General features: G+C 42.7%; 1 protein-coding gene across 1 annotated transcript; it reads left to right on the forward strand.

Annotated features, from left to right (window-relative positions):
* Positions 1–14,894: 14,894 nt before the first annotated feature.
* Positions 14,895–26,941, forward strand: LOC132888963 (mucin-2-like; the record flags this gene model as incomplete). Its single annotated transcript, XM_060925044.1, has 13 exons — positions 14,895–14,979; positions 16,810–17,096; positions 19,206–19,265; positions 20,859–21,519; positions 21,988–22,779; positions 23,722–23,815; positions 23,901–24,055; positions 24,160–24,281; positions 25,896–25,957; positions 26,057–26,152; positions 26,385–26,563; positions 26,655–26,776; positions 26,876–26,941. Coding segments are annotated over 13 exons (2,781 nt in total), but the record flags the coding sequence as incomplete, so codon positions are not given.
* Between the last annotated feature and the right edge of the window lie 45,148 nt (positions 26,942–72,089).

Raw genomic sequence — 72,089 nt, forward strand, 5'->3', positions numbered from 1 at the left:
CAGAAAGTGATGAACTTGCCACAAGAATGTCGTCAAGGTATACAAAAACAAAGGGGAGATCCCGTAACACTGAGTCCATGAGCCGTTGGAAAGTTTGAGCTGCATTCTTGAGCCTGAACGGTGTGCGCAAGTACTCAAACAAACCAAACGGCATGATCACTGCTGTTTTTGGGATGTCAAGGGGGCGTACGGGCACCTGATGGTATCCTCCAATTAGGTCCACCTTCGAAAAAATGACCTTGCCAGCCAGGTGAGCTGACACATCCTGTATGTGTGGAACTGGGTAGCGGTCAGGCGTTGTCACATCGGTGAGTCGTCGGTAGTCTCCACAAGGCCACCAGCCACCCCCAGGTTTGGGGACGAGGTGCAGGGGAGAGGCCCAAGGACTGTTGGAGCGACGAACAATCCCTAGGCACTCCATGGCCTCGAACTCCGCCTTTGCCACAGCAAGCTTGGTTGGCTCGAGGCGTCGCGCGCGGGCATACACAGGCGGACCAGTGGTGGCGATGTGGTGCTCCACACCGTGTTTGGCAGTAGTGGTGGAGAAGGTGGGCTGCGTGAGTGCTGGAAACTCGGTGAGCAGCCGCTGGAAACTGTCCGTGACAGACAGCATGCTAGAGAGATGTATGGAGTCAGAGTCACTGAGCGTGCATGCATAAGAACAAAAAGTGATGGCGTCGATCAAGCGGTGGTTTTTCACATCCACCAACAGTCCGTATGCACACAAAAAAATCTGACCCTAGGAGGGGAACAGCAACCTTGGCAGTAACAAAGTCCCAGCCAAATCGTTGGCCTCCAAAACACAGTTCAACGTGTCTAGTGCCGTATGTGCGAATGGGGCTGCCATTTGCGGCTTCCATGGGGGGGCCGTGAGTGTCAGCCACCACGTCCAACTGTGAGGCAGGTAATAGACTCCGCTGTGCCCCTGTGTCGCAGAGGAATCGTCGGCCGGAGATGGAGTCGTGGATGAAGAGCAGCCTGCCAGCATGGCTGATGCTCACGGCCACTAGTGAGCGCCGGCTTTGGCGTTTCCCACTCCACTGAAGCTGCACGGAGAATGGCATCGTTTAGCCTTGGGGCCAAACTTGGCATAGTAGAAACATAAACCTGAAGACTGCTGCCGATGAGGGGTTGCTGCTGCGGCGAGCATGTGGTCATTTGGTGTTTCTGGCACTGCACCTGCAGGAAGGGTGGCTGCGCAGTGCTGCTGACTAGCCAGGAAAAATTTGTCAGCCTCTGCCACCAGTTCTTGGCAATCAGTGATGGCAGTGTTGGCTAAAGCAGCCCTCACTTGAGTAGGCAGTTGGCGCAGGAAAAGGTGCAGGAAAAGAAAATCCGGTTTGTGTTCACCGAGCAGATCGAGCATTCTGTCCATGAGTTCGGAGGGCTTGCTGTCACCCAGCCCATGAAGGGAGAAAAGCCTGCTGGCCCTCTCAGCATCAGACAGCTCGAATATTTTAAGTAAATGTTCCTTCAGTGTATTATATTTCCTTTCTGCAGGAGGACGTTTAAGAAGGCTCACCACTCTCGATGCAGTAGAATCTCCCGAGGGCAGACACCACGTAGTAATATTTAGTGTCATTGGCGGTGATCTCACACAAGGCGAACTGTGCCTCAGTCTGTGCGAACCACGCTGACGCCAAAGATTCCCAGAATTCGGGGAGCTTTAGAGACACAGCGTTGGCGGCCATGTCATTCTGGATACGTCGGGGTCACCAGTGTTGAAGTTGCGTTTGTAATGAGAAAACTGACAACTTCTCACATTTCAGACTCAGAGCCGTGAGTCGTTTTTATTAACACTAAAAGTATATCTCAAACATGGCGCTGCACATGAACAGAAAAGCAGTGTGTCAAAACAACCAGGTTCCTTAAAGGGACTGCAACTATTATCGGAAGCACAACATTCAAGACGGTGAATTTATAAACAAGCGCTTAACAAAGAGCTGAGCAAAACCTGCATGACAATGCTGTAACAAACAGCTGAGCAACCTGCATGACAATGCTGTAACGAACAGCTGAGCAACCTGCATGGCAATGCTGTAACAAACACAGTTATGAGGGTGAATTATGCATACATTCATGAGTGCACTACAAAATCTTGTTTTGTAATCATTTTTTCCTGTTCTTTTTCTTTATAATTGCACCATGGGGAGCCTGATGGAAATTATATTTCAATCCACCATATACTTGTATATGGATATATTGACAATAAATCTCTCTAGAATCTTGAATCCTTTTCATGTTTTAACAAAATATTTTATTTTTTTTAATATGACAAACGCTTATCACATTATAATAAGTATTTTTCTTTTTATAACAATATACTATTTATCTTACACATACTTATTACAATATGTCTCAACCCAAGCATGAAGTAGAATCAAATCATGTAAATGAGCCTCACGGCATGGTGGTGTAGTGGTTAGCACTGTCACCTCACAGCAAGAAGGTTCTGGTTTTGAGCCCAGCAGCCGACTTGTCTGTGTGGGTTTCCTCTGGGTGCTCCGGTTTCCCCCACAGTTCAAAGATATGTGGTGAGGTTAACTTGGGGTGGCCTTAGTCTGAGGTGCCCTTGAGTGAGGCACCTACCCACCAACTGCTCCCTGGGCACTGTTAGCATGGCTGCCCGCTGCTCTGGGTATGTGTGTTTGCTCATTGCTCATATGTGTGTGCAGGTGTGTGCTCACTGCTTCAGATGGGTTAATTGCAGAGAGGAATTTCACAAGTGTACATATGATGAATAAAGTTGCTGTTGTTGTTGTTCTTCTTCTTCTTGTTGTTCAAAAGAGCCTCTGTTTTCAACACACCATGTCTTCATTCAGACATGAGTTTCAAGTTATAATCAAACAATAACATGTAGATTTAGGCACTGCCTAAAAGCGGAGCTCCCATCTGTTTCTGGGTTGTAGAATCTTCTTATATCATAGCCAGTCTCTTTTGCTTTATTTCTTTACTGGCTAACACTGGCCACGAAGCGGTGTGTATGACTGGTAATTACTAACACTGACCACTAGGCGGTGTGTATGACTGGTGGTACACATACACACCACAAAAAATCAACTCGATGGGTTTACCATTTTTTCTTAGGTATGGTGCTCCGCTGGAGCTCCGCTATAAATTATCTTGTTATAATGTGAAACATGTTAATAATAATGTATCATGTCATAACAAGAAAAATGCTGTATTGTTATAGCAAGAAAAGTGTATTGTTATAACGTGATAAGATTGTATGTTGTAATAACATGAAAACGTCTTGTTATAACAATAAACCTTCACACTGTAATGTGATACTGATCCGTTTTCCTTTTTCTGGTGTGGCAGCAATGGCAGCAAAACTGAACATTAATGCAGTTTAATTTAAAGTATTAAAATGGAATTTTGTATAAAACTAAAATATGGGACATATTGTAGTCTTAATGCCTTCAGAAGCCTGCAGAAGTCACCTAACACCAGCCAAAACCGAGACAAATAAAATATTAAGAATATGCACAAATATGTAAACTTAGATAATTAATTAATGGTTGATAATTTGTATGATAATTATTTTTAATGACTTATTAGTTATTATTGTTAGTTTGCTATATAACAGAGACCTAATTATGAACCAATACAAGTGTTTATGAATAAAGTCCAATTCATTGTGGACAAACCACTTGAAAGTGTCTAATAGGGGCTTTATTGAACAAAGAACAATAAATTAGTTAACCCCAAATGTGTTCCTTAAATATACAGCATTACCATTATAATAAATAGTACAATTAGATCTTGAGAGTAATGCAGTATGTATTCCAGTAATGCACATTTCTAACAAGTTGTACATAAAAATCACATCACTATAAAAGTGCATTTGTAGCTAAACTGACAAGTCAATAATGTGCTGTTGTCTGGGTTAGGGATGTAATTTTACAGATGAATACAACAACAAATTTGTCGTCATTGCAAATGAGGTCAAACTGATGAAAGATTTAGATAATTCTGTTTCTGATTAACATCTCTGAATGGGGAAACACCCATTATTGTCAAGTTGCATAACAATAGCATACTGTATTGTCATGAAAAGGTGAAGACACCTCCTGAGGAACACCTATAGTCACTCCTTATAAAGTCAGCTTACATTTTGGGTAAATCATTTTCCAAGACTGACTCTGTTGTCATTAAGGCTGTTGGTGAGAGAGCGTTACAGAGAACAAATTATCTTTTGAGATTGGGGAGTTATGACTTTAAAGAATGAAATAAGGTGATAAATATATATGTTTTTTGTTCACATTTTTATTGAGAAAATTTAGAGCATTGAAAAAAATCAATTTAAATGTTTAATTAGATGTTTTGAGCATTAAATAATATCTGTTGGACACATCCAAGACAACTAAAACTCTAATTTCACTGAATACCAACAGGTTTGCATTTTCTAAGTATAATGGCATCAGGTACATGACTCACTGGCCGATATGTAAGTAGACCTGATCTTTCATTTTAATACTGAATGAATCAGTATACTATACTGACAATAATATTGAAGGAATGCATGTATTATTATTATTATTATTATTATTATTATTATTATTATTATAAATTAATGACATGTTAAGTACATTTTAAAAATGAAATCAATCATGATTTATGTTACAAAAACAATGTAAACATATAGGGATAACATATGTTAGATTTCTTTTTTCAAGTATTCATTTTTTATCAAATATAATAAATGTTTAAAATGTGTGTGTGTGTGTGTGTGTGTGTGTGTGTGTGTGTGTGTGTGTGTGTGTGAGAGAGAGATAGAGAGAGAGAGAGAGAGAGAGAGAGAGAGAGAGAACTGAAATATAGCACAGAAAAATATATATATTTAAAAGGATTGCGTCAATAAATGGATGTTTTAAATGATGAGGGGATGGAATGGCTCGAATGTGAAGGAATCATCTTCATGAGATTTCTGTTACATGGTGTAATGAGTGCCAGAGGGAAAAAAGACAGTTAATTTGAGATAAACAACAAATGAATATTAATGTATTTATTTCAGTGCAAAAATTAATATAAGTTCTATACATGTAACAGTATGGTTATGGCTGGTGCTTAGTGTGTACACAACACAAGCAACAACAGCCACAACAACAACAACAGCAGAAATGCATCTGTCACAAACTACAACATATGAGGAACCAACAACAAATGAAGAAACAACTAGTGAAACAACTGTACCATCTACTCCAACACCAACTGAATTGAAAACTTCTTTGTACACAACACAAGCTGCAGAAACCACAAGCCCATCAACAGCAGAAGCAACTATGGCTACAAGTACTCTATCGAAAAGTACTACACATGAATTAATAACAACTACAGAAGCAACAGCTAGTACAAGAGTACCATCAACTACAACACCAACTGAATGGGGCACTTCTACTTTGTACACAACAGAAGCTGCAGAAACCACAAGCCAATTAACAGCAGAAACAACGGCAGCTACAAGTACTCGATCTCAAAGTTCGACAGTGGATGAACTAACAACAACAGAAGAAAAAACAAGTCAAACAACTGTTCTATCAAGTACAACACCAACTGAATTGACCACTTCTACTTTGTACACAACACAAGCTGCAGAAACCACAAGCCCATCAACAGCAGAAACAACACGGACTACAAGTCCTCTTTCTCAAAGTACGACAGTAGATGAATTAACAACAAAAGAAGAAGAAATGAGTCAAACAACTGACCTACCATCTTCAACAACAACTGAAATGACCACTTCTACATTGCACACAACACAAGCTGCAGAAACCCCAAGCCCAACCACAGCAGAAACAACGGCGGCGACAAGTACTCGATCTCAAAGTACGACAGTGGATGAACTAAAAACAACAGAAGAAACAACAAGTCAAACAACTGTTCTATCAACTACAACACCAACTGAATTGACCACTTCTACATTGTACACAACACAAGCTGCAGAAACCACAAGCCCAACCACAGCAGAAACAAATGCGGCTACAAGTATTCTCTCTCAAAGTACTACAGTTGAGCTACTGACAAGTACAGAAGCAACAGCTAGTACAAGTGTACCATCAAATACAACACCAACTGAACTGACCACTTCTACATTGCACACAACACAAGCTGCAGAAACCACAAGCCCAACCACAGCAGAAACAACTGCGGCTACAAGTACTCGATCTCAAAGTACAACAGTGGATGAACTAAAAACAACACAAGAAACAAGTCAAACAACTGTACTATCAACTACAACACCAACTGAATTGGCCACTTCTACTTTGTACACAACACAAGCTGCAGAAACCACAAGCCCAACCACAGCAGAAACAAATGCGGCTACAAGTATTCTCTCTGAAAGTACTACAGTTGAGCTACTGACAAGTACAGAAGCAACAGCTAGTACAAGTGTACCATCAAATACAACACCAACTGAATTGACCACTTCTACATTGCACACAACACAAGCTGCAGAAACCACAAGCCCAACCACAGCAGAAACAACTGCGGCTACAAGTACTCGATCACAAAGTACTACAGTTGAGCTAATAACAACAACAGAAGAAAGAACAAGTCAAACAACTGTACTAGCAACTACAACACCAACTGAATTGACCTCTTCTACTTTGTACATAACACAAGCTGCAGTAACAACAAACCCAAGAACAGCAGAAACAACATCGACTACAAGTCCTCTTTCTCAAAGTACGACAGTGGATGAACTAACAACAACAGAAGAAAAAACAAGTCAAACAACTGTTCTATCAACTACAACACCAACTGAATTGACCACTTCTACTTTGTACAAAATACAAGCTGCAGAAACCACAAGCCCATCAACAGCAGAAACAACATGGACTACAAGTCCTCTTTCTCAAAGAACGACAGTGGATGAACTAACAACAACAGAAGAAACAACAAGTCAAACAACTGTTCTATCAACTACAACACCAACTGAATTGACCACTTCTACTTTGTACACAACACAAGCTGCAGAAACCACAAGCCCAACCACAGCAGAAACAAATGCGGCTACAAGTATTCTCTCTCAAAGTACTACAGTTGAGCTACTGACAAGTACAGAAGCAACAGCTAGTACAAGTGTACCATCAAATACAACACCAACTGAATTGACCACTTCTACATTGCACACAACACAAGCTGCAGAAACCCCAAGCTCAACCACAGCAGAAACAACTGCGGCTACAAGTACTCAATCTCAAAGTACGACAGTGGATGAACTAAAAACAACAGAAGAAACAAGTCAAACAACTGTACTATCAACTACAACACCAACTGAATTGGCCACTTCTACTTTGTACACAACACAAGCTGCAGAAACCACAAGCCCAACCACAGCAGAAACAAATGCAGCTACAAGTATTCTCTCTGAAAGTACTACAGTTGAGCTACTGACAAGTACAGAAGCAACAGCTAGTACAAGTGTACCATCAAATACAACAACAACTGAATTGACCACTTCTACATTGCACACAACACAAGCTGCAGAAACCACAAGCCCAACCACAGCAGAAACAACTGCGACTACAAGTACTCGATCTCAAAGTACTACAGTTGAGCTAATAACAACAACAGAAGAAAGAACAAGTCAAACAACTGTACTAGCAACTACAACACCAACTGAATTGACCTCTTCTACTTTGTACACAACACAAGCTGCAGTAACAACAAACCCAAGAACAGCAAAAACAACATCGACTACAAGTCCTCTTTCTCAAAGTACTACAGTGGATGAACTAACAACAACAGAAGTAACAATGAGTCAAACAACTGACCTATCATCTACAACACCAACTGAATTGGCCACTTCTACATTGCACACAACACAAGCTGCAGAAACCACAAGCCCAACTGTAGCAGAAACAACTGCGGCTACAAGTACTCTCTCTCAAAGTACTACAGTTGAGCTACAAACAACTACAGAACCAACAGCTAGTACAAGTGTACCATCAAATACAACACCAACTGAAATTACCACTTCTACTTTGTACACAACACAAGCTGAAGAAACCACAAGCCCATCAACAGCAGAAACAACACGGACTACAAGTCCTCTTTCTCAAAGTACGGCAATGGATGAACTAACAACAACAGAAGAAACAACTCGTCAAACAACTGAACTATCATCTACAACATCAACAGAAATGACCACTTCCACATTGCACACAACACAAGCTGCAGAAACAACAAGCCCAAACACAGCAGAAACAACTGCGACTACAAGTACTCGATCTCAAAGTACAACAGTGGAAGAACTAACAACAACAAAAGAAACAAGTCAAACAACTGTACTATCAACGACAACACCAACTGAATTGACCACTTCTACTTTGTACACAAGACAAGCTGCAGAAACCACAAGCCCTTCAACAGCAGAAACAACTGTGGCTTCAAGTCTTCTATCTCAAAGTACTACACTTGAGGTTCTAACAACTACAGAGGCAAAAGCTAGTACAAGTGTACCATCAACTATAACACAAACTGAATCGACTATTTCTACTTTGCACACAATACAAGCTGCAGAAACCACAAGCCCAACCACAGCAGAAACAACTGCTGCTACAAGAACTCACTCTCAAAGTACGACAGTGGATGAACTAACAACAACAGAAGAAACAACAAGTCAAACAACTGTTCTATCAACTACAACACCAACTGAATTGACCACTTCTACTTTGTACACAACAGAAGCTGCAGAAACCACAAGCCCATCAACAGCAGAAACAACATGGACTACAAGTCCTCTTTCTCAAAGTACGACAGTGGATGAACTAACAACAACAGAAGAAACAACAAGTCAAACAACTGTTCTATCAACTACAACACCGACTGAATTGACCACTTCTACTTTGTACACAACACAAGCTGCAGAAACCACAAGCCCAACCACAGCAGAAACAAATGCGGCTACAAGTATTCTCTCTCAAAGTACTACAGTTGAGCTACTGACAAGTACAGAAGCAACAGCTAGTACAAGTGTACCATCAAATACAACACCAACTGAATTGACCACTTCTACATTGCACACAACACAAGCTGCAGAAACCCCAAGCCCAACCACAGCAGAAACAACTGCTGCTACAAGTACTCGATCTCAAAGTACGACAGTGGATGAACTAAAAACAACTGAAGAAACAAGTCAAACAACTGTACTATCAACTACAACACCAACTGAATTGGCCACTTCTACTTTGTACACAACACAAGCTGCAGAAACCACAAGCCCATCAACAGCAGAAACAACATGGACTACAAGTCCTCTTTCTCAAAGTACGACAGTGGATGAACTAACAACAACAGAAGAAACAACAAGTCAAACAACTGTTCTATCAACTACAACACCAACTGAATTGACCACTTCTACTTTGTACACAACACAAGCTGCAGAAACCACAAGCCCATCAACAGCAGAAACAACATGGACTACAAGTCCTCTTTCTCAAAGTACGACAGTGGATGAACTAACAACAACAGAAGAAACAACAAGTCAAACAACTGTACTATCATCTACAACATCAACAGAAATGACCACTTCTACATTGCACACAACACAAGCTGCAGAAACCCCAAGCCCAACCACAGCAGAAACAACTGCGACTACAAGTACTCGATCTCAAAGTACAACAGTGGAAGAACTAACAACAACAAAAGAAACAAGTCAAACAACTGTACTATCAACGACAACACCAACTGAATTGACCACTTCTACTTTGTACACAAGACAAGCTGCAGAAACCACAAGCCCTTCAACAGCAGAAAGAACTGTGGCTTCAAGTCTTCTATCTCAAAGTACTACACTTGAGGTTCTAACAACTACAGAGGCAAAAGCTAGTACAAGTGTACCATCAACTATAACACAAACTGAATTGACCACTTCTACATTGCACACAACACAAGCTGCAGAAACCCCAAGCCCAACCACAGCAGAAACAACTGCGGCTACAAGTACTCGATATCAAAGTACGACAGTGGATGAACTAAAAACAACAGAAGAAACAAGTCAAACAACTGTACTATCAACTACAACACCAACTGAATTGGCCACTTCTACTTTGTACACAACACAAGCTGCAGAAACCACAAGCCCAACCACAGCAGAAACAAATGCGGCTACAAGTATTCTCTCTGAAAGTACTACAGTTGAGCTACTGACAAGTACAGAAGCAACAGCTAGTACAAGTGTACCATCAAATACAACACCAACTGAATTGACCACTTCTACATTGCACACAACACAAGCTGCAGAAACCACAAGCCCAACCACAGCAGAAACAACTGCGGCTACAAGTACTCGATCACAAAGTACTACAGTTGAGCTAATAACAACAACAGAAGAAAGAACAAGTCAAACAACTGTACTAGCAACTACAACACCAACTGAATTGACCTCTTCTACTTTGTACACAACACAAGCTGCAGTAACAACAAACCCAAGAACAGTAGAAACAACATCGACTACAAGTCCTCTTTCTCAAAGTACGACAGTGGATGACCTAACAACAACAGAAGAAACAACAAGTCAAACAACTGTTCTATCAACTACAACACCAACTGAATTGACCACTTCTACTTTGTACAAAACACAAGCTGCAGAAACCACAAGCCCATCAACAGCAGAAACAACATGGACTACAAGTCCTCTTTCTCAAAGTACGACAGTGGATGAACTAACAACAACAGAAGAAACAACAAGTCAAACAACTGTTCTATCAACTACAACACCAACTGAATTGACCACTTCTACTTTGTACACAACACAAGCTGCAGAAACCACAAGCCCAACCACAGCAGAAACAAATGCGGCTACAAGTATTCTCTCTGAAAGTACTACAGTTGAGCTACTGACAAGTACAGAAGCAACAGCTAGTACAAGTGTACCATCAAATACAACACCAACTGAATTGACCACTTCTACATTGCACACAACACAAGCTGCAGAAACCACAAGCCCAACCACAGCAGAAACAACTGCGGCTACAAGTACTCGATCACAAAGTACTACAGTTGAGCTAATAACAACAACAGAAGAAAGAACAAGTCAAACAACTGTACTAGCAACTACAACACCAACTGAATTGACCTCTTCTACTTTGTACACAACACAAGCTGCAGTAACAACAAACCCAAGAACAGCAGAAACAACATCGACTACAAGTCCTCTTTCTCAAAGTACTACAGTGGATGAACTAACAACAACAGAAGTAACAATGAGTCAAGCAACTGACCTATCATCTACAACACCAACTGAATTGGCCACTTCTACATTGCACACAACACAAGCTGCAGAAACCACAAGCCCAACTGCAGCAGAAACAACTGCGGCTACAAGTACTCTCTCTCAAAGTACTACAGTTGAGCTACTAACAACTACAGAAGCAACAGCTAGTACAAGTGTACCATCAACTATAACACAAACTGAATCGACTATTTCTACTTTGCACACAATACAAGCTGCAGAAACCACAAGCCCAACCACAGCAGAAACAACTGCTGCTACAAGTACTCAATCTCAAAGTACGACAGTGGATGAACTAAAAACAACAGAAGAAACAAGTCAAACAACTGTACTATCAACTACAACACCAACTGAATTGGCCACTTCTACTTTGTACACAACACAAGCTGCAGAAACCACAAGCCCAACCACAGCAGAAACAAATGCGGCTACAAGTACTCGATATCAAAGTACGACAGTGGATGAACTAAAAACAACAGAAGAAACAAGTCAAACAACTGTACTATCAACTACAACACCAACTGAATTGGCCACTTCTACTTTGTACACAACACAAGCTGCAGAAACCACAAGCCCAACCACAGCAGAAACAAATGCGGCTACAAGTATTCTCTCTGAAAGTACTACAGTTGAGCTACTGACAAGTACAGAAGCAACAGCTAGTACAAGTGTACCATCAAATACAACACCAACTGAATTGACCACTTCTACATTGCACACAACACAAGCTGCAGAAACCACAAGCCCAACCACAGCAGAAACAACTGCGGCTACAAGTACTCGATCACAAAGTACTACAGTTGAGCTAATAACAACAACAGAAGAAAGAACAAGTCAAACAACTGTACTAGCAACTACAACACCAACTGAATTGACCACTTCTACTTTGTACAAAACACAAGCTGCAGAAACCACAAGCCCATCAACAGCAGAAACAACATGGACTACAAGTCCTCTTTCTCAAAGTACGACAGTGGATGAACTAACAACAACAGAAGAAACAACAAGTCAAACAACTGTTCTATCAACTACAACACCAACTGAATTGACCACTTCTACTTTGTACACAACACAAGCTGCAGAAACCACAAGCCCAACCACAGCAGAAACAAATGCGGCTACAAGTATTCTCTCTGAAAGTACTACAGTTGAGCTACTGACAAGTACAGAAGCAACAGCTAGTACAAGTGTACCATCAAATACAACACCAACTGAATTGACCACTTCTACATTGCACACAACACAAGCTGCAGAAACCCCAAGCCCAACCACAGCAGAAACAACTGCGGCTACAAGTACTCGATCACAAAGTACTACAGTTGAGCTAATAACAACAACAGAAGAAAGAACAAGTCAAACAACTGTACTAGCAACTACAACACCAACTGAATTGACCTCTTCTACTTTGTACACAACACAAGCTGCAGTAACAACAAACCCAAGAACAGCAGAAACAACATCGACTACAAGTCCTCTTTCTCAAAGTACTACAGTGGATGAACTAACAACAACAGAAGTAACAATGAGTCAAACAACTGACCTATCATCTACAACACCAACTGAATTGGCCACTTCTACATTGCACACAACACAAGCTGCAGAAACCACAAGCCCAACTGCAGCAGAAACAACTGCGGCTACAAGTACTCTCTCTCAAAGTACTACAGTTGAGCTACTAACAACTACAGAAGCAACAGCTAGTACAAGTGTACCATCAACTATAACACAAACTGAATCGACTATTTCTACTTTGCACACAATACAAGCTGCAGAAACCACAAGCCCAACCACAGCAGAAACAACTGCTGCTACAAGTACTCAATCTCAAAGTACGACAGTGGATGAACTAAAAACAACAGAAGAAACAAGTCAAACAACTGTACTATCAACTACAACACCAACTGAATTGGCCACTTCTACTTTGTACACAACACAAGCTGCAGAAACCACAAGCCCAACCACAGCAGAAACAAATGCGGCTACAAGTACTCGATATCAAAGTACGACAGTGGATGAACTAAAAACAACAGAAGAAACAAGTCAAACAACTGTACTATCAACTACAACACCAACTGAATTGGCCACTTCTACTTTGTACACAACACAAGCTGCAGAAACCACAAGCCCAACCACAGCAGAAACAAATGCGGCTACAAGTATTCTCTCTGAAAGTACTACAGTTGAGCTACTGACAAGTACAGAAGCAACAGCTAGTACAAGTGTACCATCAAATACAACACCAACTGAATTGACCACTTCTACATTGCACACAACACAAGCTGCAGAAACCACAAGCCCAACCACAGCAGAAACAACTGCGGCTACAAGTACTCGATCACAAAGTACTACAGTTGAGCTAATAACAACAACAGAAGAAAGAACAAGTCAAACAACTGTACTAGCAACTACAACACCAACTGAATTGACCACTTCTACTTTGTACAAAACACAAGCTGCAGAAACCACAAGCCCATCAACAGCAGAAACAACATGGACTACAAGTCCTCTTTCTCAAAGTACGACAGTGGATGAACTAACAACAACAGAAGAAACAACAAGTCAAACAACTGTTCTATCAACTACAACACCAACTGAATTGACCACTTCTACTTTGTACACAACACAAGCTGCAGAAACCACAAGCCCAACCACAGCAGAAACAAATGCGGCTACAAGTATTCTCTCTGAAAGTACTACAGTTGAGCTACTGACAAGTACAGAAGCAACAGCTAGTACAAGTGTACCATCAAATACAACACCAACTGAATTGACCACTTCTACATTGCACACAACACAAGCTGCAGAAACCCCAAGCCCAACCACAGCAGAAACAACTGCGGCTACAAGTACTCGATCACAAAGTACTACAGTTGAGCTAATAACAACAACAGAAGAAAGAACAAGTCAAACAACTGTACTAGCAACTACAACACCAACTGAATTGACCTCTTCTACTTTGTACACAACACAAGCTGCAGTAACAACAAACCCAAGAACAGCAGAAACAACATCGACTACAAGTCCTCTTTCTCAAAGTACTACAGTGGATGAACTAACAACAACAGAAGTAACAATGAGTCAAACAACTGACCTATCATCTACAACACCAACTAAATTGGCCACTTCTACATTGCACACAACACAAGCTGCAGAAACCACAAGCCCAACTGCAGCAGAAACAACTGCGGCTACAAGTACTCTCTCTCAAAGTACTACAGTTGAGCTACTAACAACTACAGAAGCAACAGCTAGTACAAGTGTACCATCAACTATAACACAAACTGAATCGACTATTTCTACTTTGCACACAATACAAGCTGCAGAAACCACAAGCCCAACCACAGCCCCAACCACAGCAGAAACAACTGCTGCTACAAGTACTCAATCTCAAAGTACGACAGTGGATGAACTAACAACAACAGAAGAAACAACAAGTCAAACAACTGTTCTATCAACTACAACACAAACTGAATTGACCACTTCTACTTTGTACACAACACAAGCTGCAGAAACCACAAGCCCAACCACAGCAGAAACAAATGCGGCTACAAGTACTCTCTCTCAAAGTACTACAGTTGAGCTACTGACAAGTACAGAAGCAACAGCTAGTACAAGTGTACCATCAAATACAACACCAACTGAATTGACCACTTCTACATTGCACACAACACAAGCTGCAGAAACCCCAAGCCCAACCACAGCAGAAACAACTGCGGCTACAAGTACTCGATATCAAAGTACGACAGTGGATGAACTAAAAACAACACAAGAAACAAGTCAAACAACTGTACTAGCAACTACAACACCAACTGAATTGACCTCTTCTACTTTGTACACAACACAAGCTGCAGTAACAACAAACCTAAGAACAGCAGAAACAACATCGACTACAAGTCCTCTTTCTCAAAGTACTACAGTGGATGAACTAACAACAACAGAAGTAACAATGAGTCAAACAACTGACCCATCATCTACAACACCAACTGAATTGGCCACTTCTACATTGCACACAACACAAGCTGCAGAAACCACAAGCCCAACTGCAGCAGAAACAACTGCGGCTACAAGTACTCTCTCTCAAAGTACTACAGTTGAGCTACTAACAACTACAGAGGCAACAGCTAGTACAAGTGTACCATCAACTACAACACCAACTGAATTGACCACTTCTACTTTGTACACAACACAAGCTGCAGAAACCACAAGCCCAACTGCAGCAGAAACAACTGCGGCTACAAGTACTCTCTCTCAAAGTACTACAGTTGAGCTACTAACAACTACAGAGGCAACAGCTAGTACAAGTGTACCATCAACTATAACACAAACTGAGTTGACCACTTCTACTTTGTACAAAACACAAGCTGCAGAAACCACAAGCCCATCAACAGCAGAAACAACATGGACTACAAGTCCTCTTTCTCAAAGTACGACAGTGGATGAACTAACAACAACAGAAGAAACAACAAGTCAAACAACTGTTCTATCAACTACAACACCAACTGAATTGACCACTTCTACTTTGTACACAACACAAGCTGCAGAAACCACAAGCCCAACCACAGCAGAAACAAATGCGGCTACAAGTATTCTCTCTCAAAGTACTACAGTTGAGCTACTGACAAGTACAGAAGCAACAGCTAGTACAAGTGTACCATCAAATACAACACCAACTGAATTGACCACTTCTACATTGCACACAACACAAGCTGCAGAAACCCCAAGCCCAACCACAGCAGAAACAACTGCGGCTACAAGTACTCGATATCAAAGTACGACAGTGGATGAACTAAAAACAACAGAAGAAACAAGTCAAACAACTGTACTATCATCTACAACACCAACTGAATTGGCCACTTCTACTTTGTACACAACACAAGCTGCAGAAACCACAAGCCCAACCACAGCAGAAACAAATGCGGCTAAAAGTATTCTCTCTCAGAGTACTACAGTTGAGCTACTGACAAGTACAGAAGCAACAGCTAGTACAAGTGTACCATCAAATACAACACCAACTGAATTGACCACTTCTACATTGCACACAACACAAGCTGCAGAAACCACAAGCCCAACCACAGCAGAAACAACTGCGGCTACAAGTACTCGATCACAAAGTACTACAGTTGAGCTAATAACAACAACAGAAGAAAGAACAAGTCAAACAACTGTACTAGCAACTACAACACCAACTGAATTGACCTCTTCTACTTTGTACACAACACAAGCTGCAGTAACAACAAACCCAAGAACAGCAGAAACAACATCGACTACAAGTCCTCTTTCTCAAAGTACTACAGTGGATGAACTAACAACAACAGAAGTAACAATGAGTCAAACAACTGACCTATCATCTACAACACCAACTGAATTGGCCACTTCTACATTGCACACAACACAAGCTGCAGAAACCACAAGCCCAACTGCAGCAGAAACAACTGCGGCTACAAGTACTCTCTCTGAAAGTACTACAGTTGAGCTACTAACAACTACAGAAGCAACAGCTAGTACAAGTGTACCATCAACTACAACACCAACTGAATTGACCACTTCTACTTTGTACACAACACAAGCTGCAGAAACCACAAGCCCATCAACAGCAGAAACAACACGGACTACAAGTCCTCTTTCTCAAAGTACGACAGTAGATGAATTAACAACAAAAGAAGAAGAAATGAGTCAAACAAGTGACCTATCATCTTCAACAACAACTGAAATGACCACTTCTACATTGCACACAACACAAGCTGCAGAAACCCCAAGCCCAACCACAGCAGAAACAACTGCGGCTACAAGTACTCGATCTCAAAGTACGACAGTGGATGAACTAAAAACAACAGAAGAAACAAGTCAAACAACTGTACTATCAACTACAACACCAACTGAATTGGCCACTTCTACTTTGTACACAACACAAGCTGCAGAAACCACAAGCCCAACCACAGCAGAAACAACATCGACTACAAGTACTCGATCTCAAAGTACTACAGTTGAGCTACTAACAACTACAGAAGCAAAAGCTAGTACAAGTGTACCAACAAATACAACACCAACTGAATTGACCACTTCTACTTTGTACACAACACAAGCTGCAGAAACCACAAGCCCATCAACAGCAGAAACAACACGGACTACAAGTCCTCTTTCTCAAAGTACGGCAATGGATGAACTAACAACAACAGAAGAAACAACTCGTCAAACAACTGAACTATCATCTACAACATCAACAGAAATGACCACTTCTACATTGCACACAACACAAGCTGCAGAAACAACAAGCCCAAACACAGCAGAAACAACTGCGGCTACAAGTACTCGATCTCAAAGTGCAACAGTGGAAGAACTAACAACAACAAAAGAAACAAGTCAAACAACTGTACTATCAACGACAACACCAACTGAATTGACCACTTCTACTTTGTACACAAGACAAGCTGCAGAAACCACAAGCCCTTCAACAGCAGAAACAACAGTGGCTTCAAATCTTCTATCTCAAAGTACTACACTTGAGGTTCTAACAACTACAGAGGCAAAAGCTAGTACAAGTGTACCATCAACTATAACACAAACTGAATCGACTATTTCTACTTTGCACACAATACAAGCTGCAGAAACCACAAGCCCAACCACAGCAGAAACAACTGCTGCTACAAGAACTCAATCTCAAAGTACGACAGTGGATGAACTAACAACAACAGAAGAAACAACAAGTCAAACAACTGTTCTATCAACTACAACACCAACTGAATTGACCACTTCTACTTTGTACACAACACAAGCTGCAGAAACCACAAGCCCATCAACAGCAGAAACAACATGGACTACAAGTCCTCTTTCTCAAAGTACTACAGTTGAGCTAATAACAACAACAGAAGAAAGAACAAGTCAAACAACTGTACCATCAACTATAACACAAACTGAATCGACTATTTCTACTTTGCACACAACACAAGCTGCAGAAACCACAAGCCCATCAACAGCTAAAACAACTGTGGCTACAAGCACTCGATCTCAAAGTACGACAGTGGATGAACTAACAACAACACAAGAAACAACAAGTCAAACAACTGTACTATCAACTACAACACCAACTGAATTGACCACTTCTACATTGCACACAACACAAGCTGCAGAAACCACAAGCCCAACTGCAGCAGAAACAACTGCGGCTACAAGTACTCTCTCTCAAAGTACTACAGTTGAGCTACTAACAACTACAGAAGCAACAGCTAGTACAAGTGTACCATCAAATACAACACCAACTGAATTGACCACTTCTACTTTGTACACAACACAAGCTGCAGAAACCACAAGCCCATCAACAGCAGAAACAACACAGACTACAAGTCCTCTTTCTCAAAGTACGGCAATGGATGAACTAACAACAACAGAAGAAACAACAAGTCAAACAACTGTACTATCAACTACAACACCAACTGAATTGACCACTTCTACATTGCACACAACACAAGCTGCAGAAACCACAAGCCCAACTGCAGCAGAAACAACTGCGGCTACAAGTACTCTCTCTCAAAGTACTACAGTTGAGCTACTAACAACTACAGAAGCAACAGCTAGTACAAGTGTACCATCAAATACAACACCAACTGAATTGACCACTTCTACTTTGTACACAACACAAGCTGCAGAAACCACAAGCCCATCAACAGCAGAAACAAATGCGGCTACAAGTATTCTCTCTCAAAGTACTACAGTTGAGCTACTGACAAGTACAGAAGCAACAGCCAGTACAAGTGTACCATCAAATACAACACCAACTGAATTGACCACTTCTACATTGCACACAACACAAGCTGCAGAAACCCCAAGCCCAACCACAGCAGAAACAACTGCTGCTACAAGTACTCGATCTCAAAGTACGACAGTGGATGAACTAAAAACAACAGAAGAAACAAGTCAAACAACTGTACTATCAACTACAACACCAACTGAATTGGCCACTTCTACTTTGTACACAACACAAGCTGCAGAAACCACAAGCCCATCAACAGCAGAAACAACATGGACTACAAGTCCTCTTTCTCAAAGTACGACAGTGGATGAACTAACAACAACAGAAGAAACAACAAGTCAAACAACTGTTCTATCAACTACAACACCAACTGAATTGACCACTTCTACTTTGTACACAACACAAGCTGCAGAAACCACAAGCCCAACCACAGCAGAAACAAATGCGGCTACAAGTATTCTCTCTGAAAGTACTACAGTTGAGCTACTGACAAGTACAGAAGCAACAGCTAGTACAAGTGTACCATCAAATACAACACCAACTGAATTGAACACTTCTACATTGCACACAACACAAGCTGCAGAAACCACAAGCCCAACCACAGCAGAAACAACTGCGGGTACAAGTACTCGATCACAAAGTACTACAGTTGAGCTAATAACAACAACAGAAGAAAGAACAAGTCAAACAACTGTACTAGCAACTACAACACCAACTGAATTGACCTCTTCTACTTTGTACACAACACAAGCTGCAGTAACAACAAACCCAAGAACAGCAGAAACAACATCGACTACAAGTCCTCTTTCTCAAAGTACTACAGTGGATGAACTAACAACAACAGAAGTAACAATGAGTCAAACAACTGACCTATCATCTACAACACCAACTGAATTGGCCACTTCTACATTGCACACAACACAAGCTGCAGAAACCACAAGCCCATCAACAGCAAACACAACTGTGGCTACAAGCACTCGATCTCAAAGTACGACAGTGGATGAACTAACAACAACAGAAGAAACAACAAGTCAAACAACTGTACTATCAACTACAACACCAACTGAATTGACCACTTCTACTTTGTACACAAGACAAGCGGCAGAAACCACAAACCCATCAACAGCAGAAATAACTGTGGTTACAAGACTTCTATCTCAAAGTTCTACACATGAGGTTCTAACAATTACAGAAGCAAAAGCTAGTACAAGTGTACCATCAACTATAACGCAAACTGAATCGTCTATTTCTACTTTGCACACAACACAAGGGGGAGAAACCACAAGCCCTACCGCAGCAGGAACACCTGCTGCTACAAGTACGCGATCTCAAAGTATGACAGTGGATGAACTAACAACAACAGAAGAAACAACAAGTCAAACAACTGTTCTATCAACTACAACACCAACTGAATTGACCACTTCTACTTTGTACACAACACAAGCTGCAGAAACCACAAGCCCATCAACAGCAGAAACAACATGGACTACAAGTCCTCTTTCTCAAAGTACGACAATGGATGAACTAACAACAACAGAAGTAACAACGAGTCAAACAACTGACCTTTCATCTACAACACCAACTGAATTGGCCACTTCTACATTGCACACAACACAAGTTGCAGAAACCACAAGCCCAACCACAGCAGAAACAACTGCTGCTACAAGTACTCGATCTCAAAGTACGACAGTGGATGAACTAACAGCAACAGACGAAACAACAAGTCAAACAACTGTACCATCAACGACAACACCAACTGAATTGACCACTTCTACATTGCACACAACACAAGCTGCAGAAACCACAAGCCCAACCATAGCAGAAACAACTTTGGGTCCAAGTACTTTATTGCAAAGTACTACAGTTGAGCTACTAACAACTACAGAAGCAACAGCTAGTACAAGTGTACCATCAACTACAACACCAACTAAATTCACTACTTCTTCTTTGTACACAAGACTTGCTGCAGAAACCACAAGCCCATCAACAGCTGAAACAACTGTGGCTACAAGTACTCTATCACACAGTACTACACTGGAGGAACTAACAACAACAAATGAAACAAGTAGTCAAACAACTGTACCATCAACTATGACACCAAATGAATTGACCACTTCTACATTGCACACAACACAAGCTGCAGAAACTACAAACCCAACCACAGCCAAAACAACTGTGGCTACAAGTACTCCATCTCAAACTTCAACACTTCAGGAACTAAAAACAACAGAAGCAACAGCTAGTACACGTGTAGCATCTACTACAAGCGCAACTGCATTGACCACTTCTATGTTGTACACACCACAAGCTGCTGAAACCACAAGCCCAACAACAGCAGAAACAACTGTTTCTACAAGTACTCGATCTCAGACTACTACAGTGGATGAACTAACAACAACAGAAGAACCAACTAGTCAATCTACTGTACAATCAAGTACAACACCTTCTGAATTGACCACTTCTACATTGCACACAACACAAGCTGCAGAAACCACAAGCCCATCAACAGTAGAAACTACTGCGGCTACAAGTACTCGATCTCAAAGCATGACAGTGGATGAACTAACAACAACAGAAGAAACAACTCGTCAAACAACTGTACTATCAACTACAACACCAACTGAATTGACCACTTCTACATTGTACACAACACAAGCTGCAGAAACCACAAGCCCATCAACAGCAGAAACAACTGTGGCTACAAGTCCTCTATCTCAAAGCACTACAGTTGAGCTACTAGCAACTACAGAAGCACCAGCAAGTACAAGTGCACCATCAACTACAACACCAACTGAACTGACCACTTCTTCTTTGTACACAACCCAAGCTGCAGAAACCACAAGACCATCAACAGCAGAAACAACTGTGGCTGCAAGTACTGTATCTCAAAGTACTACACATGAGTTAATAACAACTATAGAAGCAACAGCTAGTACAAGTATTCCATCAACTACAACCCCAACTGAATTGACAACATCTAATTTGTACACACCACAAGCTGCAGAATCCACAAGCCCATCAACAGCCGAAACAATTGCAGCTACAAGTATTCGATCTCAAAGTTCTACAGTGGATGAACTAACAACAACAGAAGAAACAACTAGTCAATCTACTGTACGATCAACTCCAACACCAAATGAATTGACCACTTCTACATTGCACACAACACAAGCTGCAGAAACAACAAGCCCAACCACAGCTGAAACATCTGCTGCTAATCGTACTCTATCTCCATCTTCGACACTTCAGGAACTACCAACAACAAATCTACCAGCTAGTACAAGTGTACCATCTACTACAACCCCAACTGAATTGACCACTTCTACTGTGTACACAACACAAACTACAGCAAGTACAACATCACCAACAACAGAAACACCTGGCACTTCAAATACTCTGTCTCAAAGCTCTAAACTTGAGGAATCAACCATTACTAAAACAGCAACTGGAACAGCAAGTGGATCATCAAGTACAGTGCCAACTGAATTGACCATGAGTAGTGTTTTCACAAACCAAGCTATAGCAACCACAGCACCAACAACAGAAACAACAGCCTCTGCAAATAGTGTATCTCAAAGCCCTAAACTTGACGAAGCAACAGTTACAGAAGCAACGACTGGTACAAGAAGTGGATTCTCAACTTCAATGCCAACTGAATTGACCATGAGTACTATGTACACAACACAAGCAATAGCAACCACAGCACCAACAACAGAAACAACAGCCTCTGCAAATAGTGTATCTCCAAGCCCTAAACTTGACGAAGCAACAGCTACAGAAGCAACGACTGGTACAACAAGTGGATCCTCAACTTCAATGCCAACTGAATTGACCATGAGTACTATGTACACAACACAAGCAATAGCAACCACAGCACCAACAACAGAAACAATGGCTTCTGCAAATACTGTAACTCAAAGCCCTAAACTTGATGAATCAACAGTTACAGAAGCAATGACCTGGACAACAAGTGGCTCATCATCTTCAATGCCAACTGAATTGACCATGAGTACTGTCTACAGAACACAAGCTATAGAAACCACAGCACCAACAACACAAACAACAGCCTCTGCAAATACTGTATCTCAAAGCCCTAAACTTGACGAACCAACAGCTACAGAAGCAACAACTGGTACAGCAATTGGATCATCAACTACAATGTCAACTGATTTGACCACTACTACTGTGTACACAACCAAAGTGACAGCAACCACAGCACCAACCACAACAAAAACTACAGCCTCTGTCAATAATCTATCTCCAACTACTATGATTAATGAAAGAGTAACTACAAAGGCAACAGCCACCACTACAAATGTTCTGTCAACTACACCCCCAACAACAATATTACCCATTACCTCCATATCCACACCACAAGCTACTACAACCGCAGTTAAAACAGCTGAAAAATTTACTACAGTTGAAGAATCAACACCTACAGGGCAATCAAGTACTCCTGCAACTGTACCATTGACCACAACACAAAAAACAGAATTGACTGCTCCCACTGTATTTACAACACAGGCTAAAAAAAACACAGAACCAACAATTTCAGAAGCAACTGCATCTTCAACTACTCTATTTTCACCTACTCTAATTGAGGAACCAACAACTAGACAGGGAAAAACAACAACTACAACTGTACCATCAACTACAACACTAATAACAGAATCGACCAGTGGAACTGTATACATATCACAGGCTGCAATAACTACACAATCTACAAGAGCAGACACAACTGGGCCTACACCTACTCCAGCAGCTAAAACTGAGGAATCAACTCCACTTGTAATCACTAGAAATATAAATACAACTCCCGCAGTAATGTAGGTATCTTCTATATATGAATAAAGAATTAAATATTCAGGCTGAAATCTGTTTAGGAAAATTTATAACCCTTTGTCTTTTCAGAATTGGTTCAGCTGTGGTTCAGACCAGGATGGTCTTCAGTTCCTCCTCTTCTGTTCCCAGTGAGAGTTTGGTTCTTACTACAACCCAGACTCTTCTGAGTGCTCGACTCCTACATCTCAATGACTCTGTAAAAGTGTTGAACTTCACTTATGAAAGTATGTTTTCTTTACCATTAACACAATTACATCATGTACAAATTACTGTCTCATCACCACAAAGTTTATCAGCTATTCTAAATCACTTTTGATTTGTTCACCAGACATTTCAGACACCTCTTATGCAGTCACATTCACATTCAGCATCAGTAGCATCAGCATGCCAGAGAAATCTGCCAACAGGAATGATACCTACAACCATGTGAAGAGCATCATCAATAATGCTGTGAGTGTACATCACTATGAGCATAACAACATTCTAACAAATGTCCATAAATAGTATCAGATCCTACTGCAGAGTTTAAAAAAAAAGTTGCAAAAATCAAATAGTTAAAAAGTCAACATAGTAAACCCAGGGTTATCTGAAGCAAGGCAGACTCACAGTGGGGTAATCAGGTGAAGATCAAAACAGTATAAAGTAGATGCAGACAAATCAGCAGAGCATATTGCTGTGAGTTTACATGACTATATGCATAACAACAATAAACAATGAAACAACAAGAGATATCAGAAGATGATGTTGTACCCCATTGCAGAATTTAACTCTTTCTTGCAGTACACTGGTCTTCCATTCCTCTGGCGGAATGAAAATCAACCGATCGGACGTTTTCAATCCGTATAAACAAATGAACCCTGTTGTCATTCCAATCTGTTATAAGATTAATGAGGACACTGTTGGGTTTATATGTTTAGAGTATCATGTCTCTGTATTCAGCTGCTGGTGAGCAGGACAAGGGGGAAAGGGGTGTGAGCCCCCTGCTGGGCAAACAATTCACACCTCTCCACAATAACATTGGTACAGAGATAAAACAGAGAGTACAACTAATTTTCTTTAATAGTAAAACACCAAATACAACTGCCACAATAAAATTATAACAAAATAAATATTTCTGAAAAAGTTTCATATGAGCCAATAACCACTACTGTGGAGCGTGACGTCACAAATAAATTCAATGCTGAACACATGCACCCCTAAACCATGCGGAAAGTCCCTTTTTTGGCTGCTGGTGAAAAGAGTTAATAAAAGCAGTTGCAGTGGGGTAATCAGCAAAGGTAAAAACATGAGAAGGCAGATACAGACAAAAAAGCAGAGCAAGATCATTTAAAAAAAAATACATGGGACTGCACCGAGGGAACTGGAAATAGCTAGTAATTGTGAGATTGTGAAGTAAGATTTTTTTCCCATTCAATAAAGACTGCAAGCAGGCACAAAACATAGAGAGAGAAAGATTTTATTATAGAAGCTTCATCATACATGGTGTTGTCCTCTCTGAATATGAGAAACACTCGGCTCACAGTTTTCCCCAACAAAAACTTTCCCATAACAGAAAGATGTTATTATGAATCTTTGACCTGAACACACACACACACACACACACACACACACACACACACACACACAAATTACACTTGGCCTGAAATAATGATGAAACCCTTAACCATTCTTTAGTAACGCACAACAGAGATAGTGGAGAGACTTCACAATGGCAGACATCAAACACACTCCGTAAATATGGTTGGTGGTCGGTAGGAGAAGTGCAGGGGGTGACTGTTACAAACATATTTTTCTGTTCAGAATCTATTGCAGTACAGCATATTGTATCTTTATACATGTGGTATATTAACATTTACTGTAGGTCCACTTAACATTTACACCTAAAATTATTTTTGAAAATCAAATTTAAAATGTAATGTGAATTCTATTTTCTTCATCTGAATGCCTTTGAAACCCATTTTATCTGTAAGCGAAAAAAAATCATTATACAAACATTTTTGTATATTTTATTTTGCAATATTTTGTATTTTGCATTAAAACAATTATTTATCTTTCTGTCTCCAGCAAAATGCACTTCTAAATAAACCTGGTGCAGAACCATTCACACCCCATAAGTTTTCTTTCACGTAAGTTCAAATAAGTATTCATTTCTCCTTTGGGAAAATACTCTCTCATTGTAAAGTAAATTATATTGTGATGTTTATACTTTTTTCAACTCCTAACAGGAGTTCAAAGAACCAGGTTAATGGTGACATGGAGTACTATTTCCAAGATGGAGACACCAAAACACCAGCAGCCTTCCTGAATGACCTTAAACCTGTGTAAGTGTCTTTATTAATTTCTCAAGTTAGAATTTTAGTCAGTGCATTTTCACTTTGTGTTAACTGTCTGCGTATTCAGATATACTTAATGAAAGATTTTATTATTTTGTTCTAATCTTTCAATATTCATTGGCCCTCATTTACCTAATGACCTGACTATTCTGATTTAAATCCAACCTCATTCTATATTTATTTTTCATTAAATTTTAGCATTTCTTTTCTCCTACTTCAGATTGGGGAATGTTGTGATATACATTCGTCTAGTTTTTAAGAACTTGGCCAAAGTACCGAGTGAGGCTGATGTTCTCCAAGCCGCTAATGCTTTCCTGGACTCAAAGATCAGAAGAGCACGAGATCTTGCAACACAAAAACTGAATGAGCCTGTGAGCATACAGAATGTCACCTATCAGAGTGAGTCTCCTTTATATTAATCAATCCCTAAATTGTAATTAAAATATATTAAATATAATGTATATAATTTTGTTCATTACCTACCTTTCAGAAATGGGCAACAACTCATACAATATTAGCTTTGCGTTCCGAATCAGCAATGTGACCATCTCCAAGGATGTGCAGCTGAGGAACGAAACATATACTTTAATCCAAAACACCATCAACAGCCTGGTATGTGTAAGCCATTGTTCTCCATCACAAAATTACTTTACACAGTAAAATAATAAGTTAAGAAAAATACTAAGACCTTTCTACCCCCTCTTTTTTTAGTTGAATGATATTCTGAATGTCAAAGGTAGTACTCCATTTGTCTTCCCACGAGCAACTTACAGGTAAGTGCCTTCTTCCTGCATCTCAAGTCCAGATTAAAATTTGTAAATAATGTTGTTAAAGAAGGAAATAGAAGATTCAAATTTTTACAAAATTTATCTCTGCTGGAGCCAATACATTAAACTGGATGGTTTCATTACACTGAGTAATATGAGCAGAATTTTCAGTTTTGGCTGAAAAGTGGTGGAGTAAATTTCATCGTAAAATGAGCAGATGGTCACAAATGTTAGAGCTAGTAGCACTTGAGCAGTGGTGGATCAATGGTTAAGACTATGTCCACATTAGTACATATTAGTTTTAAAATGCTTCACTTTTGCTATGCTTACACCTAACATCCACATTACTCCACAATTTTTGAGCCCCTAAAACAGAGACTTTTGGAAATGCTGCTGGCCCCATTTTATTTTGAAAACTCCAGGGTAGCATTTTAGTGTAGATAGAGCAAAAATTGAGATGCTTGAAAACAATAACAGGGACACCCACATTCACTTCTTGATTAAGTCTTACAGTGGTGCTTGAAAGTTTGTGAACCCTTTAGAATTTTCTATATTTCTGCATAAATGTGACCTTAAACATCATCAGATTTTCACACAAGTCCTAAAAGTAGATAAAGAGAACCCAGTTAAACAAATGAGACAAAAATATTATCCCTGGTCATTTATTGATTGAGGAAAATGATCCAATATTACATATCTGTGAGTGGCAAAAGTATGTGAACCTTTGCTTTCAGTATCTGGTGTGACCCCCTTGTGCAGCAATAACTGCAACTAAACATTTCCAGTAACTCTTGATCAGTCCTGCACACTGGCTTGGAGGAATTTTAGCCCGTTCCTCCGTACAGAACAGCTTCAACTCTGGGATGTTAGTAGGTTTCCTTACATGAACTGCTCGCTTCAGGTCCTTCCACAACATTTCCATTAGATTAAGGTCAGGACTTGGCCATTCCAAAACATTAACTTTATTCTTCTTTAACCATTCTTTGCTAGAATGACTTGTGTGCTTAGGGTCGTTGTCTTGCTGCTTGACCCACCTTTTCTTGAGATTCAGTTCATGGACAGATGTCCTGACATTTTCCTTTAGAATTCGCTGGTATAATTCAGAATTCATTGTTCCATCAATGATGGCAAGCCGTCCTGGCCCAGATGCAGCAAAACAGGCCCAAACCATGGTACTACCACCACCATGTTTCACAGATGGGATAAGGTTCTTATGCTGGAATGCAGTGTTTTCCTTTCTCCAAACATAATGCTGCTCATTTAAACCAAAAAGTTCTATTTTGGTCCCATCTGTCCACAAAACATTTTTCCAATAGCCTTCTGGCTTGTCCACATGATCTTTAGCAAACTGCAGACGAGCAGCAATGTTCTTTTTGGAGAGCAGTGGCTTTCTCCTTGCAACCCTGCCATGCACACCATTGTTGTTCAGCGTTCTCCTGATGATGGACTCATGAACATTAACATTAGCCAATGTGAGAGAGACCTTCAGTTGCTTAGAAGTTACCCTGGGGTCCTTTGTGACCTCGCCAACTATTACACGCCTTGCTCTTGGAGTGATCTTTGTTGGTCGATCACTCCTGGGGAGGGTAACAATGGTCTTGAATTTCCTCCATTTGTACACAATCTGTCTTACTGTGGATTGGTGGAGTCCAAACTCTTTAGAAATGGTTTTGTAACCTTTTCCAGCCTGATGAGCATCAACAACGCCTTTTCTGAGGTCCTCAGAAATCTCCTTTGTTCGTGCCATGATACACTTCCACAAACGTTGTGTTGTGAAGATCAGACTTTGATAGATCCCTGTTCTTTAAATAAAACAGGGTGCCCACACACACCTGATTGTCATCCCATTGATTGAAAACACCTGACTCTAATTTCACCTTCAAATTAACTGCTAGTCCTAGAGGTTCACATACTTTTGCCACTCATAGATAAGTAATATTGGATCATTTTCCTCAATAAATAAATGACCAAGTATAATATTTTTGTCTCATTTGTTTAACTGGGTTCTCTTTATCTACTTTTAGGACTTGTGTGAAAATCTGATGTTGTTTTAGGTCATATTTATGCAGAAATATAGAAAATTCTAAAGGGTTCACAAACTTTCAAGCACCACTGTATGAGTCACGATGTATCCTTCCCTGATTTTTCACGCTCCTGTCACATGTTCCTTTTCCAGAAGAAAATAAATGGCATCTACTGTTTATACGAGCATATGAATGCCCAGCAGACATGAATGATCATGTGATATGCGTTTCAGGCATGTTAGTATGGAAGGAGATTGTTTCTGATACAGATCTAAAATGCTCATCTGGACAGAGAGCATTTTCATTTTAAAATGCAGTTTTAAAACTAAAATATATTCATGTGGGGGTGTTGTGGCTCAGTGGGATAAGGTGCCATGCCATAAATCCAGGGATCCGGGTTCAATTCCGACCCGAGGTCATTTCCCGATCCCTCCCTGTCTCTCTCTCTCGCTCACTTCCTGTCTCTACACTGTTCTATCCAATAAAGGTGGAAAAAGCCAAAAAACAATCTTAAAAAAATGTATTCATGTGGATGTAGGCTATGGTTTCCTGATCAGGAAATCAGAAGTTCAAACCCCAGCACCACCAAGCTGCTACTGTTGCAGGGCACCTAACCCTCACTGCTTCAGGGGTACAGTGAGGCTGACCCTGTGCTCCTAACCCAGCTTTTAACAAGCTGGGATTTGCCAAGAAAACTGTTTCACTTTGCTGTAATATACAGTATATGTGACACACAAAAGCTTTTTCATCTTAGGATGCAACCAAATTTCACTAGGATAGTATAAAAACATATAGAAGTAATGGAATTAATATATAAATTGCTTTAATATTGTGGAAGAATTAGAGATTTTCTTCCAAGAATGTTGGATTTATCTGTAGGCTTATTGAATAAATGACAGGCAAACAAAACTAAACGCAGAGCAATACTCAAAAATGTAGAATGCAATAACTCAGGTGATCAGCTAACCTTAGCTTAATCTTTGTAGTGCTTGGCTGAGGATCATAGGAATTCACCATTTCAACAGCAAATGCTGTCGACAAAATGCATCAAAACTATGATCTGTGATTCTGAGATACAGAATACAGCAGGTGACATAAAATTGCATCTCCAAATAATTAAAGCCACTGGGCTGGTTTTGCATACTGCCACAGCCAACAAAGACAGTGGTTTCTTAAGAATGCTTTTCAAATAAAAGGTCCACAGAACCCTTCCTCTTCCTCAGCAGTGAGACAGTGGGATGGTCAGAAATGGTCAAAAACAACTGCTTTAGCACCACATTCTGGAGCACAAAAGTGAAATCACTGGCTGGCAAATGCCCCTCCCAGGGAGAACAATATCACACCCTGACACTTAAACACACTTATATAACTGTAGACGTGTGAACCACTGCCTCTATGGCACAGCGCACCATAGTTAATTTATTTACTGTATTTCCAGAGCTATATACAGATTCTCTCTATCTCTCTTTTCAAATCAGAATTTGAAGCTCAGTTTTTATTTTTATTTTCCTCCAGGTTTAATGGTACAGAAATTGTGGCTGATTCAGAACACATCTTTCTGGAAGGTGACACCAAGTGGACACCAAGTGGATTTCTTTCTGCAATACTCAACATTAGTGGTCTGACTTCCTTCACCACTCCTGCTGCTCAAACAGAACCCCCTTTCCATGTAGTCCTGAGGCCCACAGTCCAAGCACACAACACCACTACTGGAGGAAATTCTGCATGGATCCTGGGCATCATCATCCCCTGCAGTATTGTCATTATTCTCATACCGTGCTGGATTCTACTGTGTGTAAGTGTCACCAAGATCTCTTGTAAACCCTGAATTTGGCTGCTATTTGACAAGAAATATAAATAATCTTTATATATTGATATATGTATCTGTATTTGTATCAGTTGCAGGCACTGAGTAAAGTTATTGATTTTATTTTTGATTAAAGATGTTATTTTTATTTTACAGCAGTGACAGGAATAAGAAAAGATAATCAGAATCACTCCTCTGTTCCCCTTCTGTCTCTCTCTCTCTAACATTCTGTCCATTTCTCTCAGTGTCTGCTGTGTGGCTGCTGTGCTGGTTTAAAGAGGCGCTTCAACAGAAGACGTTCCTACAATGTTCAATACACAACACGAAATGGACTTTTTTAAAAACAGAGTGTAAAACAACATAAATTGTAACTATTGAAATATATTTTAATATATAGCTTATTTGTTTATTTATTTATTTAATTTATTTAATTAATTTATTTATTTAATTAATTCCATTTTATTTAACCTTCGTACCCAAAAATTTACTATTCTGAATTATTAAAATGAAGCTGCATACTGTATATCAAAGTGAAATATTCACAGGATAATGTATATAATTTTCTAAATCTAAAATGTGCATAAATATTTGAAATTTAGCTCATTTATTAAGGGCATTTACAATCAACCTAATAAAATTATGTCTCTTAATGGGTATTATTCTATTTGGATTTGTTTGTTTGTTTGTTTGTTTGTTTATTTTTATCAGGCATCAAATTGCAACAAAGTAACATCATTTTAATTAAAATAATTAATATGGATGACAATCAATTAAGACACTCTTTAAATATTAATTATACATTTAGATAAATTATAAGGATCCATCAGAGTTGTGGGTGCAGATTTGATCACCCTACTGGACCTGTGCACCGTGTGCTCTGATTTGCACCTGTCTCCCAAAACCTCCCAACAGTTGGAAAGACTAGTCATGAAATGTGACTCACTGGAGGGGAAAAAGCAAGTCTACAGTACATATCCATGCAGAAGATGACAGTATGTGTAGCTGGTCCAGTGTATGCATAAGAGCGAGTAGAGAAGCAGGCCACTACTAGTCAAGTCAAATTATTTGTATGGCACTTTTTAACAATATACTTTTTTTTTTTTGCAAAGCAGCTTAACAGAAAAATATAGATTTTACACATATGAATTAATAAAATTATTCCTAATGAGCAAGCCTGAGGCAATAGCAGCAAGGAAAATTCCCTACAATGACATGAGGAGGAAAAATTGAGAGGAACCAGACTCAAAAGGGAACCCATCTTCATTTGGTTGACAAGAGATAGTGTGGTTGTAAATAACTATTTTATAAGTGTGTCCTATATGGTCAAAAAGTGCAATTGTGTAACCAGGAAATTCATTATAGTTTTGAAATGAAGTCTACTTTGTTGAAGTTATCAACTATTCACTGAGGGAGACTTGAGTGCAAAACTATTCATGGCAACTGCAGTCCTGAAGTTCTCATGTCAGTTGTAGTCCTAAGACATCATAGCAAAACTGTTTGTATTAAGTGTCCATGGCCGTCTTTTAAGTGTATATTTAATCTGTTCATATGGGGCCATCCTCCACAGAAGCAAAGCAATGAGAAACTCAGCCAAAAGTACAGTGGTGCTTGAAAGTTTGTGAACCCTTTAGAATTCTCTATATTTCTGCATAAATATGACCTAAAACAACATCAGATTCACACAAGTCCTAAAAGTAGATAAAGAGAACCCAGTTAAACAAATGAGACAAAAATATTATACTTGGTCATTTATTAATTGAGGAAAATGATCCAGTATTACATAACTGTGAGTGGCAAAAGTATGTGAACCTCTAGGACTAGCAGTTAATTTGAAGGTGAAATTAGAGTCAGGTGTTTTCAATCAATGGGATAACAATCAGGTGTGAGTGGGCACCCTGTTTTATTTAAAGAACAGGGATCTATCAAAGTCTGATCTTCACAACACAACGTTTGTGGAAGTGTATCATGGCATGAACAAAGGAGATTTCTGAGGACCTCAGAAAAAGCATTGTTGATGCTCATCAGGCTGGAAAAGGTTACAAAACCATCTCTAAAGAGTTTGGACTCCACCAATCCACAGTCAGACAAATGGTGTACAAATGGAGTGTCTGTGAGGATTCTCAGTCATCCAGGTCATAGTAAACTGTGGGTGGTAAAAAGAGCAACTGCACTTGCTTGAAGATTCTTGAAGACGTTTCACCTCTCATCCGAAAGGCTTCTTCAGTTCTGTCTGACTAATAGGGAGTATCAGGTATTTATCCTCTCATGGATGAAAAGCAATCCTAAGCTGTCGTGGAGTCATCCTGTTGGTGTGGGTCACTGGGGGCTGGGTGTGAATGGCCTAGAGAGTCACTGGGGTGATGAATGGATTGTTGGTTCTCTCTGTCCTCCTGTGAGTCACTGAAAACAGCTGGGTTTTGGTGTGCATTCAGTTGTCTGGGAAGTGTGCCAAGACTGCATTGTAGGTGGCTGATAAATTATGTCTTATGCCGCTTTTCCACTACAAACGCGGCTGAGTCGGGCTGAGCCATGCCGTGCTGAGTCGGGCTGAGCAGGGCTGTTGGAGTTGCATTTCGACTACAACCGCGCTGAACCGTGCTGGCTGGAAGTGGGTGGACACATTGGGTGGAGTTAGCGAAAGTGGGTGGACGTCAGGTGATGTCGTTAAGCAGCGCAAACAGTGACATCAGTGAGCTTTTAAGCGGTAGTCTCACGACCCGGATAGTAAACAATAAACATGGAGGACATGGAGTCGTTAGTGTTGCTGGTCTTGGTGCTGTGGCTTGTTGTCACCGACAACGCGGACAGATACTGGCAAGAGCGTATAGATGAGGCGAGTCGCATATGGCTTCAGAAATTCTCGTAATTCGTAATTATTCTCCTTCTGGGTTTGCGGTGTTTACAGATCCCAGCGCGCTCGCGGGGCGTGTGTGGGCATGTGAGGACACTCCTCCTCACCAATCAGTGCACAGGGGAGTGTCTGCTCATGCCCCCAGCCTCACTCGGCACGGCTTGGCTCGCTTCAGCCCCACTCCAAAACGGTGCGAGTTTTAGGGGCTAAGCAGGGCTGAAACGAGCTGAGTCGTGCTGGTTTTTGGTAGTCGAAACGCGAGCCGTGTCGGGCTGAAGTGAGCTGAAGCGAGCTGAAGTGAGCTGAAAAAGGGTAGTGGAAAAGGGCCATTAGACCACCACCTCTGTTCAGTGATGGCCATTCCAGGTTGATAATAATGGCTTCTTTAACTCCTCGCTCATACCAACGATCTTCTCTGGCGAAAATGCATACGTTGCAATCCTGAAATGAGTGTCCTTTGTTGTTAAGATGAAGATAGACAACAGAGTCCTGGCCTGAGGAACTGGCTCTCCTGTGTTGAGCCATGTGCCTGTGAAGCGGTTGTTTTACGAGTCTGTGCATTCCTCACTGCACTGAATTGCATACACTACATTAGTACTGGCAGACTACAGAAACCACCTGCATTTCAACCTAAGATGCTGACAAACAAACATTATCCCCACTAGCCTACGCCTGTATTCAACTGTCAAAGGACACAGAGCTGAAATAATCCTCCAGAAAGCCCAGAAGCAGCTTCTCAATGAGAGAGTGAGACAAGTATATTTCACCATCGATGCTCTCCAGAACAAGACTGAACTGATGTTTGAAGAGTTGACAGTACTTCTTCCCAGTGAAGTTTTGGAATGAGTCTCTGAGTTCACTGAGAAGGCACAGATTTCACAACATACCAAAGGCAAGGAATGACAGATGTGCAAATTTCAAACACTGCTGTCTAAAACCACCTCCTCCAGCAAGACAGAAGTGCTGACTTGGAGGAAGAAATCTGACCAGGCTACACAACTGGACATAGAAGAGAAATGGGTGAAGAACTTATCCGACAGGGTACTCACCCAACCAGAGAAAGATGTTTTCTCCAAGGGACTTAACTTTGCAGTTTCACCAGAGTGGATACCAGTGGTAGACCTCATCACAGCCACAGAGTCAGCCATCAGAACCAACAATCTGACCAACACAGAGGCAGAACAACTTAGACTGAAGATATCAGCTGCTCTGTTCAGTGCAAAAGCACCCCCCCTCCAACCTCTCCAGCCAAGAAAGGAGGGCTCTTACATTGCTTCAAAGAAACTGGAACATCACCATCCTTCCTGCTGACAAAGGGAGATGCACAGTGGTGCTAAACACAGCGGACTACCACTCCAAGATGACCAGTCTCCTCAGCGACACAACCACCTGTGAAACCTTGAGGCAGGACCCCACCAGTTGTTACAAAAAGAAAGTTGTTGGCTGCCTGCAACAACTAGAAAAGGACCAAGCAATCAACCGATCTCTGTGCTACAGATTGTACCCTGGGGAAGCCGTTCCTCTCATATACGGACTCCCCAAGATTCACAAGGAAGGAGCTCCACTCCGACCTATCACCAGTGGTATAAACTCTGTCACCTATAACATTGCTAAACACCTAGCCACCATCCTGGCTCCTCTTGTTGGGAACACGCCACATCACGTCAAAAACTCCCAAGATTTTGCTACTAAAGTTGCAGACCTCAAACTAGACTCAGGTGAAACCATGGTTTCCTATGATGTCACTTTTCTTTTCACCTGCATTCCCACCACAGAAGCAGTCAAATATGTTAGAAAATGACTCCAAGACAGTCAAGTCAAGTTTATTTGTATAGCGCTTTTAACAATAAACATTGTCGCAAAGCAGCTTTACAGAATTTGAATGACTTAAAACATGAGCTAATTTTATCCCTAATCTATCCCCAACGAGCACGCCAGTGGCAATGGTGACAAGGATAAACTCCCTCAGACGACATGAGGAAGAAACCTTGAGAGGAACCAGACTGAAAAGGGAGCCCATCCCCATCCGGGCAACAACAGACAACATGACTATAACATTAACAGTCCTAACAAAGTCAGCTTCATTGATGCTATAAACCCCCCACCGATGGAAACCAAAGTGCAAAACCGTTCACGACAATCACAGTCCCAAAGTCAGCAAGTCAACTGCAATCCTAAAATCAACAAGTCAACTGCAGTCCCCAGCCACAAAAGCACCACTGCAAGAGTCCAGAGCATCCTCCATGCATGACCCCCAACTATCCACATGGGGCCGTCCTCCACAGGAGCGATGCGATTGAACTGGCCGATAACACATGATGATAATCACCTGTGTGTGATCACTGCTAATTTACTTAGTTTCTACAGCAAGCTTACATGCTTCCTGCCAGCCAGGGCTCATACCCCCTCCCTCTCCTATTTTAATTCTAAACACGCCCATTCATTCGATTCCATGGTGTCGCCATTAGATGGCGCTTCTCTCATTAAAAAAACATAGCCTATAGTCATTCCGTTTAAAGGCAAAAATGCATATTATGCAAGTTAAACAAATACATCAGATTTGAAACTGCCAAATGCCAGGAGGACAGGCGGCACATACAGTAACAACAACATTTTAAAAAGTTGCTGACTGTATAGCCTATTATAGTTTACTAAAAATGATGATTCTTCCCAAAATGATTAGGATAGATTAGATATTGGATATGAAATCATTTTATTGACTGTTTTTACACATTGCTTTGGCAGAGATTTAATGAAGTAACACTATGTAGCAGTTCTTATGAAGGGGGTGGAGCACAGAAAACGGCAGGACAGAGATCAGGTTCAATAAATAGCTTTATTGCTACACTTTTCAGTGGAACATACACACACAGCCAGACACACGCGCACACACATCAGGTGTCTGGTTCGGGAGAGATCCTCTGCTCTCTGCTCTCCCTCCCTAAATAGGGCGCGGTCACTGGGAAGACACACACAAACAGGTTAATTGCCATCAGGTGTAGTGATTCTGCCACTTACCTTCCCTGACTCCGCCCTCCTGTCACAGACCGGCGCTTGACCACGCCCCCGCTGCCACACACTACTTCACTACTGTACTAAAATGCTGTATATGTACTTTACTGGTGTAGGCTATTATTTTTTTCTCCTACAGTACTTCCACTTTTACTTCACTACATATTTTTGATGAGTTTGATACTTTTACTCAGAGACATTTTTTATTTGCTGCATCGTTAATCGTTACAATTTGTGACAACCCGAAAATTGCAGGGTAACCCCAGCCCTGCGCAAGCGATGCTACCGGCGAAAGAACCGGCTACACGGGGCTCCGTTTCAGAAAGCAGGTTTTGTGGAAACTGAGTATGTTGACTCAGAGATGAAGAAAACTCTGGGTTTTCGGTTTCACAAAGCTGGTTCAGACTGAAGCCTGCAGACTGGTGTGTCCTTTTCTTAAAGAGCCAGTTAATATTGAAGCACATACTATATCTCCGTGGGGAGAGTGTGATCAGACCCAGCTGGATAGTTTATCGTTATGTTTGAGTGTTTCCGTTTTTCTGTACAATCGATCATTCATCTGAACAATATCCTCAGCCCTCGTATCATTTTGTAATAGGCCTACATTCTTTGCGTTGCTTTTTGGCAACATCAGTGATGCTAAGCATGTTTCCAAGGCAACTGTCTGTCAGGCTGCAGGAGCAGGCAAAACTGCGGGTCTTGGTAGTCTGGTGGTTACTGCTCATGTCTTGTAACTCCTGAAACATGGTTTGATTCTTGCCTTGGGTTTTTCACCCTCACTCCTCTCTCCCTGTTTTCTGCCAACCTCTACACCAGCTACTGTTAAACAAAGGCAAACTCACTCAAAAATAAATATTAAAAAAAAAAAAAAACACGCAACTCTTGCAATGAAGCACTGTGCACTTTTTAGTGTTACATGTAGGTCCTGCTTTCAAATAGGCTAGACAATATTAAATAGTGGCAATGTTGGAATGACTGAAAACGGACTTTTTTTTGCTTATAAGACTTTACTAACTACTGAAATAAATTACAAGTTGAATGTAGCCACTGATTAGTGTTTCATGAAGTAGGCCTTATAGGGCACGCTAAACAACATGCTTGTGATGAAAGTATAGCTTAATTGTTTGAATCCGTATATCATTCGTTCTTTCTATTTTCAATCAGCAATCAAAAAATGAAAAAGTGACCGGTTATTTTGTTAATTGTTTTTATTTTAACACAAAAAACAAACAAAAAAAAGACTGGTTTTTCATTTTTTTTATTTTTTTGATATGAGCCTAAAATTGAAATATGAAAAAACAGTCATTTTTTCATTTTTTGATTGCCAATTAAAAATGGAAAGAATGAATGATACACAATCCATGTATCAGTCGTTCTTTCTTTTTCAATAATACGCAATGACTCGGTCAAGATCACAAGATCGCAAGATCGCCCAGACTGCCATAGCTGCATCACCAAAGGCACCATCTCTTATGAGCAGAACAGGATTGCAGAGGTGCAAAGGAAGCATGAGCTGCGCAAGTCCAGAGCCAATTTCTCTGCCTCCAATCCCTTCAGACTACCTGTGCCCCACCTGCGACAGAGCCTTCCGAGCTCACATCGGACTGATCAGCCACAGTCGGACACACTGCATCCCATCTTCTTCTACCACGTGATGTCCTTGGTCATCGTCAACAATGATGGATGAACAACACCACCTACTGTTTGTGTATATAATCACTGTCTTACCTTCTGCTAATTTGCAGGCCTCTGAGAGTAGACGAGTTCAGCAGCCGAACTAAGTGACTTGTAAGTGCTGAAGAGTGATTTGGAAGCAACGCTGAAACAAGGGTTCATGGGCAGAGACCACTGTGAAACCCACCAAGGTTCTTATAACTGAGTCTGGGTTTTTTCGAAGCAGAGACGTCCATGAAAAGCACTAAATCTGGATTTTACAAAGGAACCTCACTGAGATCAGAGTGAGGCAAGCAAACCTGGGAAACAGTAGATATGCTACAGTGAGTCTCACTGTCATCCTCAGTGGGTAACAGCATTGCAGGGTTTAAGATAGAACAGAGTTTCACTGTGACATTAAACATTTCAAGCAACACAGCATTGTATCTGAGCCAGCAAGCTGCTGAAAAATGAGATGTTTTTGTTTGAAGAGAAAAGCAGAACCACCATGTGGAATAAATAATGTTAACTCTGAATAGCCCATTATGTTTCATACTACAGCCTTTTCAGCTATAACAACAGCTCTGAGACATTGCGGTAATCTCACTGCTACAGGACAATAATATGCAACTGGTCGTAATTACCTCCATACTGTTGTAATCCTGATGTCATACATCCTCTGAATTCTCATCAACTGTCTGGAAGACAAGACAAGTGGGGTCTAGGATCCCCAGTGTAGGAGTGCTCCCTTACCATGAATCAGTAAACTGATGAGACACTCAAGAATAGCATAATTAGGAATAAATGCATGATATGAAATGCAGTCTTGCATGATGGGCCTCTCTCCAGCACACCTTATCTTTTCTGTGCTCCTTTATAGCCTAAACATTGAAACCTTGAAACTAAGTACATGCCATATCAGGGAAAAAAAATCCAAATCTCTCTCTCTCTCTCTCTCTCTCTCTCTCTCTCTCACACACACACACACACACACACACACACACACACACACACACACACACACACACATGTGCTTTCGAAAACAAAAATATTTCTGCTTAGGTGGTAGAAATTGCGCATTTAAGCTTCATTCTCATCTCATTCTCTCATTTTATTCTCATCTCATTATCTGTAGCCGCTTTATCCTGTTCTACAGGGTCGCAGGAGAGCTGGATCCTATCCCAGCTGACTACGGGCGAAAGGTGGGGTTCACCCTGGACAAGTCGCCAGGTCATCACAGGGCTGACAGACACAGACAACCATTCACACTCACATTCACACCTACGCTCAATTTAGAGTCACCAGTTAACCTAACCTGCATGTCTTTGGCAGAGGTGGAAAGAGTACTAAAATATTATACTCAAGTACAAGTACTGTTACTCTGATGAAATTTTACTTAAGTACAAGTAAAGTTACCAGACAAAAAATCTACTCAAGTAAAAGTAAAAAGTAGATCATTTAAAATGTACTTTGAGTAAAAGTAATATGTTACTTTTAACAATGGGTGTTTTCTGCCTCCATTGTGTTGTGCAAAAATGAAAAAGAAGAGGAAACAAGGATATATGTACATCTCAACCCAGATGTTTTATTTAAAGGAAGTGTATCAAATTGAATGCTTAGGATAATGCTGCATTAAAACTGAGACAAACAAAAAAGGTCAATACACACAGTCATGTCGTTTACATCGCCCTGACCACACACAAAGCATTGTACACGAAATATGAAAGTGAAATGTTGCACCGAAATCTCGTAGCTTGCCTGTGTGCACTGTGTGTTATTGAACAATTCAATTCAAACATTATTTGTTTTGCTTAGTATTCCTTTCTGGCCTGTTGGATGTAGAATGGTAGGAGGACTGATCACGTCAGGTTGGCGAGCTAACTTGCTTGCATGATTAGCCAACCGAATAACAGACTAGTTACCGTTATGTTACAGTACCAACAGGTTGCTACTTCAACATTAGCAATGCCATCCACTATTTTTGGAATATAACCAGCCTATTGTCGGTTTTACTATGGAAAGGAAACATTATGATCAGGGGCGCAGGTACGTTTTTTGAACTGGGGGGGACAAAAAACTGGGGGGGACAAAAAACTGGGGTGGACAAAGCTGCCAGCAAACCAACCCCAACCCCGATATGCCTGTCAAACTTGTTGTGGGTAACCATAGCAACCAAGCTCGAGCTCGAAACCTGTGCAGTCTGCGCAGCTCAACCAACCGAATATCAGTCTTTGTTTTGTTTTATGTGAGTTGTTGCAACTATGTATACACTGCTGTGCACCTCAATAAACCGAATGGTAAATAGTCTTTTCAAATCAAATCAAGTTTATTTGTACAGCGCTTTTAACAATAAACATTGTCGCAAAGCAGCTTTACAGAATTTGAACGACTTAAAACATGAGCTAATTTTATCCCTAATCTATCCCCAATGAGCAAGCCTGTGGCGACGTTGGCAAGGAAAAACTCCCTTAGACGACATGAGGAAGAAACCTCGAGAGGAACCAGACTCAAAAGGGAACCCATCCTCATTTGGGCAACAACAGACAGCATGACTATAACATTAACAGTTTTAACAGGTATAACCCTCAACTGTCCTCATGGGGCCATCCTTCACAGGAGTGGGGCGATAAAACTCCGACCAGACACAGGGCACCAGGATGGATCAAGCAGGTCCGAGGGGCAGAAGAGGCCAGCATCTCAATCCCAGGATCAACATGTAACTCAGAGGGACAGATGGTGGGGGGGGAAGAGAGAGAGAAAGAAAACACGTTGTTAGGTATGCCCTAAAAATGACAAGTATTAAATCTGTGTGGTAGGCTCGCAGAGACGAGAGTCTTTACATCAGGCATAACACACAATGGCATGTTAATATGGTAAAAAATATATCATGACCTGCCCTGGCTGGATGCTTGATTGGGTGATGGGAGCACACTCCTCAGCAATGATGAGATGCAGATGGGACCCTTAGGCCTGGCCAAGACAATTCAGTTACATTTCACCGGGTCTGGGACATGCGACAGAATGTCTGACGGCCGATTCCCTGCAGGCTACGATAGCCAGTCGAGGTCCCCACCGTCTCCACCAAAAGATTTCCTGTTGACTCCATGTAACTCAGAGGGACAGATTTGGGGTGGGGGGGAGAGAAAGAAAACACAGGTGGTTAGGTATGCCCAATGTCACCTGAATAAGTAGGAACAGTATACATATTGCACCGAGTACAAGCAGGGACTCCGGCAACTAACTATGACAGCATAACTAAAAGGAGAGAGCCAGAAGGTAACATAGGCATGAGGGAGCCCCGGGACATAAAGCAGCCAGCCACTACACCGTCAACAAACTCGAGTGAGCAAGCGAGTGGGGACTGACAGCATCCATACATCCCAGTTTACCAAAACACTCTATGTCTGAGGACCCTCAAGATCTACTCCTTTACCTCATAAACACCATTAACACAAGGCTTGACTAAACAGATATGTTTTCAGCCTAGACTTAAATGCTGAGACTGTGTCTGATTCCTGAACATTACTTGGAAGGCTGTTCCATAACAGTGGGGCTTTGTAAGAAAAGGCTCTGCCCCCTGATGTAGCCTTCACTATACGAGGTACCAGCAGATAGCCTGCACCTTTTGATCTAAGTAGGTGTGGCGGGTCATAGAGGAGCAGAAGTTCACTCAGGTACTGTGGTGCGAGACCATTTAGTGCTTTAAAGGTCAATAGTAGTATTTTATAATCAATACGAAATTTGATTGGGAGCCAATGCAGTGTGGATAAGACAGGGGTGATGGGGTCATATTTTCTAGTTCTAGTAAGGACTCTTGCTGCGGCATTTTGAACTAACTGGAGCTTGTTTATGCACTTATTGGAACATCCAGACAGTAAGGCATTACAATAATCCAACCTGGAGGTAACGAAAGCATGGACTAGTTTTTCTGCATCATGCAATGACATTAAATTTCTTATCTTTGCAATATTTCTGAGATGAAAGAAAGCTATCCGGGTGATGTTATCAATGTGAGTTTCGAATGAAAGACTGGGGTCAATAATCACTCCGAGGTCTTTTACTGCTGCACGTGAAGAAACAGAAAGGCCATCCAGAGTTACTGTGTAATCAGAAAACTTACTTCTAGCTGTATGTGGTCCTAGCACAAGTACTTCAGTCTTGTCAGAGTTAAGCAGAAGGAAATTTATAAGCATCCAGTGTCTAATGTCCTTAACACATTCCTCAATTTTATTAAGCTGGTGTCTCTCATCAGGTTTTGCAGAGACATACAACTGTGTGTCATCAGCATCACATCACATCACATTATCTCTAGCCGCTTTATCCTTCTACAGGGTCGCAGGCAAGCTGGAGCCTATCCCAGCTGACTACGGGCAAAAGGCGGGGTACACCCTGGACAAGTCGCCAGGTCATCACAGGGCTGACACATAGACACAGACAACCATTCACACTCACATTCACACCTACGGTCAATTTAGAGTCACCAGTTAACCTAACCTGCATGTCTTTGGACTGTGGGGGAAACCGGAGCACCCGGAGGAAACCCACGCGGACACGGGGAGAACATGCAAACTCCACACAGAAAGGCCCTCGCCGGACCCGGGGTTCGAACCCAGGACCTTCTTGCTGTGAGGCGACAGCGCTAACCACTACACCACCGTGCCGCGTGTCATCAGCATAACAGTGGAAACTAATACAATGTTTACGAATAATATCGCCCAGAGGTAACATATATAGAGAAAAAAGCAGTGGACCCAAGACAGAACCTTGTGGAACACCAAACTTTACCTCGGTACGTCTAGAAATATCACCATTTATATCTTTTGATTTTTCTGTGAGGTTTGCCTTATGCAAAGAAAGACAGCATAGACGTTTTTTCCTCCCTATAAGTGGGGGGGACCGAACGAGGTGAATTTAAATCTGGGTGGGACGAATCCCACCCGTCCCACCCTCTATCTGCGCCCGTGATTATGATGCCAATGACAATACTTACCTCAACATGCTTGCGCAGATTAGACATCGAATTTTTGTATGCCGCAATGGTTGTCTTCTTGGGCACACAATCTGCATTGCATAATGAAACTGTCACCCCTTTTCTCTACGAAGCTGAAGTGATCACGTATGTAGGGCCAGGGGTGTACTTCATTACTGGAAGAAATTGCGTTTTCTGCAGGGTCGTCCACCACATCTTCCTCGGTCTCCTCCATGTCCGCAGGGGCGCTTTATCAACACCCGTGGCCCAGGGGCTAGGCCCCTCATAGGCTACCTGTCAACCCTACCCTTACCGTTGGCCAGGAAAACACTCTTATTTTATTTGCAATACGTGTCAAGCATTTACAGTGTAAGCGCGTAATTAGCCTAGAAGCCTACGATAGGTTACGTTTGGCTCAGCGTAGCTGCGCAAGGCCCACGCTCACATCGCTCAACACATCCGACCACAGAGGGAGAGAAGAACACGCACATTATCATTACAGAGCCGGTTCTGATTATTACCACGGACAGGACAGTGATACTGCGTAACTTTCACGCAGGGGCATGGCCAGAGATAACCACACAAGCGCGCGTGCGCTAATGTAGACCTATGTGTTGTAAACATAAAACACACACACCTACAGACAAGTCCTTTTAAAAAATAAAATACATAAAAATAGCTCAGCGGCATGAAAACAAACATTCACTGCAAGACAAGGTGCCCTAGAATCGCCATCAGTTTTTAAATATCTATATGGACTTTGTTGTCAGGATTGCACAGCATGAGATATCAAAACTGTACCCAGATACAGGCTTCAAGTTCAGATATTGCATTCCAAATGAGGTATCCACAAGAGAAATGCGTACGAAAGCACGAGCATCAGGAGAGGGTTGCATAACAGAGATTCTATACGCAGATGATCAGGCCATACTCACTGGATCCATCGAGGAGCTTCAGAATATTCTTCAGTTGTATGATAAGACCTACACCCGCTTTGGTTTACAAATATCATATGTCAAAACAGAAACAATGGCTTTTAACGTCAATGAGGATATCAAATGTAAACCAAGTATCATTTCCCTTGGCGGCACTAATATTAAAAACGTCCGCACCTTTAAATATCTTGGTTATAATGTCAGCAACTGTGATGAATCCTCACACTTCCTGCATGCTAGGATAAGTGCTGCATTCATGAAATGGAATGAACTGAAACACGTTCTAACCGACCACCGAATACTACTAAAAACCCGTATAAAGTTCCTAGTGGCATGCGTTCAATCTCGTCTCCTGTACAGCACACAGGCATGGCAACTATCAGTGAAATTCACAAAACTGAGGTAGTGTGGCACGGCTTCCTAAGGAAAATGATTAAAGGTGGATATAAACGAAAGAACGCCCCTGACCAAAAGAACACTACAAATGAAGATAGAGACTGGAGCTACAAGATGTCCAATGCTGACCTCTGGAAACTGACAGGAACCCAGGATATAAAACTATCCTGCTACGTACAACAACTAAAATATATTGCTCACGCTTGCCGGATGGGCAATAACCAAGTGCAAAAGCAGCTCCTGTTTGACAAAAATGGTTACAAATGGACGAAATGGGAAAATCTGCTGGGCATAGACACCCAACAGATAAGACGTATGATGATGGACAAATCAAACTTTGAGCAACTGCTCCAACTGCTACAGCAGAAGCACCCCTAGAGAGTTTAACTTTTGACAGGGGAACATGATGATGATGATGAAGGTACTTGGCTCGGCGGCCACATGAAACGTAAACACCATGGACAGTGGCCAAACTCATAACTCTACAGACCGAAATACACGAAACCAAGTCCTACTAGGGTCTATTTTACCGATCTATGTTCAAGCATCATGCAAGTCTTCCTTCTCCTTGAATAAGACTGTGCATTCAACTGCCTTTTTGACATGACTGCATCGAAATACCACTTGCAACAATATTTCATGCACTCCATCAAGAAAAAAGTTAAACATGATGAACACGGGCATACTGTTTCGAGCATACGATTTTTTAAAAAGAAACTAGCTACATCAAAGTCCTTCAATAAACCCATCCTTTAGCGCAAATGAGCTTAACCTAGTTCAACGCATGACGCTAGCAGTAGCTGCATAAGGCAAAATCGTGTGGGCCTTTCGTCAACAACAAGCCACGGCGGGCAAACATTAATAATCAAGCGTCCTTACCTTAAAACGTTGTCTTGACCACAGAACTTCTCAAGTATTTCACTTAAATCCACATGGGTTAACAACACACCCAACACAGCTAACGAGAAATGTGGATATGCGCTAGCTTTGTATTGCTATTCCCCTCAGTATGCTTACACTGTCTGCTGCCCGAACTGTGAAAATTATAGGCTACAATCTTTTCATCAATTTCTTCAGTAGATGCCGTTTTAGACATTTTATTATCCCCATCGAAATATGCTATTAGACTAACAGGATTATAACTCAAATCACACGACACGTATTCAAATCACAACTGATTTATTTTACTGTTGGACAGATCACAGCATATCTAGCCTAGCTACACATAGCCTAGATGCTGGTAGGCTGATAACTGATAAGTAGCTGATATTCTGAACAGATTGGTGATCCTTACCTTAAAAAAGTCTGTGACTTTAGGCAACGATTCTATCATTACCTGCATCTCTCTCTTTTTTTCCTTTTATGCGCCCCGCTAACATGTGAACGCTTCATCTTTCAAAGCCTCTAAATTTGTGTCTCTGTAGTCTGCAGTCTTTGGCGTGCTTTCGTACGTGACGTTACATTTTGTTACATTTTATTCTGGTCCAGTTGTGGGTGTTCGTTTCGCGAACCACATCCACCATGTCTCTTACAGCAGGCTACTGTGCGCTCATTTATTTCTAACCTTATTTCTACCCGTACATTAATGTAGGCCCACGATTCCGACAGTTTATTATTTTATTAATATTACAAGGCCCCTGATTGGCTGTGGCCCAGGGGTTTGAGCCCCCCGAAGCCCCCCCCTTAAAGCGCTGGTGCATGTCTGCCATCGTCTGTGTGAGACTCGCACGCGCGACAACTGTCCTTCCCGTGATTCATTTCCAGAACGCATTTCCCCAGGGGCGTCAGAAGCATTTTTAATGTGGGGGGGACACACTGGCGGGGGGGTCCTCCGCCAGAAAAATGTTAATTAATTTTCAACAATAAGTCCTCATTCAACTAGTCCATATATTCATCAGCCTGTTTTTAAACCCACCGCTACGCCTAAGATAATGAGATGAATGTGACACAATTTATCACCAACAATGACTTTATGGGTGCATTTTACTTTTTATTTTGTGTTTTTTATTTAGTTTTAGATGTAACACAACATGCCACTGGGCCAAGCAATAGTGACACTCAACTGTATGTTTAAAAATAAGAATATTCATAATCTCACACAATGAACAGGCCATGACATGGCATCATGTAAACTTCATAACACAAAATCACACTGTGTCAAGCAACGGTGACACATAAAAAATAACTTCACACAATGAACAGGTGCAATTTTGTTCACCACCAACAGTGACTTTAGCGGGTGCATTTTACTTTTTTCCGATTTAGCGATATTCATAACAAAAATGGCATGGCATCATGCAGTCTTCATAACACAAAATTACACTGGGTCAAGCAATGACACATAAAAGAGAACTTCACACAATGAACAAGTGCAGTTTTGTCAACCTACATGCAATGGTGGTACTACAGTAACATTTACAGATTAGTATAACAAATAGATTTATAGATATAACTCCTTCTTACATTGGTGCCACCACAATTTCTACCACTTCATAACTTTTATCCCCCTTTCCTTCACAATCCACCTGGAATAACATCCATCTCTCTCCATCACTTTCCTTTCTACTATTCCTTCCCCATACACTGATTTCCCATCTTACTTTCCAGAAAACTGCCAAAGACCAGACAAAACAAGGAATCAATAAATATCATCAGAGCGGACTTGACCTCATGCTTGGCATTACAGTAAGGCAGGCCTACTGGGTTTGAATGAAATGATAGCTAACATTAAGCTCGCTGATACATCTCCTAACATTGACTAGCCAGCTAACTGCACTAACATTTCCATTGGGACAAAAAAACCCTGTCCTGTGGGGAAATTTTGACTGACTTTCCGCTTCTTTGTAAAGAATGTCCTTATGTCCATTGTGTCTGGGAGCAAATACTGCAAACAATTCATCATCAATCAAGAATACCCCATTAGGCTCTTATTTCATTGTTTAGTTGAATATTAATTCAACGTGGCCTAGGTTTAATTTTGAGGGCACATAACAATAAGGTTTTAGCAAAAGCTAGACATTGTGAGGTTGCAATGGGGATGACGTCACCTCCTCCACTTTCCAGCAGCTGCACCAACATGTCTGTGCTCGCGCTGAGATTCGCTTCCCTCGCGCGTGGTGAGCTGTTGTAGGGAGCGCCCGGAAACCCCGGAGTGGATTTTCAGTGCTCTGTGTTTTCTCTTATCGATCAAGTGGAATGGATTCTTTCACGAAGCAATAGAAACGGCGCTGGGTGAACTCATATTTTATGTTAAATGTGGGGGGTCCAAACGAAGAATTATGAAATATGAGGGGGACATGTCCCCTTCACATTCAATGGTGGCGACGCCCATGCATTTCCCCTTCTCCGTTTTAGCCTTTTTTTTTTTTTACTCAGTTGTGACGATCCGTCTCCTTCCCCCTCTCTCCTGTGCTGAGTTGCGCTCAGTGTCAGAGCCTAATTAAGCACAGCTGACGTGCAATTGACACTCAGCGGAACTCATGTTTTTTAAACAGCAGTCCTCACTCACTAGCAGGCAGAGCAGACACACATACACATTCACAGATTACGGCATTACATTGAGCGAGTGAACCAAAAGTAAACCCTGGGAACATAAAACCCACAACTTGCACCTGGAATCCCGCTGTCGCCTACGGCTTACTGCCGCGATCGAATGCTGCTGGCCTGTGCAACCTCTTCCTTGACGAGTGGATCTATTGTCACCAGACCTGGATGGATCCAGAATCAAAGAGTCTGAAGAGTTGTGAGTTAAGAAAACTAGCTGAACCTGTTTATTTGTTCATCTGCGCTGATTTCTGTTCCTCCAAACATCAACAATAACTAAACCCTGCCATTGATTCATCCGATTCAACACATACAAGTCCATAAGCATACAATACACAAACACACTACACGCCCTACACTACTGCCTTCTTTTTTTTGTTTTTGAACTGAACTGAATTGACTTTTGCTTCCGATGGAACCTTTTGTTCCGGAGTTTTGAGTTGTGTGCCTTGTGCTTCGTTTAGAGAAAATAATTTTATGTTGAATGCTTCTTTATTGGATACTTTTATTTGTTATTGGATAACTTTGTTACTTTTTGAATGAAACTAACTGAACATAATCAAATCAAGTTTATTTGTACAGCGCTTTTAACAATAAACAATGTCGCAAAGCAGCTTTACAGAATTTGAACGACTTAAAACATGAGCTAATTTTATCCCTAATCTATCCCCAATGATGAAGCCTGTGGCGACGGTGGCAAGGAAAAACTCCCCCAGACGACATGAGGAAGAAACCTCGAGAGGAACCAGACTCAAAAGGGAACCCATCCTCATTTGGGCAACAACAGACAGCCTGACTATAATATTAACAGTTTTAACAGGTATAACCCTCAACTGTCCTCATGGGGCCGTCCTTCACAGGAGTGGGGCGATAAAACTCCGACCAGACACAGGGCACCAGGATGGATCAAGCAGGTCCGAGGGGCAGAAGAGGCCAGCATCTCAATCCCAGGATCAACATGTAACTCAGAGGGACAGATGGGGGGGAAGAGAGAGAGAGAAAGAAAACACGTTGTTAGGTATGCCCTAAAAATGACAAGTATTAAATCTGTGTGGTAGGCTCGCAGAGACGAGAGTCTTTACATCAGGCATGACACACAATGGCATGTTAATATGGTAAAAAATATATCATGACCTGCTCTGGCTGGATGCTTGATTGGGTGATGGGAGCACACTCCTCAGCAATGATGAGCTGCAGATGGGACCCTTAGGCCTGGCCAAGACAATTCAGTTACATTTCACCGGGTCTGGGACATGCGACAGAATGTCTGATGGCCGATTCCCTGCAGGCTACGATAGCCAGTCGAGGTCCCCACCGTCTCCACCAAAAGATTTCCTGTTGACTCCATGTAACTCAGAGGGACAGATTTGGGGTGGGGGGGAGAGAAAGAAAACACAGGTGGTTAGGTATGCCCAATGTCACCTGAATAAGTAGGAACAGTATACATATTGCACCGAGTACAAGCAGGGACTCCGGCAACTAACTATGACAGCATAACTAAAAGGAGAGAGCCAGAAGGTAACACAGGCATGATGGAGCCCCGGGACATAAAGCAGCCAGCCACTACACCGTCAACAAACTCGAGTGAGCAAGCGAGTGGGGACTGACAGCATCCATACATCCCAGTTTACCAAAACACTCTATGTCTGAGGACCCTCCAGATCTACTCCTTTACCTCATAAACACCATTAACAAAAGGCTTGACTAAACAGATATGTTTTCAGCCTAGACTTAAATGCTGAGACTGTGTCTGATTCCCGAACATTACTTGGAAGGCTGTTCCATAACAGTGGGGCTTTGTAAGAAAAGGCTCTGCCCCCTGATGTAGCCTTCACTATACGAGGTACCAGCAGATAGCCTGCACCTTTTGATCTAAGTAGGCGGGCGGGTCATAAAGGAGCAGAAGTTCACTCAGGTACTGTGGTGCGAGACCATTTAGTGCTTTAAAGGTCAATAGTAGTATTTTATAATCAATACGAAACTTGATTGGGAGCCAATGCAGTGTGGACAAGACAGGCGTGATGTGGTCATATTTTCTGGTTCTAGTAAGGACTCTTGCTGCAGCATTTTGAACTAACTGGAGCTTGTTTATGCACTTATTGGAACATCCAGACAGTAAGGCATTACAATAATCCAACCTGGAGGTAACGAAAGCATGGACTAGTTTTTCTGCATCATGCAATGACATTATATTTCTTATCTTTGCAATATTTCTGAGATGAAAGAAAGCTATCCGGGTGATGTTATCAATGTGAGTTTCGAATGAAAGACTGGGGTCAATAATCACTCCGAGATCTTTTACTGCTGCACGTGAAGAAACAGAAAGGCCATCCAGAGTTACTGTGTAATCAGAAAACTTACTTCTAGCTGCATGGGGTCCGAGTACAAGTACTTCAGTCTTGTCAGAGTTAAGCAGAAGGAAGTTAATAAGCATCCAGTGTCTAATGTCCTTCACACATTCCTCAATTCTATTAAGCTGGTGTCTCTCATCAGGTTTTGCAGAAACATACAACTGTGTGTCATCAGCATAACAGTGGAAACTAATACAATGTTTACGAATAATATCACCCAGAGGTTTATATATATATATATATATATATATATATATATATATATATATATATATATATATAAGAAAAAAGCAGTGGACCCAAGACAGAACCTTGTGGAACACCAAACTTTACCTCGGTACGTCTAGAAATATCACCATTTATATCAACATACTGATAGCAATCAGTTAGATAAGACCTGAGCCAGGAGAGGGCCATTCCCTTAACTCCCACAACATTTTCTAGTCTATCCAGAAGAATGGAATGATCAATGGTATCAAATGCTGCACTAAGGTCAAGCAACACAAGTAGCGAGACACAGCCCTGATCAGACGCCAACAGTAGGTCGTTTACTACTTTAACCAGTGCTGTCTCTGTGCTATGATGAGGTCTAAATCCTGACTGATACATTTCATGGATGTTATTCCTATGTAAATATGAGCATAACTGCTGTGCCACAGCTTTTTCAAGGATCTTGGAGATAAAGGGGAGGTTTGATATTGGCCGATAATTGGACAGCTGACAGGGATCAAGGTCAGGTTTTTTAATCAGGGGTTTGATAACTGCTAGTTTAAAGGATTTGGGTACATAGCCAATCATAAGAGAAGAATTTATTATTTTTAGAAGCGGTTCAATTACTCCAGGCATTATCTGTTTGAATAGATGTGTCGGTAAGGGATCTAGTATGCAAGTTGAGGCTTTTGATGTAGAGATTAATGAAAGTAATTCAGTTTCTTTTAGGGGAGTAAAACATTCTAACTGATGATCTGATACAGTTATATTGTTAACTACAAGGTCACTTTCATTGTCTAACCTTAAATTAGTAGTTTGAATTTTTTGTCGGATATTCTCAATTTTGTCATTAAAAAAATTCATAAAGTCGTTGCTACTACATACTGCAGGTGTGCATGTGTTGATAGTGGACTTATTCCTGGTTAATTTTGCTATAGTATTAAATAGGAATCTAGGATTATTTTTGTTATCTTCTATTAGGGAGGAGAAATATGTTGATCTCGCAGCACTAAGAGCTTTTCTATACTTCAGGAAGCTCTCCTTCCAAGCTAATTTGAACACTACCAATTTTGTTTGACGCCATTTACGTTCCAATTTTCGAGTGGTTTGTTTTAATGTGCGAGTGTCATCATTATACCAGGGTGCTAATTTTTTTGTCTCTGACCATTTTCCTTTTTAGAGGAGCTACATTATCTAAAGTATGGCGGAATGTTGACTCTAAGCATTCAGTTGCCTGATCAAGTTCTGCAGGGGCTGACAGTGACCCAATCAAAGTTGATAACTCTGGGAGATCATTTATAAAACTCTGTGCAGTAGTTGACGTGAAAGTACGTTTAATACAGTAGCGTGGTGAGGTGCATATATTATTACTCAGACATATTTTGAATGAGATGAGACAATGATCTGAGATAACTTCAGACTGTGGAAGTATGACTATATTGTCTACGTTTAATCTGAATGTTAGTATTAGATCGAGGGTGTGACCACCATTATGGGTCGGTCCTATGACATTCTGCTTAATCTCGACTGAATCTAAGATGGACACAAACGCTGTTTTTAAAGGGTCTTCTGGGTTATCGAAGTGAATATTAAAATCTCCGACAACTAAAGCTTTGTCTAAGGAAATAACCAAATCTGAGATAAAATCTGCAAATTCAGAAAGAAACTCGGAATATGGCCCCGGGGGCCTATAAATAATAAGCAATGGAATTAACTGGGTAGACTTATTTTTCGAGGCTACATACATTATATGAGTATGAAGAATTTCAAATGTATTAAATTTATAACCAGGTTTGTGTGTTACACCTAGATAATCGTTATAAATAACCGCGACGCCTCCTCCTCTGCCAGTTAGACGAGGCTGGTGTATATAACTGTATCCAGGAGGACTCGCTTCATTTAATGCTATATATTCATTTGGCTTAATCCATGTTTCTGTTAAACACAGTACATTAAACTCCTGATCAGTAATGAGTTCATTAACCATTAGCGCTTTAGATGTAAGAGATCTAATATTTAATAGCCCCACCTTTAGATCAAAGGTGCTGGCAGCAGCTGTACAGTCAGTCTGATCTAATTTTATATTGATTAGGTTACTGGAACAAACTCTCTGAAAATTTCTACCTTTTTGTTGAGCTCGGGGAACAGACACAGTCTCGATGTAGTGGGCCCTGAGTGACGACTCTGTGCAGCTAGCAGACAGTCGGTTTAGCCTGTTCGTCTGCTCCCTGGCCTTGGCTCTGGATTGTCAGAAATTAACTAGGCCTGTTCTGAGACTATGACCTATGCTGCAGGAAATGAGAGCAGCACCTTCCCGAGTGGGATGGATACCGTCCCGCCCTAACAGGCCAGCAGTGCCCTCAAAATTAGCCCAATTATCTATAAAGCCCACACTGTTTTCAGAGCACCACCTGGACAGCCAGCAGTTCAGCGACCATAACCTGCTGTAAGCTACATCGCCACGCTGCATTGGGATGGGGCCAGAGCATACTACAGCATCGGACATCGCCTTCGCTAATTTAAACACCTCTACAAAGTTACTCTTAGTAACCTCAGACTGACAAAGGCGTATATCATTAGCTCCTGCATGGATAACTATCTTTGAGAACCTGTGCTTGTCTAGGACCCTAAGATTACCTGCTATGTCCGGCGCCCTGGCTCCCGGTATACACCTGACTAAAGCTGCTGGTGCCCCTAAAGGCTGAGCTAATTTCACGAGCCGTATGATAGAGTCCCCTATAACCAGAGCTCTTTCAGGTTTCTCAGTGGGTGCATCACTAAGGAGAGCAAACCTGTTCGGCACGTGACGCGGAGAGGAGTGGTGCTCCCGTGGGCGAGCCTCAGCGGTAGCTTTGGCTCTACGCTTATGCCGCCGAGCCGTCACCCATTCGCCCCGCTGTAAGGGCTCTAATGCCGGAGTTGGGGGATTGCTAACTCCACCTAGGGCATCCAGACTTTCCCTAACAGAAACTACACTGTTCTCACGCTCACTAACCTGCTCTAAAGCCTGGACACGCGCTTCTAGCACTGAAATCTTCTCCGTCAGAGAGCTAACTAATCTGCACTTATCACAAGTAAAGCTAATAGAGCTATCGCTAGTGACGGAGGAAGAATGACTAAACATCCTGCACTCAGCACACTGAACAGGCTGAAGGTGTGCCATGATGAAAAGATTCACGTACCTTAAATGAAGATCTGTTGATATTAAAGCAGATCAGATGGCCTCCGCTTGTGGACTTTACACAGGAGGAGAGAAAAGGAACTGCGTTTGGATTTTCTCCTTCACAAGATCACGACACTGATTTTTTTTTTTTCTGACGGTGTTTGGTTAAATATTATTTCATTAATTTAAACTTGCAGTTCCAAAACCAAACACCGTTACACAGTAACGGTTGTGATGTAAAATGTACCGAAGTACACTACTTAAAAGAAAACATACTTAAGTAAAAGTACACTCTTTAAAAATTACTTGAAAAAGTACAAGTACACAAAAAAGCTACTCAAGTACAGTAACACGAGTAATGTAATTCGTTACTTTCCACCTCTGGTCTTTGGACTGTGGGGGAAACTGGAACACCCGGAGGAAACCCATGCAGACTGGAGAACATGCAAACTCCACACAGAAAGGCCCTCATCGGCCACAGGGCTCGAACCCGGACCTTCTTGCTGTGAGGCAACAGCACTAACCACTACACCACCATGCCACCTGCATTTAAACTTGGATGTTCAAAATCTTCTTAAAACACTTAAAATTTTCCATTACACTTACTATGTGTACTATTTGGTGCTATTTGTGAAATAATAGTATGTGGGTTAGGAACATTGGAAGCTCAAGCACTTACAGCCTGGAGGTATTGTACAAATTTTCACTGTGTGTTTCTTAACTGGGAAAATTTCCCCTGCTGCTTTCAAGGAATTGAACATGGGTCTAATGCCCTCTATAACTTCAGGTTTCAGGGGATACTGAGGGTTTAAATTCAGACTTTGAGGTGATCACCACTGGCTCATTACCCTTTATCAGCCCTACATCATGTTTGCCCTGTGCCCAGAAATGTTTAGAGACCTCTGCTAAACAGAGAATCAACTGTAAGGTTAGTAAATTGCCATTCAGTCTCTAGCACAGATTTTTCACAGGTTAACAGTTTGTGTCTCTCTACAGAGATAGTAAAATCCAGATTCATTTGAAATGCATTCATGGTTTTACTGTACAGTAATTTTGGATCTGTGGTATGTTACCACTAACACCCATGGGCCCAAATCCTTCCACCTGTCCCCCTGCTATTTTGCCAAGGACACATGTAGAGCTGTGTGTGAACTAAATGTCAGTTGGTAATCGCTTGGTGGTTGCACAAATGCAGTACACCTGTGACTATCCCAAAATAACTTCAACAACAGTTCCTTAGGTTGATTAGGGTGTTTTCTACTTTCCTTAAACCAGTTCTGCTCAAACTTAACATCTGGGTACCTGTGACTAATGCGAGCAATGAAATGTAGGTTTTCTGTTTGCATATAATCATTGGGCTATTGTGTGTTTTTGCCATCTCAATCAGCTCATGATTCATATTCAGAACATCTGAGGGCACCAGCCTCCACTCATACACACAAAGGGGTGGAGATGGATCTAATTTAACCATTACTCATAACTGTGCTCTCCTCATCTGGGATACACACTACATGTACCCCCTCTGGGGTACTTAAAAGACTTATGCCTAATCTGTGCATCAGATCTCTCCCTAGTATATTTGCTGGGTAATAATAAAATAGAAACTCAAATGTTTCAAACTCACCCAGTCTACAGAGTGGCTCAGTACATTTCTCAAACACCTGCTATCCAGAGGTGTCCAGAGTGTTTCCAGAATCAGTTGCTGATTTTGTTGCTGTGTAGAAAACTCTGAGGATCTAATGACAGTGTCCCGCTCCTGAATCTACTAAAAAATCTAAAAGCTTATTGGAGACAGTTAGAGAAAATATTGGCAAACATAATTCATCAGTGTATAATGCACATGTATCTCATTTGTTTTGGGGCTCTCCCTACTCTCTGTGCAAGCTGTATAGCAAGCAATGAGAGCAAAGCAGATTCTTCATTGCAAGAAGCTTGAGCTACTAGGACTGGCAGTCAGTCAGTCAGTCTGCTATCTCTGAGATCTTGGGACTGCTCTTGGATAATGTGGACATTGGTCATGCCAGTGATTAAGTGAGCCACAGATGAAGCAGCCATCTCAGTGCTGTTGACCTCTTCCACGTTCTCCACGCTGCTGTTTTACTTGCGCAACTTGCATCTCCAAAATCATTGTACACATGGTCTTGTGAAGAGTGCCATCTTTTTTTCTCTCCGTTTCTGCTGCCTCTGCAGATATTTCTGTACTGCAAGTCTCTGCAGATATCATGTTATTGTCTCATCATCCTGCTGCTTACAGGTTGGTATTTGTGTGGTGTGCATTTGGACTGGAAACCTCATTCTGACAGCATCCTGCAATCCAGTAACAAACTCTTGGTAGGCCCCGTTACTGGCGTGCTTCCAGTCTGGGTGATTTGCATGCTCCTCTTCTTCAGGAAACTTGTCCTGGATCTGACTGAAGTCCAAACCCAGTTGCTGTATAAACACTCGGCGTAATTCATGGTTGGTGGGGAGGAATATTTTACAGATGTTGTCAAGTTGCTCAGCACATCGAAGTCCATGCTGCCTAGGGTCCTTTATTTCAGCAGCAATCTGCATAATCATCTCTGGACTCCAGAGACAGAAGGCCATAGCTGGGCCCTCAGGACCTTCTGGACCTGCTACAGCAGTCACTGGCATATGGATGACTGTGCAAACCTCCCCATCTTTATCAGCACGAACTGGGGAGCCTTCAGTTCCCTTCTTTATTGTGCGGGACCTTGTGTGCGATTTACACTAGAGTAGACGTCACTACTTGTGTGGAGCTTTCACCTTGTTCAGTTTCCTGTATGGGTTGATTATGGTCCTGCATTTGTTGACCAGCAGAAAGTGGCACAGGCACTGTTTCTGGAGGCAAACAAAAAGACAGAGGAGGAGGGGAAGGAAACAAATCCTGCAACGGGTTGAGTTTTGGATGAATACCACCAGCATTCTTCTGTGAGAGCGGAGCTGAAGCTGTAAAAACACAAATTCTGATTAGTTCCCTGCCATTCTACCTGACCCTGAACTGTATGTGAATTTGCCTGTTTCTCTTATCATAGCTTGTTTGCCATATTTTAAATGCACCCCAATCAACATGTATTCTATTTTTTTCCTTTTTTCCATTATCTTCCTCTACTCGTTTAAACCTCTCCTCAAGATTCTGTATCTGTTGTACACTTAAACTACCGCCCTCAGGAAATCTGCATTGCTCTACCCACATCTTAAGTTGCTTACATGAGTCTGGTCCAAAATTAGTAATCATATATTGAACGTTTGTACAGGAAGGATAGGTTTCAGGATGTTTTTTTTCTTTAATTTCTGCTCACTTTGTTCCCATTAGCTCCATTGTTAATATTGCAGAGAAACTGTAAAGAACATTTTATGTTTTACTCTCACGTTCCACCCCCGAAATGTGTCATGATCATGATTATTTACTGCTATTCATCAATAGATAGGTAGGTTTCTAGTCCACCCAAAACCTTACTTGAAAAAAGCAGAAAGGGATTTTCCTCTTTCTCAACCTAGCACGTATTCACCCTTTCACAAATACGCACCCAGATGGTCAATTACTTGCCACCTGCACATGCGCCTTACTACAGCACTATAGTTCTCTGCAACACACAATCATTTATTATTGATTGATTACTTGCTTTATTCCGAACAGTAAAGATATAAAAACAAAACAAAAAAATAAATAAAAAAAATGCAATCATCAAAACATTGTCAGAAACAAACAGAATGGCATAGCTACAAGGTAGCAACATAATATTCAATTTACAAGAACAAAAAAAAAAAAAAAAAAAAACCTCACCACGAGTTTGTTGGATGTCTGTGGCAGCAGGGGATCCCATCCTCTAAAGAATCAATCGGTCTCTGGACAGCTCATCAGAGTTGCTGGGCGATAATTTCCCCAAACTTGGATCTGGTAATGTCCCCACTACTCGTGACATCCCATCCTCATTGCCAAAACTGTGGTGGAAAAGTGTAATAAAATCCAGACTGTTAGGAAGAAACAAACAGAAATATGAATTTATTGAAAAGATGAATTCAAAGTATACCACTTGCAAGGGGGCTTTCTCGAATGAAAGAATTTCACCCAGAGAGGAGCACTCTGCCTTTCCACACCCATTGTTATATACTTGTCAAAATAGCACAACAGATATCTTCTTAATCTCAGGGTGTCCAGCCTTGGCACTCTCTCTATCATTAAACACTGTTCCAACATGTTTATACTAACCTAGAAAATAGAACACAAACAGTATTTTATTCTGACACCTACAACCAAGTGAAGAGATTAATTAAAATAAATAAATAAACATTGTGAGTGGACATGACCATGTGCATAGCAATGCTCCACTCACTGGCCAGAGATGGGTTTGATATATTTGCAGAATTTTAGTTAAAAACAGGTGCAATAAATAAATAAATAGTCCAAAAAGTTACACTGAACACAGAAGTGCAAAGCAATTCAGGTGAAGGTGACCTCCTGTGGCTGCTGGGAGAAGTACAGATAGTGGTTATTACCACAGGTGCAAAAGAAGGCAACTGGACGTGTTCAAAATTCTTGAAGATGTTTCACCGCTCATCTGAAAGGCTTCTTCAGTTCTGTCTGACTAGTGGCGAGTTCTGGGTATTTATCCTCTAGTGGCACCTATGGTTTACAGTGACTTACAGTGACTGAGAACCTTCACAGACATAGTGGCTGTTACATTTGTCTGTTCACAATGTATTGCTGTTCAACATCTATATACATGTAATGTATTTACAAATTCCAACAATCATTTACTTAACATTTACACATTAAATTATTTCTAAAAATCTAATTTCAAATATAATGTGGTCTCTATACCCTTCAAATGAACACTTTTTAAAAGGTTCAAAAATCACCAAAATGGGATGGTCTTCAAATAAAATTGAATATTTCTCTTTTTTTTGTTGTTGTTGTCGTTGTTTCCCACTTAAAACACTTCTAAAAGAACCTGGTCCTACCTCAGAGCTTTTTCTTCACATAATTTCACAGCAGTATTCATTTCTACTCTGAAATTAATTTATTAACGACCGGAATTTATTATTAAAAGCTATAAAAAGCTTGTGTAGATTGTGTGAAATTCTTTGCAGGTCACATCACATTCATATTACATTAGACAGTTTTTACTATACCCTCTTAGCACAACATTAGTTTCTCAGCTTGTCACATATACTGGCCTTCAGGCTTCACTTTTCCTGTCATTTTGTTTTGAGGGGAGATATGAGACATTGAGCGGAGACATGGAAAATTATGTTGGCAGACTTGGGACAGGGCGGCACGGTGGTGTAGTGGTTAGCGCTGCCACCTCACAGCAAGAAGGTCCTGGGTTCGAGCCCCGTGGCTGGCGAGGGCCTTTCTGTGTGGAGTTTGCATGTTCTCCCCGTGTCCGCGTGGGTTTCCTCCGGGTGCTCCGGTTTCCCCCACAGTCCAAAGACATGCAGGTTAGGTTAACTGGTGACTCTAAATTGAGCGTAGGTGTGAATGTGAGTGTGAATGGTTGTCTGTGTCTATGTGTCAGCCCTGTGATGACCTGGCGACTTGTCCAGGGTGAACCCCGCCTTTCGCCCGTAGTCAGCTGGGATAGGCTCCAGCTCACCTGTGACCCTGTAGAACAGGATAAAGCGGCTACAGATAATGAGATGAGACTTGGGACATAGTCAAAAGACATGGGACAAAAATAAAATCCCTAGGCCTATGTGGTTTTTTTTATTTATTATTAAAACTTGTTCCATATGAACTGTATGAACACACAATGCTGGTACAGCGATAGAAAAATGTCAGTTTATCCAAAACTTGACTTGACAAAACAGGTCCGTTCTCAAGAAGGAATGAAATAAGCTTCATCCTCATGCAGGGACACGCCCACATTAACAAACATTTTAAACAATTTTATATTTATAAAACTACAATAAAAAAAAATCTGTGACATGATGAACTGTCCCAACTCTCCCCATCTAGACAGTTTGGGAAAAACAAAGATTTAAAATGCCCCCCCCCCAGAATTTAAGTTTAATAAATGATACTATATATGCCAACTCTCAACTACAGACTTTAATTCCTAACAAATCCTGAATTCACCAGCAAACATTACACCATAGAATGGAGGTGGAGGAGAAAATATAAGTTTTGGTTGACAGAAATATTTAACTGCACATACCTTGCTGCAGTGTCCAAAGGAAGTACCTTCATGGAAGTACCATACCTTCATGGCTGCAAAGAAAGTAGGTTACTCTAAGTTTCAACATTTAACTTCTGATGTAATCTAAAACCTGTTTGACTGAACTTAATTTTTGAGAATACAATCTGTCTCATGTCTCCCTGCTCTCCCCTACCAGGTAAATGCTTGGTAAAAGCTAAGTTACACTCAATCATAAACACAAGAGACAGTATCTTAAAAATTTACTCTAGAACATGAAATATTCTTACCTGAGTGCAGAGCTTCCTTGAAGAGATATCTGTGGAGACTTATTTACTGAAGGATCAAATTAAATGAACTATCAAAGTAAACCCATTCTATGTATTGCTAAGCAAGATATATGTAAGAGCAAATAAATGCTTGACAGATAAACTGTCTGCAATGAGGCTTCTAACCAATCAGACTTCTATCTCTTAAGCAGTGTGAGCTTATGGTCAGAGATCTATCAATCAGTCTTACTTGGATACAGCTTTATTGGACCTTTTATACTTAAAAACAAACACCTTAATTATATGGACACCAACTGCAATGGTTTCAAATCAGACCAGTTTTTCAAAACTTCATATACTCAGAGAATTTCTAGCATTTTGATGATGAAGTGGTTCTTCTTGAGTCTGTTAAGGCTGGAGCTTGTAGAAGGGGAAATTATCCCCTCTGAATTACTGGTTTCAGAATGACCCACAGGGCGCCACGGTGGTGTAGTGGTTAGCGCTGTCACCTCACAGCAAGAAGCTCCGGGTTCAAGCCCCGTGGCCGGCGAGGGCCTTTCTGTGTGGAGTTTGCATGTCCGCCATGGGCACAGATAGAGGGTGGGACAGGTGGGATTCGTCCCACCCAGATTTAAATTCACCTCGTTCGGTCCCCCCCCCCCCCCCCCCCCACTTATAGGGAGGAAAAAACGTCTATGCTGTCTTTCTTTGCATAAGGCAAACCTCATGGAAAAATCAAAAGACTAATTACCATTCGGTTTATTGAGGTGCACAGCAGTACGTACATAGTTGCAACAACTCACATAAAACAAAACAAAGACCGATATTCGGTTGGTTGAGCTGCACAGACTACACAGGTTGTGAGCTCGAGCTTGGTTGCTATGGTTACCCACAACAAGTTTGACAGGCATATCGGGGACAGCTCCTAGTTCAGGACCCCAACACAGCATGATGAAGGGTGCCAAACTGAAAAGGCAGAAAACGATTGCATTGTTTTTTCAAAAAACAACGACTGTAAGTAAACTGTGCCTTACTTTATCATATCACCTTGCAATTTTTTGATAGTCTGTTCAAAGTAATGTCGTAGTGAAAGTAAAATCGTACGGAGTAGAGATGCCTTTCTGGTAGCCTCCTTCTTTCGGTGGTAGCCTGTAGATACAGTGCTCAGAAGGCAGTTTTAATGTTTAATCTGGCGTTCCCTGCCATAATTTCAGCGAGCATATTGTTTCATAAGGAAACTTTGCGAAGAGTTGTTGACTGACTGCCGCTCACGCAACACACAGGCATAGTTAGAAAGTCAGGATGCACTGGTTTACACTTTATATACACACACACACACACGTAGCCCAGCGTCTCGCTATGTTTAACAGTTGGAACTTAGCGGTTTTAAAACTAGTTTTGCAATTTCTGTGCGTGATGATAATGTGTAAACTTTGGATTTCCATAGGCTATGTTAAAATGTTATCATCAAACAGTTTTTGCATATGGCATGCTTGGGGAGTGATTGGAATCAGTATCAGAATCAATAAGCTGTATTTCTTTCAATGATGGGTAATTAAGTTTGACAGTCCAAGTCTCAATACATAGGATACACAGACCTAGATGCTATAGATAAATACAAAGGGTAGACAAAACAGTCAGCAGTCATCCAGAACACACGCACATATTCAACCCACATGACATCCTGTCGTGTCAGTGGTAAATAGCACATGAGAGCACCAGACATCACAGGTGTGCTGTATTCCTACTCTTTATTTATTAGTAGGCCTAAGCTAACGGTTGCAGGGATGGAGTGATATATATATATATATTTTTTTGTCTTAGCTGAGTAATGTCGCTGCCCTGAGGGCATCAAAGTATATATGACTCAATTTTGTATAAATAGGGGACTACATAGGCAGCAAAATGTAGGGGTTTTTTTTCCTGCCATGGAAGTGCACTTGTATACCGAGGAGAAAGCAATTTGCATTACAGCTGTGAATGTGGATTCAAAATAGTAGCTCGCCTCGGCTTGGTTTTCCCTTTCAGGCACTCTCATTTCTGATAGAAATTGGTAAAGAAAAGAGTAAATATATTATTTACCAGCTTAAGGTAGGTCCATATGGTGAAATACCATGACCTCGGCCTTGAATACTGACCTTGGCCCAGAGGGCCTCGGTCAGTACTTTCAAGACATCGGTCACGGAATTTCACGATACGGACCTCCCAGCTGGTAAATAACATAGATATATATATATCTTTATTCTTCACTTTGGTCTTCTTTGCAGTTACACTACCGTTCAAAAGTTTGGGGTCACTTTGAAATTTTCTTATTTTTGAAAGAAAAGCACTGTTCTTTTCAATGGAGATCACTTTAAACTAATCAGAAATACACTCTATACATTGCTAATGTGGCGGCACGGTGGTGTAGTGGTTAGCGCTGTCGCCTCACAGCAAGAAGGTCCGGGTTCGAGCCCCGTGGCCGGCAAGGGCCTTTCTGTGTGGAGTTTGCATGTTCTCCCCGTGTCCGCGTGGGTTTCCTCCGGGTGCTCCGGTTTCCCCCACAGTCCAAAGACATGCAGGTTAGGTTAACTGGTGACTCTAAATTGAGCGTAGGTGTGAATGTGAGTGTGAATGGTTGTCTGTGTCTATGTGTCAGCCCTGTGATGACCTGGCGACTTGTCCAGGGTGAACCCCGCCTTTCGCCCATAGTCAGCTGGGATAGGCTCCAGCTTGCCTGCGACCCTGTAGAAGGATAAAGCGGCTACAGATAATGAGATGAGATGAGACATTGCTAATGTGGTAAATGACTATTCTAGCTGCAAATGTTGTTAGGACTAGGACTGTTTTGGCCTCTAGAGGCCGCTGTTATTTCCTTTTCGTGTCATGTGTATTTTTGGCCTCTAGAGGCCACCACTGTTCCTGTGTTTTGTGTTTGTGTTAATTGCCTGTTTTAGTCCTGATTATCTTCACCTGTGTTCTATTTAGTTTGTGTATTTATACTCCCTGAGTTCAGTCCTCTTGTCACGGAGTCTTTGTGCTGTTATGCTTATCTCCAGTTTCCTCTGTACCGTGTTCTTTGTTTTGCACTTTTTTCTTTTGGACCTAGTAGTTACTGTGTTTTTGGATCTTCTGAGCTTTGGTATTTTTGCCTTTTCTGGTTTTTTGGCTTTTGTTTTGTACTTTTGGATTTTTTATTTTTTCCCTTATATCTTCTGAGTGTTTTTGGATTATTACTTTTTGGATTTTTTGTGTATATATTGTAAATAAACCTTTTGATACTTTTTTCTACTTCTGCCTCACGCCTCTGCATTTGAGTCATCCCCCTGGTGGCTTAGTGGGGGTTTGCTGGATTATCACACCAATGAACCAGGTTCAAATCCCAGCAAAACCCTAACAAATGTCTGGTTTTTGGCGCATGTGGCAGCGGGGGCGTGATCAAGGGCCGGTCTGTGACAGGAGGGCGGAGTCAGGGAAGGTAAGTGGCAGAATCACTACACCTGATGGCAATTAACCTGTGTTTGTGTGTCTTCCCAGTGACCGCGCCCTATTTAGGGAGGGAGAGCGAGAGCAGAGGGGCTGATCCCGAAACCAGATGCCGGTTGTGTGTGCATCTGTGTGAAGCATATTGTTAGACTGAAAAGTGTGGCAATAAAAGCCTTAATTTGCAAACCTGATCTCTGTCCTACCGTCCTCTGTGCTCCACCCCTAGTCGAAACCGTTACAGTGGTGCCGAAACCCGGAAAAGTGGAGCACCAGCCGATCAGCCCCATGGAGTCATCCCCGTTCGCCGACCTGGTCCACGCCCTCGCCACAGCCCAGCAAAGCCAGCACCAGGCGCTCGTCACCCTCCGGAAGGAACAAGAGCGACGCTTCGAGGCCCTGTTGCTGGCCCAACAAGAAGATCAAGAGGCGTTCCGGCACCTCCTCACGTCGGCGGAGTCCACCAGCGCTCCTACCGCAGGCCCGTCTCCCCTCACCGGTACCAAGATGGGCCCGCAGGACGACCCCGAGGCATTCATCACGCTCTTCAAGCAAGTCACAGAAGCCTCAGGGTGGCCGATGGAGCAGCGCGCGGCGCGCCTCCTCCCCCTGCTAACGGGAGAGGCGCAGCTGGCTGCGCTACAGCTCCCTGCCGACCGCCGGCTGGCCTACGCGGACCTCCGCCGGCCGTCCTCCAGCGCATGGGGCGCGCCCCAGAACAGCAGCACCAGCGCTTCCATGCGTTGCGCTTGGAGGAAGTCGGCCGGCTGTTCGCGTTTGGCCAGCAGCTCCGGGACGCCTGCTGGCGGTGGTTGAGGGCCGACAACCGCGACGCCGAGGGAATCATCGACCAGGTGGTGCTGGAACAGTTCATTGCTCGCTTGCCAGCAGGGACCGCAGAGTGGGTCCAGTGCCACCACCTGGCGTCGCTGGATCAGGCAGTCGAGCTGGCGGAGGACCATTTGGCGGCTGTCCTGGCGGCAGGACAGCAGACGGCATCTTCTCTTCTCTCTCTCCCTCCTCCTGTGTCCTGTCCTCGCCCCATTCCCCCCCCCTCGCGGAGGCGGGAGCCGGCACCACCCCAGCTGGCCCGCCGCACCCGCGGTGCCCTCCTGTTTCTCCCTTCTGTGTCTGTCTCTCCCCCCCCCTCAGGTGAGTGAGCCCCAGAACACCGGTGCAGAGGGAAAGCCCGGGCCGGTTTGCTGGCGCTGCGGGGAGCCGGGCCACTTTCAACAGCAGTGCACGGCGATGGAAGTGGACCTGGTGGTTTGGATCCCTGACGCGCCAGAGGCCGCCCTCGATCGGGCCGGAGCATATCGCATACCAGTGAGTATCCAATGGGCTACATATCAGGCATTGGTGGATTCTGGCTGTAATCAGACCTCAATTCACCAAAGCCTGGTGCAAAATGAGGCATTGGGGGGAGCACAGGGGGTGAAGGTGTGTGTGTGTGTGTGTGTGTGTGCGCATGGGGACGTTCACAGCTACCCTTTGGTGTCGGTCCACATTTTTTTCAGAGAGGAAAAAGTTATAGTGAAGGCAGCGGTTAATCCTCGCCTTACCCACTCTTTAATTTTGGGGACTGATTGGCCGGGATTTCGGGATTTAATGACGCACTTAGTCAACAGTGGGTCCTGCCATGTAACGGGGGGAGGTCCTGGTGTCACTTTGGCAGGAGCAGCTGTCACAGAGCCGTCTGTGTCATCTCCGTGTCAGAGTGAGGAGCCACCGGCCCCTCCTCCCTCTCTCGGGGAATCCCTCGCAGACACTAGCCCAAATAATGGCCCGATTCTATTGGCCAGGGATTCGCGGCAATGTTTGTAGGTGGTGTACGGCATGCCGCGAATGCCAGTTAGTAAATCCAGCGGCCATTCCAAAAGCGCCTTTGCGCCCTCTTCCATTAATCGAGACCCCGTTTGAGAGAATTGGGATGGATCTCATCGGGCCATTAGATCGGTCACCATGGGGGTACCGCTTTATATTAGTTCTGGTGGACTATGCAACGCGATATCCGGAAGCAGTGCCTCTGCGCAATATCTCGGCACGCAGTATTGCAGAGGCACTCTTCTGTGTCATCTCCCGAGTCAGAATCCCGAAAGAGATTCTGACTGATCAAGGCACTACATTTATGTCATGGACATTGCGCGAACTGTATGGGTTATTGGGGATTAAGCCGATCCGCACCAGTGTTTATCACCCACAAATGGACGGTTTAGTGGAACGGTTCAATCGCACCCTCAAAAATATCATTCAAAAATTCGTAAGTGAGCACACACGTAATTGGGATAAGTGGCTCGAGCCCTTGTTGTTCTCAGTGCGAGAGGTTCCCCAAGCCTCCACGGGGTTCTCCCTGTTAGAATTATTATATGGGCGTAAGCCGCGTGGCATCCTAGACATGCTGCGGGAAAATTGGGAGGAGGGACCTTCACAAAGCAAGAATGAAATTCAATACGTTATGGACCTGCGTGCAAAACTCCACACGCTCACCCACCTAACCCAGGAGAATTTGCGGCAGGCCCAGGAACGGCAAGCCCGCCTGTACAACAAGGGTACGCGCCTTAGGGAGTTCACCCAGGGAGATAAAGTACTTGTACTGTTGCCCACTTCGAGCTCCAAATTGATCACCAAGTGGCAAGGACCCTTTGAGGTCACATGGTGAGTCGGGGATGTCGACTACGAGGTAAGGCGAACGGACAGGGGTGGGGTGCTACAAATTTACCACCTCAATCTGCTTAAACTCTGGAAGGAGGAGGTCCCCGTGGCGTTGGTGTCGGTGGTTCCGGAGAAGGCGGAGCTGGGGCCGGAGGTTCAAAAAGGGGCATTGACATCACGTACCCCTCCGGTCCCCTGTGGAGACCACCTCTCCCCGACCCAACTCACGGAGGTCGCCCAGTTGCAGACCGAGTTTTCAGATGTGTTCTCGCCCCTGCCCGGCCACACTAACCTCATAGAGCACCACATAGAGATGCCCCTGGGGGTAGTAGTGCGTAGCCGCCCTTACAGACTACCCAAACACAAAAAATAGGTGGTTCAGGAAGAACTCGAGACCATGCTCGAAATGGACATCGTCGAGGAGTCCCACAGTGACTGGAGCAGCCCGGTGGTCTTGGTACCCAAGGCCGACGGGTCGGTCCGGTTCTGTGTGGACTACAGAAAAGTCAACGTGGTGTCTAAATTCGATGCGTACCCAATGCCTTGTATTGATGAGTTGCTCGATCGACTCGGCACGGCTCACTTTTATTCGACACTGGATTTGACGAAGGGATTGGCAGATCCCCTTGACTCCCCTATCCCGAGAAAAAAACTGCCTTTTCCACACCGTTTGGTTTACACCAATTCATCACCCTTCTGTTTGGGCTGTTTGGGGCGCCCGCTACGTTTCAGCGGCTGATGGATAGAGTCCTCCGTCCCCATGTCACTTATGCGGCCGTGCATCTAGATGATATCATCATCTATAGCTTGGGTGGCCAACCCGCGGCTCGCGAGCCGCATGCGGCTCTTTGCCCGGTGTCATGCGGCTCTTACGTTCATATCGAAGGTTTTTTTTTTTTTTTAAATGTGCGTGTGCGCTTTGCTTGAGTTCAGGATGGTATTTTCATCAAATGCATCTTCGCTTTGCTTGGGTATATTACAGTATTTTCAGGTCATGTCAAATGCGCATGTGCGTGAGATAATCGCTAAGTTTTTGGGCAAGGTGTATCTTGTGTCAAGTAGCCTCTCAAAATGGCAATGAAAAAATGCACAGCAAAACGAAAATATGAAGACGAACATAGGACATTTTTAACAGAGTGGGAGAGTTTATACTTTTTTGTTGAACGTAATGGCAAGCCATTCTGCCTTATATGTCAGTCGTCATTAGCTCATTTCAAAGCTTCCCGCCTCCCTGAATAAGCAAGGAGCCAGATATGCAACACTAATTGAAAACCTGCACGAAAGCTTTGTAACCCGGTTCCGTGATTATACAACTGAAAAGGCCACAGGTTACGTTCCTCGTCAACCCATTCAATGCGGAGATGGACTGTTTGAAAGCCCCGCTTGTCACAGATGAGGCTGCGGCTGAGTTGGAGATGATCGATCTTCGTGAGGAAGAGCAACTGAAACCTGTTTTGAGGGAAGGCACCATTGAGTTTTGGAAAAGTGTGCCATTGGAAAAATACCCGAATGTGAAACGGGCTGCGCTCAAAATACTGTCAATGTTTGGGTCAACATACGTCTGCGAGTCTGTGTTCTTTACCATGAAACACGTGAAGTCAAAGCATCGTTCTGTTCTGACTGACACCCATGTGAAAGAACTGCTTCGAGTGGCAACGTCTGAATACAAGCCAGATTTGAAGAGGATTGTTCAAGGCAAGGAAAAGTCAGAAGTCCCACTAAGCAACATGCATAGTAAGTGCACACGATATTGATTGCTGTAAATGACTGGCCTGTGGTATTAGTACTGACTGAAGGAGTAAATTTCTCTCATGTTGGCGTGTGACATTTAATCTGGCTGAGCAGAGGTGCGTGCTTGAGCGTGTGTGTCTGTGAGGGAGGGGGGGTGATGTTCATGTGCGGTCATGTGTATGGTGTGGCTTTTTTTTTTGGTAATGCCATGAGTCCCACTAAGCAGCATGCATAGTAAGTGCACACAATGTTCATTGTTAAAAATGACTGGCCTCAGCCTGTGGTCTTAGTACTGTAGGAGTAAATATGTTGGTGTGTGACATTTACTATTAATCTGGCTGAGCAGAGGTGTGTGTGTGTGAGAGAGAGAGGAAGGGATGGGTGATGTTCGTGTGCCCATGTGTATGATATGGCTCTTTGAGGTAATACAATAAAAAATGTGGCTCTTGGTCTCCAACTGGTTGGCCACCCCTGATCTATAGTAATGACTGGCCGAGGCACCTTGAACATCTGAGGGCCGTCCTTAGGTCGCTGAGGCGAGCGGGGCTAAGACTTTTGTCCCAGGAGGTGGAGGGGGAGGACCGCCCCGTCCTCTACATCAGTAGGAAGCTGTCAGTGCATGAGGGCGCTACAGTACCATTGAAAAGGAGTGTCTGGCGATCAAGTGGGCGGTCCTCGCCCTCCGTTACTACCTGCTGGGGCGCCCTTTCACCCTCTGTTCGGACCACGTGCCCCTCCAGTGGCTCCACCGCATGAAAGATGCCAATGCGCGGATCACCCGTTGGTATCTGGCACTCCAACCCTTCAATTTTAAGGTGGTCCACAGGCCGGGGGCGCAGATGGTCGTGGTGGACTTCCTCTCCCGTCAAGGGGGGGGGGGTCAGCTGCGGGCCAGACGGCCGCCCAGCCTGAGTCGGGCGGTGGGGGTATGTGGCAGCGGGGGTGTGGTCAAGCGCCGGTCTGTGACAGGAGGGTGGAGTCAGGGAAGGTAAGTGGCAGAATCACTACACCTGATGGCAATTAACCTGTGTTTGTGTGTCTTCCCAGTGACCGCGCCCTATTTAGAGAGGGAGAGCGAGAGCAGAGGGGCTGATCCCGAAACCAGATGCCGGTTGTGTGTGTGCATCTGTGTGAAGCATATTGTTAGACTGAAAAGTGTGGCAATAAAAGCCTTAATTTGCAAACCTGATCTCTGTCCTGCCGTCCTCTGTGCTCCACCCCTAGTTGAAACCATTACAGTGCAATATTTACATAGGTGTATAGAGGCCCATTTCCAGCAACTATCACTCCAGTGTTCTAATGGTACAATGTGTTTGCTCATTGCCTCAGAAGGCTAATGGATGATTAGAAAACCCTTGTACAATCATGTTAGCACAGCTGAAAACAGTTTAGCTCTTTAGGGAAGCTATAAAACTGACCTTCCTTTGAGCAGATTGAGTTTCTGGAGCATCACATTTGTGGGGTCGATTAAATGCTCAAAATGGCCAGAAAAATGTCTTGACTATATTTTCTATTCATTTTACAACTTATGGTGGTAAATAGAAGTGTGGCTTTTCATGAAAAACACAAAATTGTCTGGGTGACCCCAAACTTTTGAACGGTAGTGTAAGTTCTTCCCGAGTTCTCATTGTATTGTGCTGGGTCCTTTTGCCCAGGAAACCTGGATTCAAGTCTTAAGCAGCATTTAATGACCTGAGAGGAAAGTATCAGAATGACTAGATTAATATTTCATAGCATCCACCCTTTCTCTTATTTCCTCCTACTTATCCTTAAACAGCTTCTCAAGAGCCTTCTTCTGTTGGTTCTTGGTGTGCTGATTCCTCTTGCTACTTTTCTTTGCATGGCCCTGGGTTTCTCTCCATGTTAGGGGTGAAAGGCAGATTGATCATAACACTACACATGTGACTCCTGAGATACCAGTGATGCTGATCTCTTGTTCTTTGGACCTGTCTGATCTGTTTTGATGCCCTACTTCTGGTGGCATTCTCATCACTTCAATTCCATGGAGGACGGCGCGATATAGACAGTGTAAAGATCCACTTAGAAGATGGTTGTGGAGAACTAATAGAAAGTTTTGTTATGAGGGCTGAGGACTACAGTTGCCATGAACAGAATTGCACTTGAGTCTCCATCAGTAAATAGTTGATATCAATAAAATTGTACTTTTAACATGAAGTCTATGAATTTCCTGGTTACACAACTGCACTTTATACCATATAGGATTTAGTTATAGAAGCAAATTATTTACAATCGCACTATCTGTTATGATCTAAATGTCAGCTTTCCCTTGCCACTGTCACCTCTGGCTTGCTCATTAGGGATAAATTTATATCCATACTTTATTTCTGTAAAGCTGCTTTGACAATGTCTATTAATAAAATAGAATGCCTTTATTGTCATTGTACATAGTACAACAAAATTGAAGTGCTTCACCTGATAATGATTAAAAAACACATTTATAAATGAGACAGACATACAATAAGACAAACATAAAACCAATAATAAATATTGAGTGATAAGTCATTGCACAGTTTTGTTCTTGCACTTAATGTATGAAGTTGTAAGTCATGTTGTGGCAGCGGGGGCGTGGTCAAGCGTTGGTCTGTGAATGGAGGGCGGAGTCACTGCACATGATGTTAGTTAACCTGTTTGTGTGTCTTCCCCAGTGACCGCGCCCTATAAAAGGAGAGAGAGAGCAGAAGAAGGGAGCTCTCTCCCCAACCAGAAGACTTGTGTGCGTGCGTGCATGCAGGGTGTGTGTGGGGCTGGGAGAGTGTGTTTAAAGCTGAAAATAAAGAGTTTTGGAACTCAGTTCTGGCCTGCCGTACTTCTGTGCTCCACCCACCTGCTCTGATCTCTACAGTGGTGCCGAAACCCGAGATTGGCGCACAGAGGAGAACAGCCCCATGGAGTCCTCCCCCTTCCAGGACCTGATCCATGGCCTCACCACGGCCCAACAGAGCCAGCACCACGTGCTGGTTGCCCTCCGAAAGGAGCAGGAGCAAAGGTTCGAGGCCCTGGTGCTGGCACAGCAGGAAGATCGCCAGGCGTTCCGGCACCTACTCGCGTTGGCGGGGTCCACCACCTCCACCGCCGTGGGCCCTCCCCACCTCACCCTAACGAAGATGGGCCCGCATGACGATCCCGAGGCCTTCCTCACGCTCTTTGAGCAGGCAGCAGAGGCCTGGGGCTGGCCTGTGGAACAGCGCGCGATGCACCTCCTCCCCCTGCTAACGGGCAAGGCGCAGCTGGCCGCACTACAGCTCCCTGCCGACAGCCGGCTGGCCTATGCCGACCTCCGCCGGGCCGTCCTCCAGCATGTGGGGCGCACCCCGGAGCAACAACGACAGTGCTTCCGCGCTCTGCACCTGGAAGAAGTCGGCCAGCCATTCGCGTTTGGCCAGCAACTCCGGGACCCCTGCCGGCGGTTGCTGAGGGCCGACAACCGCGACGCTGAGGGAGTCGTCGATCTGGTGGTGCTGGAACAATTCACCGCCCGACTTCCCGAAGGAACAGTGGAGTGGGTCCAGTGCCATCACCCGGCGTCGCTGGATCAGGCCATCAAGCTGGCGTAGGACCATTTGGCAGCTGTTCCAGGACAGCATGTCTCCTCTTCTCCCCTCTCCTCTCTCTCCCCCTCCCCTTCTGTTCCTCATCCTCACCCCATTCCCCCACCACGGAGGCGGGGGCCGGCTCCACCCCAGCCGGCCCGCTGCACCCACAGTGCCCTATTGTTTCCCACTTCCATGTCTGTCTGTCTCCCCCCCCCAGGTGAGTGAGCTCTGGAACACCGGTGCAGAGAGAGAGCCTGGGCCAATTTGCTGGCGTTGTGGGGAGCCGGGGCAGCTCCAGCATCAGTGCTTGGAGGTGGGCGTGGTGGTCTGGATCCCCTATGTGCCAGGAAATGCCTTCGATCGGGCCAGAGCGTATCGCATACCAGTGAGTATCCAAGGGGATACGTATCAGGCTTTGGTGGACTCTGGCTGTAAT

This window comes from Neoarius graeffei, chromosome 7 (assembly GCF_027579695.1).
Source record: "Neoarius graeffei isolate fNeoGra1 chromosome 7, fNeoGra1.pri, whole genome shotgun sequence".
NCBI classification, from domain to species: domain Eukaryota; kingdom Metazoa; phylum Chordata; class Actinopteri; order Siluriformes; family Ariidae; genus Neoarius; species Neoarius graeffei.